The 72,089-nt window shown below is 32.5% G+C and overlaps 5 protein-coding genes across 7 annotated transcripts; 4 read left to right on the forward strand and 1 right to left on the reverse strand.

Annotated features, from left to right (window-relative positions):
• The first annotated feature begins 6,404 nt into the window (after window positions 1-6,404).
• LOC120077599 (protein NUCLEAR FUSION DEFECTIVE 4-like) lies at window positions 6,405-17,363 on the forward strand. 2 transcript variants are annotated; one of them, XM_039031536.1, is made up of 4 exons: window positions 6,405-6,767; window positions 6,851-6,949; window positions 7,166-7,617; window positions 16,793-17,363. In XM_039031536.1, exons 1-4 carry the CDS (start codon window positions 6,432-6,434, stop codon window positions 17,238-17,240), a joined length of 1,335 nt encoding a protein of 444 aa, XP_038887464.1. In that variant the 5' UTR covers window positions 6,405-6,431; the 3' UTR covers window positions 17,241-17,363. The 2 variants fall into 2 exon arrangements, with proteins under 2 accessions (XP_038887464.1, XP_038887463.1); XM_039031535.1 differs by having other exon boundaries at window positions 6,851-7,617.
• Window positions 17,364-25,883: 8,520 nt separating this feature from the next.
• On the forward strand, window positions 25,884-29,684 carry LOC120078603 (auxin transporter-like protein 2). The gene is made up of 8 exons (XM_039032891.1): window positions 25,884-26,189; window positions 26,265-26,450; window positions 26,550-26,662; window positions 26,789-26,972; window positions 27,366-27,463; window positions 28,192-28,399; window positions 28,545-28,802; window positions 29,235-29,684. The coding sequence occupies exons 1-8, from the start codon at window positions 26,025-26,027 to the stop codon at window positions 29,499-29,501; spliced, it is 1,479 nt and encodes a 492-aa protein (XP_038888819.1). The 5' UTR covers window positions 25,884-26,024; the 3' UTR covers window positions 29,502-29,684.
• An 805-nt stretch (window positions 29,685-30,489) lies between these two features.
• LOC120078604 (glycine-rich protein 2-like) lies at window positions 30,490-31,736 on the reverse strand. Its single transcript, XM_039032892.1, has one exon. It carries the CDS (start codon window positions 31,492-31,494, stop codon window positions 30,880-30,882), a length of 615 nt encoding a protein of 204 aa, XP_038888820.1. The 5' UTR covers window positions 31,495-31,736; the 3' UTR covers window positions 30,490-30,879.
• Window positions 31,737-39,429: 7,693 nt separating this feature from the next.
• LOC120077072 (U6 small nuclear RNA (adenine-(43)-N(6))-methyltransferase) lies at window positions 39,430-43,282 on the forward strand. Of its 2 annotated transcripts, XM_039030924.1 has the most exons (8): window positions 39,431-39,785; window positions 40,310-40,515; window positions 40,624-41,077; window positions 41,161-41,368; window positions 41,525-41,632; window positions 41,720-41,851; window positions 41,940-42,009; window positions 42,749-43,282. In XM_039030924.1, the coding sequence occupies exons 1-8, from the start codon at window positions 39,568-39,570 to the stop codon at window positions 42,820-42,822; spliced, it is 1,470 nt and encodes a 489-aa protein (XP_038886852.1). In that variant the 5' UTR covers window positions 39,431-39,567; the 3' UTR covers window positions 42,823-43,282. The 2 variants fall into 2 exon arrangements, with proteins under 2 accessions (XP_038886851.1, XP_038886852.1); XM_039030923.1 differs by having other exon boundaries at window positions 39,430-39,785; window positions 41,161-41,632.
• Window positions 43,283-53,352: 10,070 nt separating this feature from the next.
• LOC120078513 (translocase of chloroplast 120, chloroplastic-like) lies at window positions 53,353-57,991 on the forward strand. Its single transcript, XM_039032784.1, has 2 exons — window positions 53,353-53,534; window positions 53,912-57,991. Exon 2 carries the CDS (start codon window positions 53,941-53,943, stop codon window positions 57,643-57,645), a length of 3,705 nt encoding a protein of 1,234 aa, XP_038888712.1. The 5' UTR covers window positions 53,353-53,534; window positions 53,912-53,940; the 3' UTR covers window positions 57,646-57,991.
• The last annotated feature ends 14,098 nt before the right edge of the window (window positions 57,992-72,089 follow it).

Below are 72,089 nucleotides of genomic sequence, written 5' to 3' on the forward strand. Positions count from 1 at the left end.
GTTGACACTATAAAAAAATTTGAATTTATAGTCAATCTAAAAGTAGTTCAATAGGTTAATTTATTACATTCTCAACTAAAAAGTGAGTTCAAACCTCCTCTTAAAAAAGAAGTTTGTAATAGGTGTGATGAGGATTTAAATAGAATTTCATTCATCCAAATTTATACTTATATCATTTACCATACTATCAAATAAGGGATCATTTTGAAATAAATTATTTGAAATTTTATTATATATTGATATTAAGAGTTTGGTAATTAATTAATTTGTACCGTTGTACCAATTTAGATCATAAATTTTTATTTTCATCAAATTGAATCATAAACTTAAATAAGTATTATAATTTTTAATTCTAAATTCAATTTTGACTCACTTACTAATTTTAACAAAAAAAATAGTGTAAATATTTTTCTAAACTCGTTAATTTCAATAAAATTTGTACAAAAATAAGTTTGACCACATCATAAATTGACAATTGAATAATTTTACCAAAATTTATAAACCTATCAACAAAAATTGGCTCTAATATCCTTTTTTTCTAAAAAAAAAAGTCTCAATTTCATATTACACCTATGTTATATTATTCACAAAACTTATACAAGAAATATTTTCAAACAATATTTGAGGCAAGAACTTATTAGATGGTTAAAATTTTTAAATTGTTCAAAGTTGAAAATGAAGATTATTGTACTTAAGTTTATGGTACAATTTAATGAAATCAGAAGTTTAGGTGAAAATTAATACAACTTGACAACCGTCAAAGTTGGTTTCTCCCATAAAAATTTTTTCTTTTTTGTTTCTTCCCATCTTCTTTGTTTTTTTTTTTTTTTTCAAATATTACAATTAAATCTAAATTTTTGAAGGATTTTCTACGCTAATAGTCTAATTAAATATGCTAAATTGTAAGAATGTCTCAAGTTCACCACTTTTTTCATGAATGGCCTAGTGGGTTTATTTTTCTCACTCCTTAATTACCTCTTTTTCCTCCCCCTCACCTGCCACTAGGAGTAAGCATGTTAGACCGAAAATCGACATGACCGACCTAAACCGGCCAAAATATGGTCGACTGATCAGAAATCTAAACATAACGGCGGGAGTCGGTTTTCGATTTTTCGAACCAAATGAACAGGCGATCGAGTGCACAAGGGGTTAGTATATATATATATATATATATATATTATTAGGAGTTAGAGTTAGGGTTGAGTTGACTCCTCTGCTTTTCTTCCACATCCCAGGCCGCTGACTTCCTTCTATTTTTCTTTCACACCCGCAGGCTGCCGCCACACCACATGCTCCGACTCCATAGTTCATTTTCATTCTTTCTTTCTTTGTACTTTGTAGTTTTTCCAGCCATAGATCTAGCCTAACCGTACATCGTTCCACTTCCAGGCTCCAGTTGTAGTTCGTTCTTGTCTTGTCCATAGTTCGTTCCAGCCGGCAGTCGTAGTTCCAGCCAGAGATCTAGAGCCTCCATCCTTCCAGTCGTTCTTTCTTCGTAATTCCAGCCGCAGGTCCATATATTCGTAGCTTGATATCTTCCATTCCAGTCGTTTTAATGTATTATGGAGTGTAGATTCTAGCCGTTTCAGTGGAAATTAGTTTGATTTATGGATATGGTGGGTAGTGATTGATTGATTGTAAGTATTGTAGATTGTACACAGTGGCCAAGAAAATGAAAATTAGTTTGAAAACAACGGATATGGAGTTTGAAAACAATAGAAATTAATTTGACTTTGATTTATGGATGTGTGGGTAGTGACTGACTTAACAATCTTGCTGAGTTTATGTAAAGCTAAAATCCTTTGAGTTTTTGTGAATTGTGTGATACTAACGACGGTTGTCATGTTGTGGTTCAGCTACATGGATTCAACGGATATGGAGTTTGATGGAACTGCAACTGATGCTTCAAAAAATGAATGAGATGCAAAAGAAATGGATGCCAGTACAAATATCAGTAATATTGATTCAGCAAATGAGACATCAGATGTTCCAAATCCACCAAAAAGAAAGAAAGCGGTGAAAAAAATCCATGGTTTGGGATCATTTTAAGAGGCTAAAAGGTGATCCTAAAAATCCTCATGCTCAATGTAAGTACTGTGGAGTTGTCTATGCATGTCATTCCACACGTAATGGTACTGGGACTATGAAGAATTATTTAGAAAATTATAAAAAATATCCTTACCAGAAAAAGAAAGATCCAACCCAAATGACATTATCTTTCAAAAAAAAATTCCAAATAAAATATTGGGGATAATACGTCAAAACTTGTATGTGAGTCATATAGTTTAGAAAGTTTTCGAGAAGCATTGGTTGAAATGGTAATTGTTGACGAATTGTCATTCAAATTTGTGGAAGGTAAAGGATTTAAGAAATTTGTCGATAGATTAACATGTGCAAGTCAACCTAGATTTGTTGTTCCGTCTCGGTTTACTGTGGCTAAAGATGTGCTTAAGTTGTATGTTAATGAGAAAAAGCGTTTAAAAGACATGTTTGTGAACAAGAAGTATAGAGTTTCTCTCACTACGGATTGTTGGACATCGGGACAAAATATAAATTACATGGTACTAACTGCCCATTTCATAGATTTTGATTGGAGATTACAAAAAAAAAATACTTAGTTTTTGTCCAATTGAGAATCATAAAGGTGATACTATTGGTAAAACCGTTGAAAAGAATTTGAAGGATTGGGGCATTGAAAATGTAATGACTTTGACTGTTGATAATGCAAGTTCGAATGATACTGCCATTGCTTATCTTTTGAAAAGATTCAATAAGGGATTATTGTTTGGTGGAGAATTTCTGCATGTTCGTTGTTGTGCTCATATATTAAATCTCATAGTATGTGATGCTTTTAAAGAACATAATGATTGCATTGAAAGGATCCGATATGTTGTACGGTTTATAAGATCTTCTCCTGCACATTTTTTGAAATTTAAAAAGTGCATTGAAATTGAAAAAAAATCTTGTAAGAATCATGTATGTCTTGATGTTCCCACTAGATGGAACTCTACATATTGGATGCTTGAGGTAGCTGTGAAGTTTGAAAAGGTTTTTGATAGATTAGAAGATGAAGATGCTTCTTATAGACATGATTTGTCACCAAATAAGGAAGATTGGACAAATGCTAAGATGTTGATTAGGTTTTTAAAGGTCTTTTATGATGTGACATTGAAAATTTCAGGATCTTTGTACACCACTTCGAATATGGTTTTTCATCAAATTACAGTGGTTCATAATTGTATACGTTTGAATGTTAGTAGTGCAAATGCAATGCTAGTTGGAATGGCTAATAGCATGAAGGCCAAATTTGAGAAGTATTGGGGGAACAATGAAAAAATAATCTATTGTTGCATGTTGCTATTGTGCTAGATCCTCGAAAAAAGCTAAGGCGTGTATCTCTTTGCCTTAAAAAAATTTTTGGACCAGAGGTTGCCAAATCTATGGGAAATGTAGTGGAAAAATGTTGTAGACGTCTACAGTATTACTCATACTCAGAGTGGGAATAGGAGTGGGAGTACTACTACTAAAACACCAATTGTCTCAGCCTTGGAGACCATGATTGATTGTGATCCAACTGAAAAGGTGGGTGAAGATTTTGTCTATGATACAATTGATCTTGATTTTGAAGGCGATGAGACTACACCTTTCGAACAGGGGTCAAAGATTGATATTTATTTGTTGGAAGCGAATGTTAAGAATGAAGATGATTTTGACATACTTCAATGGTGGAAGAGGAACAGTCATCGGTTTGAGGTTCTTAGTCGTATGGCTAGAGATATTTTGGCAATTCCAATATCTACTGTAGCAGTCAGCTTTTAGAACAGAAGGACGTGTTGTTGATTCATCACGTTGTTCATTGGCTCCAAAAATAGTGGAGGCTCTCATTTGTACTCAAAATTGGCTAACTTCTGGTCCAATCGATCTTGAAGTTCAGCATGACATTTGAAGAAGATATTTATTCATCATTTGTATTTTGTAGTTGTAACTTGTTAGATTAAAATCTTAATGAGGTCGTCTTTCTCTTCTTAATCTTAATTATATAGGATTCAGAGTGGTTATGGATAATGAAAAAGACATTTAAGACCTTCCAGATTTTGCAAAGTTATCAGTTAGCGATTAAGCATTTATCATTTGATTTTATTGTAATTTGGTTGTATTTGGCAATTGACTTTATGTTTTATTGTAATTGGGTTGTATTTGACAACTGACTTTATGTTTTGTTGTAATTTCTAGTTTGATTGTATTATATGTAAGTGTGACTATGTGTCATGTGACATTTCTATTTGTGACGTATACTCTCGACTCTCATATTAGTTTTGTTTTCAATTATATATGTAATATGTATTAAAGGTTCTTTAAGCAATTAAGCGAAGCGAGCAGTAACACAATCCCAAACAATGGACATGTTAATTGTTAAATATTAAGAGTTGACAAATCAAATCATATCAATATCTTATTTTTAATACCTCTAGGCTAACTCTATTCCATAAGTATTAAAATAATAAAATGTGAAATAGTATCTTGAATTCCGACTTACCATCACAAATTAAAAGAGAAAACTAAACATGATTGATAAGGAAGTTAATAAATAGTTGATTTTTTATTTGTATTAAAAAATTGCTATTTATAACGATAGTGATTTATAACTAAATATAACTTCTACCTAATAGCAATTTTTCTTAGAATTTTAATAAATAAATATAATTTCTTTTAAAGGAAGAAAAAAAAAGCCAAAAAAAACCATAACCCAACAAAAACCAACCGACCGATCGGCCGGTCGTGTTTGCGTTCAGTCGTCGGCCGAGACTGGTTTGGATATATTCCAAATTGATTCTGGTCAGTTTGGGGTAGGTCTGGTTGGAAAACCGACCCCAACTGGTCGATGATCACCCCTACCTACCACATACAGCACCTTCGCTATCTTCTCTACATTTTTTTTTATCAGTTTCAAATATATATGAGTTTATTTTAAATAATTTTTTATGTCCTAACTTATCGTGTTAGCATTACTGTAATATAATATATATTAAAGTATATAATTGCAAAACAACTAAACATACATGTGTATATATGACAAATTATATGGAAGATATATCTCAATAGAAACAAGACTAAAATTAAAATGTGGAGTATATATTAGTATTTGTTTTTAAATGATTTGGAATAACCGTATATATATTAAAAAAATAAAACATAAATAAAAATAAATATTTGTAACCATAATTCTGCATTAAATGTAGTCCATAAAAATTGGGAATTCTAAATTTTAATTCAAAATCCAAAATCTATTATATATATATATATATATATAAGGAAAAAGTATATATTTGGGAAATAACTAAATATATATCTCAATTTCAAATATATATGTGTATTTACATGACAGAATATGCAGAATATATATTTTAATAGAAAGAAGACTAAAATTAAAATATGTAGTAAAGAGTACATAACAACCTTAAATTTCAACTAACATTTGGAATAAATCTCGTGTATATTTGAAATACACCTCATATATATACATAAGAAATGAAACATGGGTGAAAGCAAATATTGTTAGACAATAATTCTACATTAAATACAACAAAAAAAATTGTGATTGAAAAACGAATATTGACAAGTCTTGCATTAATGTAATATAAATCGAATTTAATAAAATATTAAATTTGATTTGAATTTTTAAAATATTTTAATTAAGAAATAATATAAAATTTTTATAGGAGAGATAATATATTATAAAATTATAAAACATTTTACTAAAATTAACGGATATATATCATATTCATTGATGAATAAAATAAAAAATCATTAAAGGAAGATATCAATTAATGATGACATATAAGAAATTAATTATTAAAAAAAAGAATCTCTATATATATCTTTACTAAAAAGGTTTTGAATTATTTTAAATAATTTAATTATAAAATAATACGAACATTTAATATGAGAGCATGTGTATTATAAGGTTAAAATTGTCTAACAAAAATCCAAAAATTTAGTTATGGAATATAATTTGACTTTAGAACATTAGTAAAATATTGAGGTCAATTTTATAAATCTTTTATTTTTTTAATTTTTCGATCAAAGCACCAATCTACAATTTGATTCTAAGACTAATAGTCCTCAATTTACTTCTTTCATATTGTTTTTATTATTATTCAATTGATTTATATTCAGTAAGATCAAATACTTATTAAACACAAAACTGAATATATAGAATTGGATATTAAAGCTATAATTTTGAGAATTACATCCTGAGTTTTGAGTAAAAAAAAAATCCCTCAAATTGAAGAATTTGCGTACTCTTCCACACGTGTAAAGACATTCTAACTACTTTGCACGTGTCACTTCCTTCCACTTTAAAAATGCTCTTCACAACTTCCCAAAAAACAAACAGCCTCTTCTACCTTTTCCCTCCTTTTCCAACTTCAATGAGCATCTTCCACCGCCCTCCGCCGTCCTCCTCCGCCCTCAAATGGCTCGGCTTAGTTACCGCCGTCTGGGTCCAATCCATCTCCGGCAACAATTACACCTTCTCCAACTACTCCGCTGCCCTCAAATCCCTCATGAACCTCTCTCAACTCCAACTCAACAATCTCTCCGTCGCAAAAGACCTCGGAAAGGCCTTTGGTCTTCTCGCCGGCATCGCCTCCGACCGCCTCTCCACATCCCTCCTCCTCCTCATCGGATCCATCGAGGGCCTTATTGGCTACGGCGCTCAATGGCTCGTCGTCAGTCAAAAAATCAACCCACTCCCTTACTGGCAGGTACTATGTTTTCAATCTCTTTTTTTAAAAGAATGAAATTCATCGAGTGTTTTTGTTGATTTGGGTTGGTTTTAAATGTGTAGATGTGTATCTTTCTTTGTATGGGAGGTAATAGTACCACTTGGATGAACACCGGCGTGCTTGTTACTTGCTTAAGAAACTTCCGGCGAAACAGAGGCACCGTTTCCGGTATTCTCAAAGGCTATATCGCTCTCAGCACCGCCATTTTCACCGATATCTGTTCCGCTCTTTTCTCCGATAATCCCTCTTCTTTTCTCGCTCTCCTCTCCCTCGTCCCCTTCGCCGTTTGTCTCACTGCTATTCTTTTCCTCCGTGAAATCCCCTGCTCCGCCGATAACGAAACAGAGGACTCCAGATACTTCTGGATACTCAACGCTGTTTCCGTCATTGTCGCCGTCACTCTCTTGGCCTTCGATTCGATCCCAAATCCCACCTCATCTATATCGAGAATCTTCTCCATCGTATTGCTGATTTTTCTCGCTTCACCTCTGGCAATCCCACTCCACTCGTTCCTGAAGAACAGAGGTCGGTCCGGTGAGATCGCAGAGGCGTTGCTGGCGGATGAGAGTGTGGCGGAGGGTGTGGTAGAGGGGCAGCCGGTGATCGGAGAAGATCACACGATTGTTGAGGCGATGAAGACGGTTGAATTTTGGATTCTGTTTGGGTCGTTTCTGTGTGGAGTGGGCACGGGATTGGCAGTAATGAACAATATGGGACAGATTGGATTGGCTCTTGGATACGACGACGTTTCCATCTTCATATCTCTGATGAGCATTTGGGGGTTCTTTGGCCGTATTCTATCGGGATCGGTGTCGGAGCATTTCATCAGGTAAGTATGCATATTGTTTAAAGTAATTTTTTTAAAAAAAGAAAAAAGAAAAACTTGGCTGCAAAAAATGGGTAAGTTCGAGAATAATGTATTTGTTACAAAAACGGTATATATAGGAAAGAAATTATAAAAGTAAGGTAGAGAGAAAAAGTATTGAATGCCCGATTTTATGTCAGCTAACAAACTCGTGGACCTTTATTGTTTTTTGATTTAAGTGGATACAAAAGGAACCAATCTAAAACAAATTTAGGGAAAAAATCTAAAAAATTCTCCAAAAATACAAAAAAAACACTAAAAAAAAATAAAAGAAGAAGACAGAAGTTGGAAATATGTGAAAAAAATAGATTTAGCCTTAATTCGTGGCTAGAAATTTGATTCATTTTTTATTTTACCGTAGTCCTTTTAATTTGAATTTCATAATAAAAGATTCTTCGAAAATGCAAAAACACATTAAAAATAAAACAAGAAGAGAGAAGTTAGAGGAAAATGTGAAAAAAAATAGATTTAACCTTAATTTTGATTAATTTTTATTTTACTATAGACCTTTAAAAATTTGAACAGTAAAAATTCTCTGAAGATGCAAAAATGCTAAAAAAATATAAGAAGAAAAGGAGAAAATGTGAAAAAAAAATTAACCTTATGGTTAGCCTTAAATCGTGGACGGGTACGATTTAACTCAAAACTCGTGCGTCCACGATTTTAAAATACTATTTTTACCAATAAATATTAAAATAACATTATTTTTCCAAAAAATAGTGTAATTTAAAAAATAATTAATTTTTATTTTATTTTCAATGGGTTAGAAAAAGTGAAAGTATAGTATTAGGTTCAGTTAATTATTGCTCCTATTTTGTGGATAAAGAATGAGATTAAATCTTCGAATCTAAGCTCGATTATCTCAACTTCTTTGACTTAAGCTCACTTTGTCCTTTATAAAAAAGTAACTATTCAGTCTAACTTTAAACATAACATTTAATCCTTATAATTTTAAAAAACTTAAAACAATTTAATTTTTCATAAATAATAAGTTAATTCTTTGTATTTTTAAATTTATCCTTCATTGCAAGAAATATAATTAAATGTTGATAAATATTTTTCACTGATAAAATCATTACAAATTGTGAACATTGGCGAGATGGTTACTTATTGAAGTTGAAGGACGGAATTATTACAAGTTTAAAAATACAAATCATTACTAACTAAAACTTATGGATTAAATTGTTCAAATATCATTTTTAACTTGGTTAATATATTTGGGTTAAATTTGATTTGGTCATGAACCTCAAAAGGGTTTTATAAGTTAATTCTCTTTATCTCGAGATTAATTAACTCGGGTCTAATAAGTTCTCAATTTTTAAATTTGTGTCTAATAAATTTGTGGACTATCCAAAAACAATTAAAATTCATGAACATTTTGAATTTTAAATTGAAAATTTAATCCTCCTTTAATTTTATGTCCAATAGATTGAGAATTTTAAAAATTGATGAGCATGTATCAAACACAAAATAGAAAAATGGGAAATTTAACATTTTTAAAGTTTATAAATTTATTACATAAAATTAGAAATTGTTGAAGGATGTATTAGAGACCTTTTAAAGTTTAGGATTGGATTTGACACAAATAGAAATAGAATTAACAACCTTTTAAAGCAAACTCGTCACAACCTTTAAAGTTTAACACTCGATGCAATTATTTAAACTAGAATACCTAATAGTTGCTTTTCTTTTTTTTTTTTAAATTTATCTATGAATTCAAACATTCTCTAAAGGGCATTTGAAGAGTTGAGTTAAGTATAGAGCTGTTTAGTTTGGAGAGTTAATTATAAGTCTATGAAATCAAATAATTTGTGTTTAAGTTTAGAAATTTTGTGTTTAAGGTGTATAGTTGTTTAACCCAGGATTATGAGGTTTGTATGCATTTTTAATGTTTGCCATTTTTTTATTATTATACTACAATTATAGCTATATTTATCAATCTAAATTTTCAATAACAATTTTTTTTTTCAAATTTTCTTACCTTGTTTGTTATGTCTTCTAATTTTCAATTTTACTCAAATTATATTTGGGATTAAATATGTATGTAATAGTTTCTTTTTTTAAAAGAAATTAAACTAACCAAGAACAAATTAGATACAAAGAAGGTCCTCAGATAAAACGGACACTCTACTCGGGAATCAATCACTAAAAAAAAAAAAAAAAAAAGATTCATGACCCTTAGAAGGGAAAGATGAAATACAAAAGAAGTCGCGGGAAAATCAAGCCTCTGCCGACACAAGGGCTTGAGCAATCCTATTACAAAAAGAAAACCTTAGGATATGATCCTAAGGAACAAAGAGATGAATATCCTCAATACCATTTGACGTCTCAGATACGTAGTCCATATAATCTTTGTTAAGGATTTTGATCATCTCCAAAGAATCTGACTCAACCTCTAAATGGAGTAATATATCTTCAAAGTTGTCTTTAAAGCATCTCAAACCCTCAAGAATCACAAGATCAACCAATTTTGATGAACGAACTTGAAACCCGCCCCAACTGGAGAGCTCTAAGAGTAACAGATAATCCAACTAAGTCTCCCTTTACGCTTCAACTTGCTCCAGAACGCATCACAGTCGAGCTTTCAACATTTGGTCACAGGGGGAATCCACCTCTCGCTCTCGCAGGCCTCAAGCCTGTTAACACAACTGAAATGGGTGTTGAGTGGTTTTGGTGAACTTCCAGAGCCTTCTCGATTTTCTAAATGATAGCTTGAAGATTGGCTTTAGACTCATCTTGATATAGGCTAATATGATGGGACCAAATCTGCCACATGATAATAATGCCTTTGTCCCTCTCTTCTCTATTCAACTTTCGATCATAAGCTGCCAATAATCCTTCTAACTAGCCGTAAACCTATCCAAAACTAAAGATACTAATAAGCAAGGGAAGAGAAAACTTCAAATAGAGGGAGAAAACTTACAAGACCATATGACATGGGTGAAAGACTTCTCAAAACTCTATGGGATATGTTAATAGTTTTGAGAAGACTGTTAATATCAATCCCCTTATGGGATATGTTCTTCTTGGTAGGAATAATGTTCTTGATTATTTTCCAAGCACCAATGCTCACTCTAGGAACGACCTTGATTTTCTATAAATGCCTCCAAAGAGAGGTTTTAGAATCATGGTTAGAAGAGGAAGCCAAACTCTGGTAGGCAAGGTTTGTCGCGAGGTGATAAGCACTTTTCACTTTTTGCAGTGAAAATGTATTTTGTATCCAAGCTCCAAATGATCTCATCTCTAGCCTGGAAAATCCCCAATGGGGTGTTAAGAATATTATCTGCATCTAAGGGAGAAAATATATCTCTATGAGATCTTCGTTTCAGGCTCCATTGGTACCAATGAGGTTCGCCATCCTTCTATCTATTCAGATAACCGTGGGAAAGGAACATGAGAACCTTCCCTCGTTTTCAACACTTCCCTCTCACTTTCTCGAGTCAAATATGTTGGGATAAACACTATATTTTTTCAAATTACTCTTGTGTAAATCTAATTCTAGCAACAACAATAATAATCAATTGAGGATACAAGGAATTTTAACGTTGAAAAACCCCCTCAATGTGAGGAGTAAAAAACCACAAACTGAAATCAAAATCTCCCCTATAATCAATATATACTGGATTACAATGAGTTCTCCCTAATCACAATTAGAGGCATACACAAATAAATATCTCAAGATTAACAATTCCAACAACAAACAACAACAAATAGAGAAGAATAAAATTAGAAACGTCTCACTTGAAGTGGCAACTAATTATCCACAATATCTAAATGTAGGTAGCTCCAAATAAAATCTCCACCTTTCAGATTGAAGATCCTCGTGCCAAGAACACGCTGTCAAAATTTCAGGTCAATCGGACCACAAATCAACCCTCAAACAGTTGAAAAACATTGCTTAGTTTCTTTTCAAATTTTCTCTACAATTGTTTTTAAGTCTCTCGATTTACGTGATATACCTCACCGGTGGTTAAGTTAAGGCTTACCCAAACTCAAGCAAGGGTAGCACCCAACAAATCTCCCCCTATTTCACTTTGTGGAGGAACTTATCATTCCCACAACAGAACGATAAAACTCAAGCTTCTCCCTTGGTAGATTCTTCATCAACATACCATATTCATTATGATCAGTATGTATCTTTTCTAGCTCAAACAATTCGTCGTTCAAAGCATCTCTCGTTCAATGATACCTCACATCTATATGCTTCATTCTATAATAAAATGTAGCATTCTTACCAAGATGAATAGCACTCTGATTGTCTCAATATATCACATATCTTTATTGCTTGAAGTCAAGCTATCCTGTATAAAGCGCTTCATCCCCAACATCTCTTTGCAAGCCTCTGCTACTGCAATATACTCTGCTTTAGTTGTAGAAAATGCAACACACTTCTAGAACCTTGACTGCCAAGGCACTGCACCACCTGTAAATGTCATCAAGTAACCGAAAATAGACTTTCTGTTGTCTAAATCTCCTGCCATATCTGAATTAATGTACCCAGCAGGTACTAGCTTTCCACCTCCAAATGTGAGCTTAAAACTGGAAGTGCTTCTCAAATATCTCATGATGCACTTGACTGCCTCCCAATGTTATTTTTCTAGATTGGACATAAGACGACTAACAACACCGACAATGTGAGTAATATCAGATCCAGTACATAGCATGGCATACATCAAGCTCCTAACTGTTGAAGCATAAGAGATCTTGCACATATCTTACGTCTCTTTATCTGTAGAAGGACTCTGTTTGCTGCTCAGTTTGAAATGACTAGATAAAGAAGAACTTATCGGTTTCGCTTTACTCATGTTAAAACGCTCGAGCACCTTTTCCAAGTATTGCTCCTGTGACATATATAACTTTTTGGAAGCTCTATCTCGAACTATTCGAATTCAGAGAATTTTCTTTGTTGGCCTCAAATCTTTCATGATAAAGGATTTGTTCAATTATTTCTTCAACCTGTCAATTCTTGAAACATTCCTGCCAATAATCAAAATTTCATCAACATAAAGCAATAATATAATAAAATCATGGTCATAAAATTTTGAACAAAAATGCAATGATGAGAAGTAGTCTTCTTGTAGCCTTGCTCCCCCATAACTGACTCAAATTATACTGGATCATATGAACTTCTTCTATACTGGATCATATAGTCTATAATCGAACTCATCTTGCCCATAGCCAAAAAACATACATAGTCTAGTCTTTGCATCAAGCTTCGATCTTTCATCTTTATGAACATGAACAAAAGCTTTACAACCAAAAACATGCAAGTGATTATAAGATATATCCTTATTTGACCATATTCTGTTTGGAACTTCTAATCACAAAAGAACACATGGCGTGAGATTCAAAACATGTACAATTGTATTCAATGCTTCACCTTAGAAGGCTAGAACAATTGCGATAATTGTAACTCCGAAAACATTTCATTCTCTCAACTAATGTTCTGTTCATTCTCTCACTTATCTCATTTAACTAAGGAGTCTTAGGAGGTGTATTTTGATGTCGAATACTATGATTTCTGCAATACTAATCAAAAGGTCCACAATACTCACCTCCATTATCAGTCTTGATACACTTCAAATTTTTACCAGTTTCTCTCTCAACAAGGGCATGAAACTATTTAAACATGTAACACCTGATCTTTAGTCTTCATGGTATAAACCCACATTTTCCTTGAATGATCACCAATAAACATCACAAAATATGATACATCTCCAAGTGTTTTTATTTTCATAAGACCACATACATCAAAATGTATCAAGTCTAGTACATTTGGTTTCCTTAAATGTTGAGATGACTTAAAAGTAACTCTAGCCTGCTTTCCTGCCAAACAATGAGGACATCTTTTTAGATGTGCACTCTTTATATCAGGAAGATGATTTTTCTTAGCTAATATCTTTAAACTCTTCTCAATCATATGACTGAGTCTTTTATGCTAAAGCTTAATACTCGTTTCATCATTCATTGTATTTATATCATAATTAGTGATCTTAGTCTCCATATAATACAGTGGTGAATATTTCTCTCTCTTAACTATCACTATAGAGCCTTTAGTAAGTTTTCATTTACCATCATAGAAGGTATTGCAGAAACCTTCATCATCAAGCTTACCTGTAGAAATCAAATTTATGTGAATATCAAGAATGTGCTTCACATTCTTCAGAACCATTCTTGTTCTCCAAATGTACATCTTCGATGCTAACTGCTTTTGCTGATCCATTATCACCCATCCTAACATTGTCGAAATCACTAGGTATATGGGATGTAAAGAAATCCCTCTTTGATGTAGTTTGAACTGAGGTACCATTGTCAATCACCCAACTACTTTGTTGTGTAGCAAGATTTATAACACCACCGTCGAATAAGATGTAAATATCTTCGGTAGCTACAGTAATTATGTTTGGTCATCATTCTTCTTTTCCTTGCCTTTATCATTTTTATTGACCCTTTTAAATTTCCGACAATGTTTCTTTATATGTCCTTTCACATGACAATAATGGCACTCAACATTTGCAAACCGGTCACTCGTACTTTTGCATTTGTCTTTATCCATCAGACCTTTAATCTTACTCCCCCCCCCCCTCTCTTTCAGTAACAAGAACATATGATTGTGAATAAGAGCCCTGGGACTTTCTTCTCATCTTAAAGGTACATTTGGTTTGGTTTCCTTGAATGCTGAGATGACTTAAAAGTAACTCTAGCCTGCTTTCCTGCCAAACAATGAGGATACCTTTTTAGAGGTGCATTCTTTATATCAGGAAGATGATTTTTCTTGGCTAATATCTTCAAATTCTTCTCACTCATGTGACTGAGTATTTTATGCCAAAGCTTAATACTCGCTTCATCATTCACTGTATTTATATCACAATCAGAGATCTTAGTCTCCATGTAATACAATGATGAATATTTATCTTCCTTAACTATCACCATAGAGCCTTTAGTAAGCTTCCATTTACCATCATAGAAGGTATTGCAGAAACCATCATCAAGCTTACTTAGAAATCAAATTTATGCGAAAATCAAGAATGTGCTTCACATTCTTCAAAATCGGCTTAGAACCATTATTGTTATCCAAATGTACATCTCTGATGCTAACTGCTTTTGTTGATCCATTATTATCCATCCTAATACTGCCGAAATCACCAGATGTATAGGATGCAAAGAAATCCCTCATTGATGTAGCATGAACTGAGGTACCACTGTCAATCACCCAACTACTTTGTTGTGTAGCAAAATTTATAACATCACCGTCAAATAAGATGTAAATATCTTCGGTGACTATAGTAATTATATCTAGTTATCATTCTTCTTTTCCTTGCCTTTATCATTTTTATTGACCCTTTTAAATTTCCGACAATGCTTCTTTATATGCCCTTTCACATGACAATAATGGCACTCAACATTTTCAAACCAGTCACTCGTACTTTTGCTTCTATTTGTATCCATCGAACCTTTACTCTTACTCCCCTCCCCCTTCAGTAACAAGAACATCCGATTGTGAAGAAGAGCCATATGACTTTCTTCTCATCTTAGAATACCATTTGGGGTTGAGTTCGATAACGAAGTTCTAAATGTCTTCCAGGAGTCTGACAAGGACCCATAACTCGTGTTTCTCATTCTCAAACTTGATATTCATCCTATATAGTTGATTAATGATACCTTGGAATGTATTCAAGTAATCTAACATGGGTGTTCCGTCTTGATACTTCAACACCATTATTTGTTTGATCATAAACATTTTATTATTGCCCATTTTAGGGGCACATAGCGACTCAAGCTTGCTCCACATAGTCCATGCATGAGTTTCTTCACCAATATGGTTTATAAAATCATATTCTACCCATAGTCTCATAATCCCACACACTTTCCTATGACATAATTCTCATTCTTTATCAGTTTTATCATCAGGTTTCTCTTCAGAAAAAAATCGGAAGATGCAAATCATTCACATATAAAATATCTTCTATCTTTCTTTTCCAAACTTGATAATTTGACCCATTAAAGGTAACCATCTTAGCTGAACTAGTATCCATATTCAACACAAGGCAAACTCAATTAACTTAACTGGCGCTCTGATACCACTTGGTTGAGATAAACACTATATTTTTTCGGATCAATTATCGCACTCTTGTGTGAATCTAATATAATACTAATCAACTAGCAACAACAATAATAATTGAGTAAAGACATGAGGAATTTTAACATGGAAAAATCCCTCAATGTGAGGAGTAAAAAACCACGGACCGAAGTCAAAATCTCCTATAATCAATAATGGGTTACAACGAGTTTTCCCTAGTCACAATTAGAGGCATACACAAATAAATATCTCAAGATTAACAATCTCGGCAACAAACGACAATAAATAGAGAAGAACAAAATTAGAAATGTCTCACTTGAAGTGGCAATCAATTACTCACGGTTTCTGACCGTAGGTAGCTCCAAATGAAATCTCCATCATCCAGATTGAAGACCCTCGTGCCAAGAATACACTATCAAAATTTCAGTTCGATCGGACCACGGATCGACCCTCAAACGGTTGAAAAAAGTTGCTGGTCAGATTGAGTTTCTTTTCAATTTTTCTCTACTGCCTTTCACTTGAAGTGAAATAAACCCAACAAAATCCTCATCGTCTGAGATCCATCCTAGGCCTGGTCGTCTTCATTATGATGCTTTTGTATATCTAGCTACTTTTATAAGTCACAAGCTTTTCAAATTTCCTAAACATAAATAAATAAATAATCTTACATCATAGGCTCTCGCTTATGTAGTTGGAATTTCAGTTGCCGACGAATTTATAGTTACAAAAAGTGAAGGAAGATGATATAAAAATAAGAACTCAACATCCATATTTAGAAGAAATAGCACAAAATTAAGGTAAGAAGAAATATTTTGCTTCTATTACATATTTTTGGAAGAATGATACCCAACCATATATAAAGAGAAAAAGAACAAACTAGGGGTTGCACTATGGGCTCCCTTGAAAAAATGTTAGTGAAAGATTAAATGTAAGTTTAAAAATAAAAGTATATATTTATTTAACAAAAAAGAAAAAGTGTCTTTTAAAAACAAATATATTTGGTAATTAGAGTTGTTTTTTCTAAGAATATCATTTGACAGACTTCATGTATACACACAGGAAAGATGGAATGCCAAGGCCACTATGGAACGCAGCTTCTCAAGTTCTAATGGCACTTGGCTACATTCTCTTAGCCATTGCCATGCCTGGTTCCTTATACATCGGCTCAATCATCGTAGGGATCTGCTACGGCGTTCGTCTTGCCATCACCGTCCCGATGGCCTCTGAAGTCTTTGGTCTCAAAAACTATGGCATGATCTACAACGTTCTAATCCTCAACCTCCCTCTCGGTTCGTTCCTCTTCTCGGGGCTACTGGCCGGGATCCTTTACGACATGGAGGCGACAAGAAGGAAGGGAGGTGGCAATTCGTGTGTGGGAGGACATTGTTATAGGCTTGTGTTTGTTGTAATGGCTTGTTCATGTGTGATAGGGTTTGCTATGGACTTGTTTTTGGCCTCTAGAACCAAGAGATTGTACTCCAAAATGAGGGTTCTTATAAAGAGTTAAAAGGTGACAAAGCCATTTGGTCTTTACTTGCATCTCTACAGATATATGTTTTTTTCCCCTTTATTCTTGAAGTCTTAAATAGTTATTACTGTTTCGAAAAATAATACATTATTGTAAATATGAGAGGTTTGAATATATGCTCTACTTTTCTTAATTAGATGGATTGCATTGCAATTTTACCTCTCAATTTTCAAATTTGTGTCAAACAGTTTTCTAAATATTTAATTAATTACATTTAATTGGTCGTTCATAAATCTCTAATTATTGATATTGTGTCTAATAATAAGTCCTTAGAATTTAATAGGTCATTGATCTATTCAATATTTTTTTGAAATTATAAATTTATTAGATATAAAATTAAAAGTTTAATCATCTATCACAAAAAAATTAAGATTTAATTACAAAATTAAAATCTTTATGATTTGAAAAAAAGTTAGAATTTAATCTTTATGATTTGATAAAAGCTTGTAAATCTAAATTCTAAGTTTTTAATGTAGATTGTTGATTGATTTTAAAAAAGAAAATTAAATAAAAGTCATAACTCCCATTGGACTACAAATCAAAATGGAAAGTTTTGGAATCTAGCTAATTTAATCTTCCAAAATTAATAAAACAAATGGCTTGCAAAGGCACATCTTGTACATTCCTAACTTAGCCCCAAGTTTGGGAAAATGCTTCTAATTCTACTATAAATTCCCACTAATCTTTTAGAATGTGATTAGGGCATATTTTAGTGGTGCTTAATCTACACAGAGGATCAAAATGGTTCAAATATTTAATTTACCCAACTTGAGATATATTACTCCTTAATTATAATTATGGTCGTTAATTCTTCAATATATCCTTTTAAGATGGCACTTCAATCGTCGTTTCCACTAATATTCTTGGAGTCAATTTTTTTTTCAACCAAATACTTGTTTGTGAGCTTCATAGACCTGATACCATATTAAATAAACATAAAGTTTAATCTCAAAACAAATTGATAATGAAAGAAGTAACTAATTATATATCTTATAAAGATTGTAAGATTATCTTCAATATAAAATATATAAGTAAGACAACAAAAATATAATCGAGTGAGAATCTGAGCCTCTAACATGAGGAGAGAGTAGATAATTTAGTCATTGTCGAGCTATTTTTCACGGCATGTAACAATATTTTTGACCTATTAAATTATATTTGAATCAACAAATATAAATTAACTACAAGTAATTAAAGTAATATAGAATCACTGCATACTAGCTACCACAATTCAATGTATAGAAGTAAAATTTCAAATCTGCCACACTCAAAAGAGTACCAAACTTTATGGAACAATCAAAGGCATAAAACTTGAAGTCCCTCATAAAATAGGTAGAACAAACAACATATGAATTAATAGTGGCAGCTTTAAGTGGAAGACACAATGGACATAAAGTATTATGAGAAGGCATAAAATGATCAAATTCCCCTCTATAAAAAGCAGTGAGATTCCTTCTCCAATTCATCTATCCATAATGGTGTTGTTCTTCTTTTTTTTCTTTTTTCTTTTTTTTTCCTTTTGTTTATGTTGGAAGGGTTAATAATGCAAAATTATTATGAAACAGCAGCTGTAAAATGTAAAAATTTTGAAGATATAATTACAAGAGAGTATATATAGTTGACCATAATAACCAAAGTCCCTTTATTGTGCATAAAAGCAAGCAAAGGGAATGTTTTTAGGCCCACCTTTTAATTTTGTGGGTAAAATGTTGTCAATTTTATTATTTTTTTTCCCCCACCAAAAGGGTGATTCTCTTTTCCAACAAGAACATCAAAATTATATTGTTCTGAGGCAGCTATAAAGCTCATAATTTGGAACAACTTTAAAGCTTTAATCATTGATGTGCTCCACTTTTTTCAATCCTAGCTAGGGTTTCTTCCTCTTGGATTTGGGATTTTTGTATATATGTATTCTTCAAAGCCCTTTTACATGGGCTAAAGTTATATATATACACCCACTAAAAAAAATGGACAAATTTCAACTTATACCCTTAAACTTTATAAGTTTTATCAATTTAAACTCTGAACTTTCGTAAGTATATTAATTTAAATATAAACCTTCATAATTGTATCAATTTACACATTTATTCATATTTAGTCTGAAAAATATCAGGAAAAACATTTAATTTCTTTTAATCAAACTTATTTAAGTTTAGAAGTTTAATTGATTTACAAATCTTACACTATGTTTATCCAAATGACACATAATGAAGGATTTAAATTAATATATTTATGAAACTTTAGGGTCTAAATTGATAGAACCCTAAAAGTTCAGGATTTAAATTGATACAATTATTAGTTTGAGGTTTAAATTAATACAACCCACGAATGTGAGAGTTTAAATTATTCAATTATTAGTTTAGGGTTTTAATTAATACAACCCCTGAAAATGTCGGGGTATAAATTGACATTTGCCCTAAAAAAAAAAAGAATCTAGTATAATCTAGCCATCCCATATGCTTATTAAAAGTTTACACTTTGGCTTTCTTTTTAAGTATAGGTTGATTACTTATTCTAAGCGGATCACATGTAACAATTTCAATAGATCTAACTAATAATACAAGATCCGTCTATTTTAAGATAGAGTTTACCAACAAAACTAATTAGAGAAAAAATCTCAACTCGAATAACATTAACCAAAATTTACTTCCTAATATTTACACATAAATGATGTAATACTTTATATAATCACTTAAACTTCTTAGATGGATGCTATTCTATAATCTTTCATATGATTATAACAAAATCTATCTTTGTTGAAAATCATTCTTTAGATGAAAGGAAAGTTTGATATTGAGTTGCATAATGATTGTATCAAATGATAATACATTTCATCACACTATATATGGGAAGTAGTTTGTTAATATACTTTATATACACACATATATATGGCCATATAAATGTGTTTGTAGTATTACATAATCTTAAGAAATAATGGGTCATTATAACACATAGGACATAACTAGGCATGCTCAATGTCAAAATATCCTTTCCTTTTTGCCATGTTATTGTTTATAAGTAGCTTTGTTTTTTTGGTTTCTTAATAGCTTGACAATGATACTTTAGAGAGATGAAAGAGGTTACTCTTTTGGGGGGCCAAAAAATATAAACCAAATCCAATCACTTTCAAGTTTCATCCTTTTATTTTTGCCTCTTTTTGTCTACTACTATACACTCCAAAATAGAATTCAAACCCCTTAAATTGTATTGTTTTCTACCTATATATATAGAGAGAGATCTATTGTGTAATATCATTAATACATGAATTTTTCATCATATATATACCAAACAAAATTATGAGTTTTCCCCCCTTTTTTGAAGAAATAATCATTCCATATAAGTACACAAGAATAGGGAATCATTTTAATAGAAATAGCATGAAAGATGAAATTTTAGAGTAGGTATGGAAGACCATTGGTTGTTATAATGGTTTTTTTAAGTGTTTGAAAATGCTCATAATTTCAACTTTTTTACTATAATATTATTTGAATTTGAGGATTTTTCTTTTTCACTGATAAGGAATTTGAGCCACTAATCTATTGGTCGAGGGGTGTGTAGGTTGACTTAATTTGAAAATTGTTGAAAACAGATTTTACTATCTTTTGATTAAGAATAAAATTTTAGTAAAGATATAATTTGGTAACATTTTTTTAAGTTATTTTTTGGTTTAATTATAAACTTGGTCTTATAATTTGAAAGAAAAAAATAGAATTTAGTTCATATAGTTTTAAAAGTTAAAATTTAGTACTTATAATTTCATAAAACTTCATAAATAATTCTTATGATTGGATAATTCAAACATAGTTCTTACTATATTCGATTTTTTTTACCAAATTTTAAGAACTAAATTCGAATTATAATTAGAAACTGAATTTTAACTTTCTCTAAATTAAATGGACTAAATTTATCATTTAACATTGTTATTTAAAAAAGGAATGAACACTTTTTTAGAATAACTAAAATTGTTCCATTTGGGTTTTATTTTATGTTGATCTCAAGTGCAACCTTAGTTTTAGGTTGATAATTAATGATCCGTTTGAGATTGATGTAACTTTTAAAATAATTTTTGGCAGTTGTACTTTTAGAAAAATAGTTATGAAAAGAAGTAAAATAGTATTTGATAAATTTCAGCATAAACTTGAAAAAAATATATTAGAGTGTTTGGTAAATAAATATAAAAACATCTTATTTTAGGTATAATAATTAAAATAGACTTATAATCAATTTTTTTGTAATTTAAAATTTTAAATAATCGTTTAGTATGATAAATTTTGTTTATTAGAGATTTTTTCAAATATTAAGAAAAATAGCTTTATAAAGAAAACGAATATGATATATTTTTTAAAAAACGATGGTCATGAAAAATAGAAAATAGATTTGATTAGGTGAGAAATAGTTAAGTACATAAAATAAATCTTCTATAAAATTGAAAACTAAATATTAATTAAAAATTCTAGGAGAACCTAAAAATTAGAAGAAAAATAAATAAATAAATAAATTCACATTACTTTTTTTGATCAAGCTAATGCAGTGTCAAACATAACCTAAGTCAATTTAAACAAGGAAGAAACCCATACTTTAGCCACAAATCTCAAAAAAAAAATAATAATAATAATAATAATAATAATAATAATAACAAAAGCCAAAGGATTGAAAAGAGTATAAAAATTGACCACTTTTGAATTCAAAATCTTGAGGTCCAACCAAGGAAACACATGTAAAAAAAAATGGAATAATGTGTCTGTCAACACTATTAGAAAGTTAATTGGGATGCAAATGGAAAAAACCCCAACTTGAAGAAAAACAAAACACATAATTATAGCTTCAAAATGGGCACCAAATGCACCACAAAAAAACATAATAATGAGATCTCTGTTTAAAGAGAGTGTAGTGAAAGTGAATTAAGATGTAGAATATAAGCTAAAGGAAGTGAAAATAATAATAATAATAATAATTAGAAAACACAAATTAAAAGAGAGATTAGTGAATAACAAATGATGATTATTAGTTAAGACTTAAGAGGTTAGTGATAATTATAGATTAAACTAAATGAAATGCTTGGAAATGGGGTGTGTGTGAATTTGCAGAGGAATATACAAAGTTTAAGCAAAGAAAATTAAATAAATAAATAAATAATAAAAAGTTTGTTTTTTGAGTGTCTCCCAAAATACAATCAACATGTTTTTGTTCTTACCCTTTGTTTGGCTTTTATTTTTCTTTTTAGGGGCTTTTTTGAAAAAGAGAGAGAGAGAGGGGCATGTGAGAAAAGTGATTTTGGTTTGTAATCATGTGGTCTACTTTCTTATTATTTCTTCTTCCCAAACATCTCTTTATTATTTTTTTTTTTCTCTCTCTCTTTATACTCCCTTTTGTCTCCCTTTCTCTCTCCTAAATTTTTTTAAAAAATTATATATATATATATATATATATGAATTTTTCTTTAGCTTATTTGCTCTTTCTCATATGAACTTTTCTTTTTGTCTTGATCTTGGTATTATTCTATAGGTTACATAGATTTGCACTTTTGTATTTATTCTATGTTAGTGAATAGTGACATTTGAATTGGAGTTTTAATACAACATAACTTTTTTTTAGTTTGATGCAATAGTTGAAATTTGCAAATTTGAACTTTTGACTTTTTCATTGACGACACATGTCATAATCAGTTGAATTATGCTCATATTAATATATTATCTAAATATAACTTAACTAAATTGAGAAAAATGGAAAAATTCGTATTTAAAATGAATATACATAAATTTATGAGTTTGCTACTAAAAAGTATAACTCGTTTGAAGCAAAAAATGCATCGATCTAGCTAGAAAATCAAACAAGTTAAAAGGACAACAAAATGCTAACATTAGAGCATAGCAAATTCTTATAAAAGCACAATTTACAAAACTAGTCTTTTCGTACACGATTTTTCTCAATAAAATAAAACAAAATTTCAAATAATCAAGGATATTGTTTTTACCCATTATTTAATTTCATAATTCAATTCTCGATAAAATTTAAATTTTTACTTTTTTTTTTCTGAACTCTTTAACCGATTGAGTTATGTTTAAATTAAAATTTGGCTAATATATATATATATTTTATTTTAAAAATTTAGTTGCACAAGTTGTTTGGAAAAATAGAGGGTGGCATTCTAGTGATTAGGAACAATAATCAATGTTTAATTAAATAATACATTAATCTGCTTGGGAACCTAAAAATAGAGCCACTCGTGCGAAAAAACCCACTCACTCTAATTATATAACCCCCTCCCTTTTTTAAAAAAATATCATTTTTTACTATTTTAACACCCCCTACATTTTCTTTAATAACAATTAGGGGCCTCAAATTTTGTTAAATTCCTTCAAGACCCATATCAGCTTTTAAATATACGTCACTTCAAGCACAAATTTTCATCACCATGCATCTTTGTCATCCATAAAGATTAGTACAGATAAACCATCAATCTATCAAACCTATTTATAGATGTGTAACACAGTAGCTTCCTTATGGACCATAAAAAAAATGTGTATGTAAAAATATTTTAATTACAAAGTTCTAAGGTATTATTTTGAGGTTAAATTATAAGTTTAGTTTCGTGAACTTTTAAAAAGCGCTTAATAGATCTTTAAACTTTTAATTTTATGTTTAATAAGTCCCTAAGTTTTTAAATATACGTGTTCTATAATAAGTTTTTGAACTTTTAATTTTGTTTAATGAGCCTTAAAACTTTTGATTTTGTGTATTGGATCATTCACATTTTCAATTTTTTTAAAAAATGACAAACCTATTTTATAAAATTAAAAAAAATCGTAAATTTAACGTCCTATTAAATACAACTTTCAATTTTATTTCTTATAGATTCATTCGTGTTTTAAAAATAAAATAAATAAATAAATAAAGTTGACCTATTTGACACAAATTAAAAGTTCATAAGTCAAACCAAGTATAGCTCAATTGATATATGAGTGTACTAGAAATCATGAGATTTGCTGTTCAAATTTCCCTACCCCCAATTATACTAAAAAAAATTTGAAAACTCATGAACCTATAGATATTTTTAAGAGTTTAAAGACTTAATAAATACAAACATAAAAATTCACAAGAACAAAATTTGTAATTTAGGCCCCATTTGGTAATTATTTCGGAGACGTTTAGAAAAAGGATTATCCTAAGTCTATAATAATCATCTCTTCCTACAATCAATACTATTTCAAAACTCTCATTTGCTACAGTATTTACTATTTGCTACAATTTTTACTATTTTACTTTCATCGTTTTTTTATTCTTTGCTACAGTATTTACTATTTCCTTTCAAACAAAAATAGTTTACACCTCAAACACATACTATTTAACTCAAACTAAAATAATCTAAACCCCAAACACAAACTATTATAATCCAATTATAATAACCTAGGATTATAATAACCAATTCCTTGCTCCAAACGTCTTTTTTTGTTTTTAATTTTTGAAAATTAAGCTTATTTCCTCCCAATTTCTTACATGAGTACATTTTTAAATACAATGGTTGAATTCTTAGCCAAATTTTAAGAACAAAAACAAGTTTTTAAAAGTCATTTTTTTTATTTTTCAAATTTTGGCGTAATTTTTTTAAACGATTGGTAAAATTATGTAACAAATAAAGAAATTTGGAGGTTGAAGAAGCGTCTATATGTTTACTTTTCAAAAACAAAAAATCAAAAATCAAATAATTGCGAAACGAACCCTTAGTTTTTTTTAATTATAATTGAAAAGCAAATAAAAGACAAGTGATTTCTTTCATGAGTTTTTTTTTTTTTTCTTTCTTTCTTTATCAATATTTTTTTTTCTTGAGTTTAGTTATTGGTTTCGAGTAAATTTCTAGAATTCATGTTAAAATTTAACCAATTGTCAAATTGTAATTTTGTTGTTTTACTTTGAAAAAAAAATTGTAACAAGTACATTATTTATTTATGTATTTAATTATGTCAATGTTGATGAGTATAGTTCAAAATATACATGTCAATATGAACATAGTTCAACAATAATTGATAAATTTTAAGTCTAAAGTTCAAGTCTCCATACCTCACATTTGTTGTCTTCAGTAAAAAGAAGTTCAACTATCAATTTGATTGCATTATTCGATGGTATTATTTTCACTAAGGAAGCAGTAGTTGCCCATGTATGGACTGAGACTGAATCAATGATCCTTTGGCAGTTATTATAAGATTCGGTTCATTTCATCAATGAAGTTCAAGTTTTTTTTTTTGTTGATACCCAAACTTTCCAACGACAAGGTCTAACTCAAGTTCGTATAATGCAACACATTGCTTGGTTTGTCATGCAAAGATGATCAACATTTCTAATGTCTAGATTGAAGAAGATCCCCTATAAGTGGATGTAATGGTTCCTAGAGACATATTTTATTGTAATTTTGCTTTTATCATCCATTTTTTCTAAGAAAGATTAAAACGGCAGTAAATATTCTATTTATTATTAATAAATTTAATCTCTGATTGAAAATACATACTTTAAATTAGTACAAACTTGAAGAACCAACAAGAAAAGTTTTTTAAAAAGTAGAGATTAATTTATTAAGAGGGTCTCCAAAATTCCTCTCGAAGTTGAAAATACAGGCTTTTCCCACTCTTGAAGAGCCCACATGCTGCCCTTATGTAGTATATATATACCCACAAATCTCTGTAACTTCCTCTTCAGTGAATCCCCTTCTTCTTCTTCTTCCCCAAATCCCCTCTTCATTTCATACAGAATCTACAGCTTCACACCATTATGGCCACCACAGCAACAGATAAAGTGGTGGAGACAGTGATCGCCGGAAATTATGTCGAAATGGAAGCCGACGGCAACCCTCCCAATGTCAAAACCAAGCTCTCCAAGCTCTTCTGGCATGGCGGCTCCGTTTACGATGCTTGGTTTAGCTGTGCTTCAAATCAGGTCTATTTTCCCCCCTTTTCATTTTGAGTTCTCATTTACATTCTGGGGTTTGATCATTTTCCCCCCAACTTACAGGTTGCCCAAGTTTTGCTTACTCTACCCTATTCGTTTTCCCAACTGGGAATGCTCTCTGGAGTTCTGTTTCAGCTCTTCTATGGCTTGCTTGGTAGCTGGACTGCTTATTTAATTAGTGTACTCTATATTGAATACAGAACTAGAAAAGAAAGGGAAAAAGTTGATTTCAGAAACCATGTTATTCAGGTTCATTAACTCAACTTCTTTTTGTTGCCTTGATTTTACTTCCATTACTAGAAGAACCCCTTTTAGGAGTATTGATTTCTAATGGTGCTTTTGTTCCAGTGGTTTGAAGTTCTTGATGGGTTGCTTGGGAAACATTGGAGGAATGTGGGTTTGGCATTTAACTGCACTTTTCTTCTGTTTGGATCTGTTATTCAACTTATAGCTTGTGCAAGGTATTCTTGTTTGTTTGTTTGTTTGTTTTTGTTTCATTACTTAATTTCATTCCATCTCTGTAAATTTCACCATCTTCAACTTGACATTGTTAATCTTATCCTTTCTTCTTAAAATCTGGTATGCAGTAATATTTATTACATAAATGACAACCTAGACAAGAGAACTTGGACATACATCTTTGGAGCTTGCTGTGCCACCACTGTCTTCATTCCTTCCTTTAGAAACTACAGAATCTGGTCCTTTCTTGGTCTCTTAATGACCACTTACACAGCTTGGTACCTCACCATTGCCTCCATCCTCCATGGCCAGGTACCACATATTCCATTATACTAAACCCCATTTTGTAAAACATGGATTGTAGTGAACTCATTTTGTTAAACATAGATTGTAATGCTAATGAACCATCGTGGGCTGGCCTACTTATAAATAAAGAGCATGAGTTTGATAGAGGACTAAGAGAAAATTGGTTCAATCCATGATAATCACCTATTTAAGATTTAATAGCCTACTAACACCCAGACATTGTAGAGTCAAGGGTTGTCCCATTAATTGAGTGCATGTAAACTGGTGTGGACACTCATGGATGTTTAAAAAAAAAATGTAATGAACACATTTTGTCAAAGCATGGATTGGAATGGATTTGGTTGTGGTGGTAAGTAATGAAGGTTGTTTGGGGTTTAATCTTTAATGATGTGTTTTTAGGTGGAGGGAGTTAAGCACTCTGGTCCAACCAAGTTGGTCCTTTACTTCACTGGGGCCACCAACATTCTTTACACATTTGGTGGGCATGCTGTTACAGTGTAAGACAATCTCAAAATCTTTTATGTTATTTATGTTTTCTTGTTGGTTTTGTTAGTGTCTTCAAATTTTAGCTGTGGAATGTGCATATGTTTGTTGGCCGTCTCTGTTGTTGTGCCAATTAAAAATGTCAAAACTCCATTGTTTGTTGTCATTTATGAAAATCTCTTCCCTTTTTTTGGCTGATGTTGCCATTATAGATCTCAATACCAGTTGGATTCCATGTTTTAAAATCAATACCAATATGCTATTATCAATTGTATATTGTCTTTCTAAATTTCTTTTTACACTCACCAGTGTAGAAATATTCATCTTTCCCCTTTTCTCTACCTTTATGAATTTAATATTTGTAATTTTAACTACACTTTTTGAATTGAGTTGTCTTTATCAGCATAAAAAGATATCCTCTTTTCCTGGAGAAAACCCTTTTTCTTTCTCATGTTTAGTAATAGTCTAATAGACATTGAAAGTGAAGTTTCTCTCTCTAATTGCCTTTCTCTTTTATCATAAACCCTGATGAAGAATCTGAAAAAGTATGAGGGAGAATGTCTCAGTGTCTCCATACCTTAGTATTCTTCTATGGGCCTTTTTTCTCCACTGGCCCAATTAGAAAAAAGCCCATCAAACTCAAACCTTTTATGAACCGGGTCATCTGAACAAGACTTAAAACTCCAATTAATTTTTTGTATTGTACAATGGAATTAACTAAAGAAAAGCTGTGGAAATGCAGGGAAATCATGCATGCAATGTGGAAACCTCAGAAATTCAAGGCAATTTACTTGGTGGCCACTGTGTATGTGCTAACACTGACACTCCCATCTGCAGCTGCTGTGTATTGGGCATTTGGAGACATGCTTCTTAATCACTCAAATGCCTTCTCTCTTCTCCCAAAATCACCCCTCAGAGACATGGCTGTCATCTTAATGCTCATCCACCAGGCATAATCATCACCATCTCCTTTACTTTACCTTTTTATTTATAGGACAAGTGGGGTATGGAGGTTTGAACTTCTAACCACGATAAGAGTACATGCTAATTATCGAGTTGTTCAAAATTGACATGCTTTCTTTGTAATTCTTGCAGTTCATCACATTTGGATTTGCTTGCACACCTCTTTACTTTGTGTGGGAGAAAGCCATTGGAATGCATGAATGTAAGAGCTTGTGCAAAAGGGCAGCTGCAAGATTGCCTGTAGTCATTCCCATTTGGTTTTTGGCTATAATCTTCCCTTTCTTTGGTCCTATCAACTCCACCGTTGGATCTCTCCTCGTTAGCTTCACCGTCTACATCATTCCTGCTCTTGCCCACATGTTCACCTTCCGATCGCCTGCTTCCCGTGAGGTACGCCGCACTGAAATGTTACTCTCTCTCTCTCACTGTGAGTTGTTTTTTTTTGGTAACGTGTGGTCACAGTCTAGCAGACAAGAAACGGCTCACTCTCCTATGTCTTTGTCTTTGGTATTAGTTTAATTAATTTAGTAGTTTAGTGTTGGTTTAAAAAGTTTCGATTGGTTTTTGAAAAAGATATCGTCTTTGGAATTGCCCTCTCCTAGAAAAGTCCATTTCATAATACGATGAGAGGGGGAAAAAAAGGGAAAAAGATAAAGGCACGAGATTCTTTGTCTTTGCTGCTGCCATATGCATGCGATGCGACAGAGTATCTGTTCGTACCCTGATTCTCACCACCCCTGTTCTGTGACAGTCCTTTTGACACCTTCCACATGTCAAATGGCTGTTTATGATGAGACTGAACGAACCTTTTTGTCATTGCAGAATGCGGTGGAGCAACCGCCGAAGTTCACCGGAAGATGGGTCGGAGCATATGTGATCAACGCATTCGTGGTGGCTTGGGTGTTGGTCGTTGGGTTTGGTTTTGGTGGGTGGGCTAGTGTGACCAATTTCGTACATCAAATCGACACTTTTGGGCTTTTCACCAAGTGTTACCAATGCCCACCACAATCGCCGCCGTCTCTGCTCAATGTTACAGCGGCGCCACCTCCACAGCATCAGCACCACCTCCACCATCCTGGCAACCATTGATGATTGAAGGTAGCAGAATGATGAATTTGTTGCGGTTAAGGAAAGGGGTGATTGGGATGTGTTTTCTTTGCTCTGTACTGCAGCTTTTGGTTTGATTAGAGAGACAGAGAGAAGAGGGGTAAAATTCAGAGTTGGCGAATGTCGCTCTTTTTCATCCAAAATAGTACATTATCCTTATTATTCTGTCTCTTTTTACTTTGGCGTAGGGCCTCTCTTCTTTAATGGTACCTAAAAAAGAAAAAAGCTGAGAAATTTTTGTATCTAAAAATTTACAACCTGCCTGCACCCCAGTGATGCAAATATAGCTGCTTTTCCATAATCACAATCATCCCCAACTAAATATGGGTTTACTCGAGAGTTTTCAGAATTCACCAATGGGAAACAACAGAAAAATGTAAATAAAAAGCAAAGAGATTCAGAATTCTTGTATTCATAATAAGTCTGCTTCACAGTGGGAGGGAAAAAAAACATGAGAAGAAGCTTTCAACTTTTACACCAAAAAGAAACTTGCTTTGCTTTGTTTAATTCTTTGGTTTTCTTGGACAATGTGGGAAAGACAAGAAACTGTGAATCTAGTAAATGAAGCAATCTCCTTTACTTCTTCCTTCAGGAAGATTATTTTGAACATCCATTCAAATTCTTAATTAGAAGTACTAGCATCTTCCATAATAAATAATACTGCTATAAACAGGATCCTTTTAAAGGGCATTTAGAGCGCAGTAATGGAAACAAGCTTCTAATTTCAATTAATTTTTTTTATCACAGTTTGCAAAATCCATCTACATTGGACAAAGAGCTCTTTCACAAAAGTGAAACCACTTTATTTCTTTCCAGCCTGCCTTTTCCCTTTCCCAGTCTCTGCTCATTCCAACAATAATTGCATAGGGAAAAAAAGCAAAGCGGAGAAAAGCAGTGTCCCCATGGCATTGATTCAATCAAGAGATATGTTCAATTGAAATGAACTGGAAAGAAAAAAGGGTATAGAGTAGTAGATGAAAATCCATATTCAATTTACACAAGAAATTTAGAGATGGATCGAAACACTTGTATCAACAGTTAAAGAACCAGAGTAATCAAAGGAAGACTTCCCACATAGATCATCTCTTTTTCTAAGGATCGCTGATAAAATACCCCTAAAATCCATCAACCAACATAATCATCCAACACCCAAAAGATAGTCAAACCAGATACTAAACTGATAATCCATAGATGACAAAAAAAAAAAAAAAAAAGCTGCTACTCGAATCCTATTAAAAGATGACCTTACAGACCTCAGTAGATCAAAACTGAGATGAAAGGCGAAGGAAAACCGAACAAAACACCCCCAGATTGAAGCAAACAAAAGTAAATCGCCTTGCTAGTTCATCAATTTACGCGATCAACGACCACTGCTTGGACACTCCCTTGCGAAATGCCCAGATTCACCACAGCTATAGCAGTTTCCACCACCACCGCCACCTCCGCCGTACCTATCTCCACCGCCTTGAGATCCACTCTGGTAGCAGTCCCTAGCCATATGACCAGTCTCACCACACTTGAAACAAGCACCACCTCCGCCGCCGCCACCACCTCCTCCGTAACCCCCACCACCGTACCCACCTCCACCACCGCCGTACCCACCTCGGCCACCGCCGCCACTGCCACCGTTAAACCCATATCCACCACCACCACGTCTCCCTCTTCCACCACCGCCGCCTCCTCCATACCCACCTCCTCCGCTGGAGTAACCACCTCCACCTCCACTGCCGCCGCCGCGACTTCCCTGCACAGAAGCTTCTCCTGGGCCAGTGACATCAACGGCCTTGGAACGGCCATCGGACTCGGCTTCGATCAGAAACTCAACATCCTCACCAACGCCGAGGCTCCGGAAACCGTCGGATCTGATGGAAGACTGATGAACGAAAAGATCTTCACCTCCATCGTTGGGAGAAATGAAGCCATAGCCCTTCTGGTCACTGAACCACTTCACTTTCCCACTAACCCTTTCGGCCATTTCTCGATCTTTTTTCTCTCAAACAAAGAAAACCCAACAACTGCAAAACCCTAATCACCAAAATTTCTCTCTCTAGATTTGAGAGAAAAAGGGTTTTTATATATAATAAGAAGAAAGGGAAAAAAAACGTACTTTGTGAATCGAAAAGCTTGGAAACGGGAAGAGCGCCCCGTCATCCGTAAACGACGCTTTTTCCATTTGTGATTTTGTGGGGTCACATTATTCGATAATGACCGTCCGATTCTCAGCGACGGCGGGTGGTTTCCGACGAGATCTGACGGCCAGGGCTCTTCCGCTTCTCTTCATTGGAATGGAGCAACTCGCCGTGGGATTTGCGAACGGCCAAGGGTAGTTTTGGGATTTCACTCCTAAAATATCTTCGTTGCAGTTTTTGGGATTTTGTTTTTATTATCATCTTTTACAGTGGTAAATGATAATTGGTAAAGTAATTAGTATAACAAATTTTGTTGGGGTGATGTTTTCTTAAATCAAGTAAAATAAAAATATGAGAAAATATTTTTTGTCTCATAATGGTCTCTCGAGCATTAGGTTGGTTATTATAATCGGTGATTATCATAGATAGTTGGTTATAATAGTTATAATAAATAGGGGGCATGGGCAAATATTTTTTGTCCCATAATTGTCTTTGGAGTATTTAGTTGGTTATTATAATCGATGATTATCTTACACAATTTGTTATAATAGTCAATAGGTTATAATAGTTAGCGGATAGGCAAGAAGTTGGTTATTATAGTCTAATTGGGTTATAATAGTTTGTGTTTGGGGTGTAGATCATTTTAATTTTAGTTATAATAGTTTGTGTTTTGGGTGTAAATTATTTTAATTTGTGTTATATAGTATGTGTTTGAGATGTAAATTATTTTAGTTTGATAAATAAATAGTAAACATTATAGCAAAAAATAAAAAATATGATTAATGTAAAATAATAAAAACTACAGTAAATGATGGTTTTGAAATAGTGTTTACAGTAGTTAATTGGAGACTACAAAATAGTATTTACTATACTAAAAGGTGGTATTGTAGTCTTAGGATAATTTTTATCCAAACACACCAAATTATTTTAGTATGGGGATGTAAATTATTTTTATTTGGGTAGAGATAGCAAACACTATAACAAAACAAAATAGTAAAAAAAAACAGTAAATACCATTGTTGTACACGTCACTATTGTTGTTGGTCTCCCAAACATGGAGTTGATACCAACTTCTAATGGGTGCCCCAAATAGTCCTAAGCTTTAGTTTAGTTTCTATTTAGTATTTGGATTTTATAATGTTGTACTTTTAATCTTAAAATCTTGAGTTTGATTTCAATTAAGTCTCATGTTTGAAAATGTTACAATTTTATTTTTGATATTTGAGTTTTGTTTCAATTTAATTTATAGGTTTCAAGATTTACACTTTTACCCTCAATTTTTCATTAAATATTTACTTCGAGTCTTTAGTGTTATTGTCTATTAATTAATTTTAAAAATATAATTAATTAAATTTTAATAATTTTTCATCGCTATTAAAATTAAATTTGAAATTTCACTTCATAATTATTTTAAGTTAAGTATTGACATAAACATTAAATACTAAAGTGAGTACTTGGTGACAAAATTATGTTGAAAGTGTAAATTTTGAAATCTATTTAACTAAATTAAAACAAAATTAAAATTTTAAGAATGAAATTGTAACATTTTAAAACGTAATGACTAAACTTATATCAAACTCAAAATTTAATAACTAAAAGTATGAAATTTTGAAACTTATAAATCAAATAAATCCCAAAATCTGTGAGCAAAATGTTTTTTTTAATTTTGGCTAAAAATAAAACAAAATAGGTTGAAGTGGAACTAGTGAAGCAAAATACAGTATTTGAGAATTGAATAGGATGTTCAATCTCTCATAGGGCATTTCATTCAAAAATTCATTTCTTAAGCCTTCTAATCTAAGCAAAAAAAAAAGTACTAAATAATTTAATATTGATATAAAGCTAATGTTCGATTGTGTGAAACAAACCTATAAAATTAAATTTTAAATTTAAATATTATGTATATATGATTACAATAAAAATAATAAAACTACATATAGATGGAATAAATATGGTGGAAAATAGAGATAAAAAACGGGACAGGTATTTTTCGTCCCAAACCTCATTTAGTTCACGGAGATTTTTTTTTATTCCCTCTCCATTTCTCGACCTCCATGTGGGAGAGGATGGACATCCTACTTAATAGGAATTCAAAAAAAAATTATCATGTTTATCTTCATTTAATTTTTATATGTTGTTTCAAAAAAAATAAATTCTTGTTTCTCAAACGAGATTCTATTTTATAGTTTCAAAATTTTAAAAAGGTAGAATTACATTAAACACAACCTTGATGATATGAACTTATTTTAACTTTATATGTTATATGATGATGTAAACTTATTTTGGTTTTATTAAATTAAAGTAAGTAAAATGTATTTATTATGTGTTATATGATATACAATATTTATAACATAGAAAATGTTAAAAGATTAATTAATTGATAATAGTTGAGGTTAATGAATATGATATTTAGTTGGTAATTAACTATCACAATTGCCGTATTAAAGAAATTATCACTATTTTTATGGTTTGAAATTTATAAATATATTATTCAACATATTTGGAATATTTGTTTAAATAGAAATAGTCTAATATGATACCAGGCATATATTAGTAGAAAACATGGAATACATTTTTTTTAAAACATCAAATCCATTGTTTTCAAATGGCTAATCAAAAGTATCCTAAGATATCTTTTAATAACAATTTGAGTTTTAGTTTCTTTTAAATAAATAAATAAAAATATGTTTTATTCTCACTATTTCTCAATATATCTTCACGTTTCTTTTAAAAAAGTATTTAAATTATTGACCAAATTTGAAAAGTAAAAACTATTTATTTTTAAACTTTTAAAATATAACTCAAAATTTGTAATGTTTAAAAAGGTAAATGAAAAAACAAGATGAAACACATAGGTAAAAAATAAGCCTTTTTTTTTTTCAAGCTAGAAAATAAATAAATAAGAGAAACAAAAACTAGAACTAAATGATACTAAATAGGCCTAAAATACCAACATTGATGTTTTGAAAATTTCATATGCAAAATCGATTTCTTTAAACATTAGAAAAAAAAGGGGAAAAAAATAAAAATTTATCCCTAAGTTTTGGGTCTAATTTTCATATGGTCTATAAATCTCAAAATGTTACACATTTAATATTTAAATTTTAAGTTTAGTTTCAATTTAATTTTTAGGTTTCAAGCTATTACAATTTTACCTTTGAAATCAATAATATGAGATCTCACAATCTTTATAAGATACGTGAGTTACTCTTCATATATTATCATTTGGTTTTTAGATGGAATCTCATGTTTATCTAATATGATGTCATAATCTATGATGTCCAAACTATATTCAGTTAAACTTTAGGATCTAACCCAAAAATTGCGAACTTAAAGAGACATTTTGATGATCTCTTATTTTATAGTAGATATTTTGTGAATGGTGGAATTCTTAATATAATATTGGTCGCCTTTTCAAGGAAATGTTGAATGAATGATTTCATTTTATAGTCTAAGAGTGAGAAAATTGTTTATAAACCGTCAAAACATTGCTTGCAATTAATATAAAGAAAATATAACATGACAATATTTATAGTCGTCAGTTCAAACATCATATACAAAGTCTAAATATGCAAAAGCATGAACAAACATAAAGAAACATAACACGACAATCAATGTCCACATAAAAATCGTGATCAAGAGATCAAACAAAAGTCAGTGAAGTAGAATTCAAAACTATGGGACTTTAAAGGTCGCTCATATAAATATATATTTGTATCAAATAATATAGATATGGTTTTTTTTCCCAATCCAACTATTCTTGAAGGATATCATGTAATATAATAGTAGAGAAAGAAAGGATACTTAAATTTGTACTTCAAAATACTACGATAATAAGCAAATACGTACATATATCAAGTACTATAATAAGAAAAAAGAAAAAAGAAATATGACTTTCTAATCATGAAAAAATTGAAGAATTAATTTTCTTACTTATGTTATAGTAGCAATGCCCAAGTTGTGGGCACCAAATATTGAGTTTTTTTTTATATATATTTTTAATTTGTCTACTTATATAATAATAACACATACTCACTTTGTATTTGCAACTCTATGATGTTGCATTGTTGTAACATATGTGACTATGTTTCATAAGATATTAATTACAATATAGCCAAATCTAATTTTTTATTTGAAATTGTAAACCACCCTACCAATAATATTTAAAAGATGTTGGGACGAAAAGTGCACTTATGAATTTGGATGAATTATGAAGTAATAGGACACACAGTATAAGAAGTTAATAAATTATAAAATCAATGTCTTTTAGCCATGGGACCCGTGGACCAAACAAGCAACTTTACTCCTCAAACTCGAATTTTTTAGGCCAAACGCTCCCAATCATACTATTGAGAAAAATTATGGTTAAAAAATTTAATTGCGTAATTTTTTAATTTATTTGGAAAAAAAATTTACATGACTTTTTTCTGTGAGTACCAAAAAGAGAGTAAAAAAAGGGGCAGAGAATTAAATAAATTACATCCTCATAAGTATACGTAGAAGTGAAGAAAATAGGGATTCTTTGTTTGTTTGTTAAAATATAGAAAGAAAAATTTCGCGATCTTAAAAATTTAAATAAATAAATAAAGGCGAAAAGACGTTTAGAGACATACAGTCAAAATTTCAATTGATGGGTCAAAATATAGCTGACTGGATGTAAGTGTGTATGTGTGCCATTTGGTAATGTTTTGATTATGACACTTCTATTTATTTATTTATTTATGTATTATATCATTATCTTTTTATATCATATTTTAATCCTTAAACTTTAAATCTTATTCTATGTTGGTCTCTAAACTTTAAAAAATATTTGTTTTAATCTATAAACTTTTAAAAATTGAGTCTATATTATTAAAATTATGTTAACTTTTCAACATAAATGTGAATGAGCTTGTAATTTTTTATGAATAGACTCTAGATGTATCGAGTAAAATGAATAAAATGTCAATAACCAACACGCTTATATTGAGCCACCAAATTTTCAACTAAAAATGTCCTTTAAAAATTCTCCCGTTTTGCCACCTTCAAAATCGAAACTCTATACTTTTTTAGTGTGACTAACTTATCTGGTAGCATAGTCATAAAAATATACGAGTCATATGGTCATTTTGTTAAAAAGTTAACAAAATCTTAATATATCATGAATTTAAATAAGCATTTTTAAAAGGGACCAAAACGAATAGTTTAAAAGTCTAGAGATCAAAATAAAATAATATTCAAAGTTTAAGGACTAAAATGAACATTTTTAAGAGTGTAGAAACCAAAATATAATATTATTCAAAGTTCAAAGACCAAAATAAGATTTAAACCTTATTATTAAGTTTAAATATTACTTTTGGTCCCCATAATTTTGGTTTTAGTTCATTCTAATAGAGATAAGCATGATAGACCGAAAAATTAGCCGATTAATCGAAATGAATTCGGTCGGTCGGAGAAAGAGAGGGGTTGATCGGTGTCAGTTTGGGAAAATTACAAATTGGAAAGTTTTTTAAAAAAATAAAAATAAAGAATAAAATCGACCAAACCGATGGACTGACTTTTACTCCTTCATAATCAAGATTGGTTTGAATATTTACTAAACCGACTATAGTCGATTCAGTGGCTGTTTGGTCGAAAAATCAACTCCAATCGACCGATGCTCATTCCTACATTTTGGTTCCTATACTTTCAAAATATTCATTTTGGTCCCTATATTTTTCAATTTTGGTTCATTTTAGTTCTTATACTTTTAAAATGTTCATTATAGTTTTTGTATTTTCAAAAAGTGATCATTTTGGTCAATTCGTTTTCATTTTCATTTCATTCTTAAATGGATCAAAATGGTCTATTTTTGAAAGTCCAATGACTAATATGAACAAAAGTTGAAATTACAACGATGAAAATGAACATTATGAAAATACATTGACCAAAATGAACCAAAGTTAAAAGTATAGAGACGAAAATGAATAATTTAAAAGTACAATGACTAAAATGGATAAAAGTCAAAAGTATATAGAATAAAGTAGTAGTTAAACCTTATTATTATTCTTAGGGAAAAATATATTTTTAGTCCATAGGTTTTGGATTTTGTTTTTATTTGGTTCATATGTTTCAAAATATGACATCTTTAATTCTCTAAGTTTCAAGTTTGACTTCGATTTAGTTTATCGATTTCAAAATGTCATCGTCATTCTTTCATTGAGATTTGAGTTTTATTTCAATTTGGTCTATAAGTTTCAAAATATACTACCTTAACTTCGATTATCACAAATACTCACTTTCAGATTTTAGTTTTAACATATATTAATTAATCCAGAAGAGTTATAATTAATTAAGTTGTACAATTTTTTTCATTATAATTAATTAAGTTGCATTGTTTTTTCATTACTATTAAAAATAAATTTAAATTTTCGTCTTATAATTATTTTAAATTAAGTAATAGACATTGATTAAAAAAAAAATGAAGTAAGTATTTAATAAAAAATTGATGTTAAAAGTGCAAAACTTGAAATCTAAAGACCACATTGAAACAAAATTCATATGTCGAGTAAAATTGTAATGTTTTAAAATTTGAAGACTAAATTAAAATCAAACTCGAAATTTAACAACTAAACATACACTTTGAAACATAAGGATCAAATAGAAACTAAACTAAAAAATCTAGAACCAAAATGATATTATTCTCTAATTATTATTGTTATTTATTCATGACAATTTTCTCTTTCTCCCACATAGGTTAGGAGAATTACCTAACAAATATGCCATACGCATTTGGCCTAATATTTGAAATATAGTAATAAATGACATTGTTTATTAGTCAATATGAATTTAATACTTTAATTGACATAAATTTATATTATCGATCTCGTTGGACTCTTAACCTAATAATTTTGTTAAAAAAAATGACATTGAACAATGTCTTGGGTTAGTGCTGTGAGAATAATATTATAAAAAATACTTGAGTTCATGTCTTTGATCGGGCAGTGACGAATGTAAATTACTTTCTTACATTAAGGATAGGATTTGCCAAGTTTTGTATTAACTAGGGAGATCATTTTTTCTCTTTAGGAGATGAAGAAGTTGTTTTGAAGGCAAAAGCACCCGTCATTCCTATATATGTTATGGGATGTTTTGAACTAATTTGGACTCTACGATTAAAAAAATATTAATTTCATGTCTATTACTCCTTATGTTGCATGCTCTATAAATTTTCAAACTTCAAAACTATGCTCTTTGCTCCATTTTGTGTGCATGTCTAGAATCATAAATCTAAAAATCAAATCATTAGAAGTTTATTGGAGGGGTTCTAAAATCTAAAAATCACAAATGTTTGTGTTTAGAGTGATTTGGAAATCTGGGTTTTTAATATAGACGAATTATTATGATAATTTTGAATGAAATATTTAATTTATTCATTTTATATTAGCATTCTTGTAACAATCCACCTTAATTTAGGGGTTCGTTAAATTCACTCATACTAAATAAATATATTAGACATAAAATTGAATTTTATTTGTAACTGAACATTAAATCTCTATTATACAGGTCATCTTGGAAAAATATCATAACTTAAGTCTAATTTGATAATTATTTATTTTTTTTTATAAAAAAATTAAGCTACTCCTCCCATTTTCTTAATTTGCGTCTTTCGAAAAGTTGAATTTTTAATCAGATTTTAAAAACAAAAATGCGTTTTTAAAAATTAAAAAAATAAAGTACAAAAATTTAGAAAAATTTAGAAATATTGAAGGGCTTAATTTTCAAAAAGGGGCAAATCAAGAAGAACAATCGGAATAAATTCAAAATTCATACTCACACTTTACTACTTAGGAAAAAATGACAGCAAATTGAAACATCCCTCTGCTACAATCAGCCGGAGGGAACACCGAACAACAACACAGGGAGCCCCGAGTCCGAGGCTGAGGGTTTGAAATTTGGCGATGACGAGAAAGAAGAGGAAGACGAGAGAGGCAGCCACAATCCACCCCAGAAACAAATACGCTGAAAATCCCCCAGATTTCGCTCTCTTAGCCTCTCTATACCCTTCCTTTCAACCCTTCGTTTTTCTCCATCCCCGACCCAGAATCGACTGGACCGATTTCAATGCCACCCGTGAACTTACCCGGGTTTTGCTTCTCCATGACCATGCTCTTCATTGGTATCACTCCTCCCCTTTAGCTTTCCACTGCTCTATTTTCTGTCTCCCTGTTTATATTCCATGTTTTATCTTCCCATAGCTGAAGGTTTTAATTTCTGTTCATATGAGAACTGTTTTGCTGCTGCAAACTATGTGGGCTAAGTTAGATTTGGACTTCCATTTTGAACTGATAATGGGTTCATTCAATTTTGTTATTTAGGATTTCGTAGGGTAATGGCTGGTTTTATCCCCTTTTAACTGATTATGTGATGCAATTGAGCTAACCATCCTAATGGTGGGATCAAATCAATACAATCCTAAGGACCCAATCCATGTTATTATGTTTAAGAGGACCAACCGTACTGTACACTTTTGTTTAAAGTTTGAACTTGTTTCAAATCACGTCTCTTGATTTGAGAAATCATATGTGTTGAGAGTCTTTTGATTGTGTTTCGCTTGTTAGTTTGTTGGCAATTTGAAGGTGCTTTGTTTGTCAAATTAGGATGTCTTTATGATTGAAGTGTAAGTAGATCTCTACATCTCAGGTGGATTCCTGATGGACAGCTCTGTCCAACAGTACCTAATAGATCGAATTATATCCATTGGCTTGAAGATCTTTTGTCATCTGATATCGTTGCTAAGAAAAATAGTGATAGTGGCCCTGTAAGAGGTTTGGACATAGGAACTGGGGCAAATTGCATTTACCCGCTTCTTGGAGCCTCTCTTCTTGGGTGGAGTTTCGTTGGGACAGGTGACTTTCCTTAACATATAGTTGGTTTTGTTCTCAAATTTATATATTACCCATTGATTTGTATGTTTAATGATGACCAGATTTTGGGTTCCATTCGGCTTGGTGCAGATGTGACTGATGTAGCACTAGAGTGGGCTGAAAGAAATGTTAAAAGTAATCCACATGTTTCTGAACTCATTGAAATTAGAAAGGTAGATGATATCTCAGACGATCTTTCTACAGAATTACATAATAGTGTAGCAGTCGATAGTGAATTCAAGATTTTAAATGAGAAGGATGGTATGGAAGTAGCGCCTCCCCTGCCCTCATCCTTGTCAAAGGAGACAGTCCACTTGGAGAAGCGATATCATGGTCCTCCCATTCTTCTTGGTGTTGTCAAAGATGGTGAAGAGTTTGACTTTTGCATGTGCAATCCTCCCTTTTTTGAGAGCATGGATGAAGCGGGATTGAATCCGAAGACTTCTTGTGGTGGAACTCCACAAGAGATGGTTTGTCCAGGTGGGGAGAGGGCATTTATCAGCCGTATGATAGAAGACAGCATTGTTTTGAGGCAGACTTTCCGGTATTCCTTATTGCAAAATTGCTTCTGATTCTTCTATACATCTTTTAGAAATCTTATCTTCTTATCTTCATTGATCTTTGCAGGTGGTATACTTCAATGATTGGGAAGAAATCAAACCTCAGCTTCCTGATATCTAAACTTTGGAAAGTTGGAGTGACGGTAGTCAAGACTACAGAATTTGTTCAAGGCCAAATTTGCCGATGGGGACTTGCTTGGTCTTTTATGCCCACAGCACGAAAGATTATATCTCCTCATGTCACTAACAAGAGTGTCATGTCTTTCATGCTCGAGGTGGATCGATGTTTTTTTCCCCAATTAAAAAAAGAAACATTATGTTGGGCTCACACACGCTTCAGATTTGTCAATCAAATCTTTCCTATGTTTTTCCAGATACTAATCCTTTTCTGTAGATATGTAGCTCAGTTTTGGTACGTTTCTGTTGCTCAGGGCCTCCTTCCACAAGTCAGTGCCACAAGTATACTGCAATCAGTTGAACGTTTTCTTAGTGCCAGCGGAGCTTCTTGTAAATTGAACACTTCTTCATTCACAGTAGATGTATGGGTGTTCACTTGGCTTCTTTTAATATCGTTGCAAGTGATGATTTCATGCTTACAAGTTACTTCACAACAAATGTTTTGGTAGATTACTGCATCTGAGGATCATTGCCGAGCAATTCTCAAGAATAGGGCATGTGAAGTGGACAAGGGAGCCAGTTCTGCAACTGTGGAGAAATCAGAGCCTCAACCCTCCTCTGATTTGTGTTTTCGAGTTTCGGTATTTCTTGCTTGTCATTTTCTGGTTGTGCAACTTCATTACTACTAAGGCCCATACTTTTTGATTGTGGCAATTTTCTTTGTTATAGGTCTTTCAGCAAATCCCTGGCTCGCTTCTTGTGAAAGGCTCCTTGCATCATAAGAGTAGTCCTTCTGCAGGTACTACTCACTCATGCATCCAAAGTTCGGACCTTTCTTTAATTTTTAAAACTATTTTCATTTTTGACTGAATTCAATAATATCAAAAGAAATTACGATATCAATGTCTTTCGAGAGGGCTATATCTCTCCTTCACCAAAATAGACCTCTTCCTCTAACTGCCTCTATTTATAATCAAGAGCTCTAGCTACTATACCCTTATCGATACCCTACTGATATAATCAATATATCCCCTATTAGTACTTTCACACAACACTAGAATTGTTATCATAAAATAGAGAGAAAACAACACAGCAAGTTTTGTGAGTTTAAAACCTCTTACTCTTGTGTGGCATAAGCATCTGGCTCTGTTGTTGTTGTTGTTGTTGTTATTATTATTATTATTATATTCTCAAGAGTTATAGGAAGAAATCCAACAGCCAAGAATTAAAAGGAGATTTTGTATGTAACATGGTGTAGAACAATTAGCTTATAAGGGCCGCCATTGTATAACCATACATCAAAGAAAGCAGCTTACCAAATTGGGTAAAAGTGCAACCTGATAGCTGTAAAAGTAAGGATAAATCACCGACCAAAGCGGAAACTCAATCCTAAACTGTGATAGGGGTGGTAACCAAACTAACAAACCATAAAGCAAGGGTGGTCATAGATTACAAGCTAACCATACCAACAAGCAGTTCAGCATTATTTAATATAGATGAAATAGCAACATGACCATGGTATATATAATTGCTTGCAGGCTCATTCTCACTGATTTTCCACGGATTAGAGGAATTCCTGAAAGCCGAATCTTGTAAAGAAAAGGTGTTATAAGAAATCCCCTCCCTCAACACTCGAGGAAACAGTTGCATAACTTATAAACCAGATCCTCTTTATGTGGAAGCTCCACAACAGGGGACCTGTATTGCATTCTATGCAGGGATGCAGTGAAGAAAAGAGGGGGTGATGTGTAATTTTTCTCTAATATTCTCCCTTAAATTTTTAAAGTTGAAAGATAATTTATATAGAAAGTTCACATGGAAATTTTTGATCCTTCGTATCAAACATTATGGCTCTGCTCTTGTCATAATAACTAACGAGGCTAATTATTTTTGGATCTGTTGAAGCTTGAATTCCAGTCTTCTGCAAGAACAGTCAATAGTTTGTAGTGGGTGAGCCTTAAAACTACCATTGTATTATTACTAGTTTGATTCCAATACATAGCCCATGAACAACAGTAGAAGATTTTCTCAATATTTTAACAAAGCACGTTGCTAGAACACCCTTTCTTTTCTGCTTGAATCACCTTTTTTTTTTGTTTATCATATTCACTCACATTTCTTCTGCTCTGTTTCATTTTGTTCCCTGTTCTCTGGCCTCTGTCTTGCTCAACGTGATGATGCTTCTCTGTTTTCACGATTCTCGCATTATGTCGATGGCTACTTCAACTGATTTCTGTTTGTTTATCTTTGGAGCTTCTTCGTAATCTTAAGAAGGGAAATTTTCAAAAATAGAAAAATAAGAGAAACTATTTCCATAAAGTAGTAAAATTTTAATCTTTTTTGGTTGATAGAAGTCTATTGGTTATAGAAATCTTAATCTTCTATCAACGCCTATTAGTTTTTATTTATGTTATTTCAGACATTTTTTCTATCTGAAATTTTGCCACGTGTTTAAAAAAATATTCATATTCATCAAAGTTCTATTATTGTCGTTGACCATTATAAATGTTTCACATTTAGGGGTGTTTGGTCCCAAGTTGGGTTGGGTGGGTAAAAAAATCCACCCACTATTTAGTTCACCAATTATTAAAGAAGTTTATTATCTTGTTATTCATTTTAATTCACATTTTTCATCTCGTTATTCGCATTAACTCTCTCAATCACTCTTCTTCTATACTAACTACCAACTCAACTTTACGTGCAAAACGTTCCCTAGTAATGTGGTGAAATAGTTAGGTGGTAATTCTGGTGTTTTATTTGAATTATTATTTTGTTATTATTATTATTTTGATACAATGGGGTATGACAACTTTAGTTTTAATAAATGCAATTTGCGAAAGCGAAAGTAAATATGTAAAGAAAATAAACACGGAGGATGATAGTGGCACAATATAAGAGATTATAAAGTTCTGTCAAAACTTCCTTTTGGTGTGTTGCTAAAAACACTTCCAATTTATTTAGGAAAAAAAACAATTTTTTTTAAAGACTTAGAAGTGTTTGGTGCGAGGATATGAGTTAATATGAGAGTAGATATGAACGTGATTTAGTATTTGAGAGGCCAATTTTGTATGTCACCAATATTTTAAACCCATGTCCACCAACGGTACACTCAACCTTCATTACTATTAACAATGCCTCCATTTCTACTATGGTCACCATCTCTGGTGGCCAACTCCGACCATCACCGTCGATGATCAACTCTGACAACCTCCAACGCTGACCACCTCTGCCAAGTCTGGCAACCATTATTTTAAATTATTATGTGATAGTATTTTATAGTTGTTTTTTTATAGTAATTTGATATTACTAAAGAAAAAACTTTTAGCATACTAGTTTGATACTACGTGCAATGTACATATTGTGTAAAGTTTAAAAATAGAACTTAATTATAAGGTTTTAATAATAACTTTAACTTAGCTAATTTAGATATCAAATACTAATTTGATTTTATTTTGAATAAAATATTTTAATGTGATAGGGATAAATCTCTTGAATTGGTTAATGTGGTGGTTGATTAAAAAAATTTTATGTGAAGATTGAAAAATAAATCTAGAGACGATTAAAAAAAATAAAAATAAAAATCTTAAAATGATAAATAAAGGGTTTTACAAATGATTTAATTTTTATAACTAATATAAAAATACTTCATATATTCATATAACCATCAAATAGAAGGGACAAGTCTTTTGAATTGGTTAATGTGGTACCGATAATTTTTTTTAAAGGTAGAGATTAAACAATAATTTTAAAAATGATTAAGAAAATAATAAAAATCAATATTTTAAATAATTTAATCTTTATAATTACAATAAAATCACTATATATCCATAAAACTAACAAAATTCATATTTAAATTGAATTTGAAGGAAAATATATGTATATTATTAAATGTTAATGTTGAAATTTATAGAATCTATAGATGTCAACCAATTAAATAAGATTATGAACAACTGTATTTTTCTTTATTTTATTTTTAAATTTCATGATAATTCTCTTTTAATTTTTATTTTGGTGTTGATGACTTGATGATTTGATATTTTTTTAATCTCAAATTTTGATTTAAATCAAGATTTATTTTTTATTTCGTGACAATCATTTATTATTTTTTTTTTTGTTGGATAATTTGATTACCTTCTTACTTTGATTTTTAAACTAGATAAAATAATTTTTGTACTTAAAATTCACAATAATTGTTTCTTAGTTATATATATATATATATATTAATTTTGATGATCTGATTATCTTATTAATTTCAAATTTTGATTTAAACAATTTTTTTTTTTAAAAAAAAATGACTTTGGTGATAATTCTTCTTTTAATTTTTTTTATTTAAATTGATTTTATTAGCTCTTAATTCTAAACTTTAACTTAAACCAAATTGTTTTTCTACTCTTGTATTTATTTTGGATTGGATATTTTGATTATTCTCTTAATTTTAAATTTAACCTATTATTTTTGTTTGATATCTATATTAATTTTTTTAATTGATTTGATGATATGTATTATTATTTAATTTAAACTAAAATATTGTTTTTTTCCTATTCATGCATACAATTTTGTAATAATTTTTCCGTGGTTGAAAAATATGATTTGCTTATTTTCTAATTTAAATATGATTTAATTATTTTCTAATTTTAGTTTTTAAAATTTAATTAAAAAATATATCATATTTTTCTATCAAAACCCAAAAAACCAATTAACTTTTGATCTGTAAAATTCTCTATTTTAAACCGTATTTCAAAATTTTATGAAAAGAGAAATAATAATAATAATAATAATGATTATAACCCCTAAATATGGGTGTGCATATACAAAAATTAAAAAGTGAAAATACTATAAAAGTACATACCTCTAAATTACTCAAACCTTGTTGAATTTCACAAGCATGGTCTTCTATTCCACCCTCTTCAATATTTTAAGATTAATAGGCGAATTTGTATGTAAAAAAAAACTACGATAACATATAAAAAATACATTAAACCACCTTATATGATTTTAGAAAATTGAAAAGTGATTAAAATTTAAAATAGAACATGTATTAAAAAAATGAGCGAGAGAGAGGTAAATTTTCTTTACATATAGAAGAGATACATAAAAACACAATAATTAAAAATTTCTTAAAAAAAAAAAAAAGGAAAGAAAAGAGGTTACTATTAACATTTTTTTTTTAAAAAAAAACAAATGAATGCTTATAACAAAATTTATTGAAAAAAAAAAAGAGTGAAAGCAAAAAAATTGGGAGAGCGGGCTAACAATTTTTTTTTTTTTTTTTTTAAATAGATGAGATAATTTATAGAAAATAGAGGTTGAATTACGCTATTTTATATAAAAAATTAGATTTCATATTATAATTTGATTTACTTTATATCAACATGATATAGCATGAGATATAGATAGATTGTAAGATAAATTTTGATTCTTTTTTCTCTTTCATAGGTGATGTTAAAAAAATAGGAATAAATGTGATCTTTTTAATTTGTAAAAAAATAATATCAATTTTTGATATATTTGAAAATTGATTTATTTTTTTTTAAAAAATATTTTTACGTGTATACATTTGAAATAGAGATAAATTTTGATTTTTTTTTTTTTTGGTTAATGTTTTGTTCTTTTATACATAATACTAAAAAAATAAGGATAAATGTGATCTTTTTAATTTTCCAAAATAGTATCAAATTTTGATTTATTTATTTTTTTAAATATTTTACGTGTATAAATTTTGATATATTTTTTTTAATGTTTTGTTCTTTCATACGTAATGCTAAAAAAAAAGAAGGATAAAATGTGATCTTTTTAATTTGCCAAAAATAGTATTATATATATATATATATTATTATATATGTTTATTTATTTTGAAGTGATGTTCAAAGTTGCGGAAACATTATTTAATGCTTTAATAAATGTGATTTCACCATCATTTAAAACTAAAGTTCGGAGTTATTTAATATAACCCTCTAACCATCATTTAAAATGGGCAAAATGAGAAATCAAAAGTTTCTGGTAACCTTTTTAGATAGTATAGATAACAAATAAAAAAATGGTGTATATAAAAACACTTTAAAAAAAGAGTTGTTAAACACGTAAGTGTTTTTTTTAAACAATTTTTATTAAAAGTGTTGAAATGCAAATAGATTTTTGAAAAACATATTTTTCCAAGTTCATCCAAACAAAAGCTTGTATCATGGCAAAAGATTATGAACTAGAGTTTGGGAGGCGGAAGAAAGTTGTCAAACATATCTATTAGATATAGGGTTTGGATGAATATTTATGTTTTTTTTTTTTTTTTTTATATGTATGTAAACTTGGTCATTTGTTGACCATATCATATATTAAATATTTTTTTATAGCAAATAACTGGGTTGAAATATGTGGCCTTTAACATATTTTTTGTGCCAACCATGTTACATAATCATTAATAGGATCATTATAGAAAGATTACATTTGGAGGATGTTTCACTTACAATATAAATTCAAATTTCTTTTGTTCCAAAGAATCCTATATAATTTTGTCTAATTTAAATTGAAATGTTACATGTAAAAATTTGTAAAATGATTGCTTAAATTACAATTTTTTTTTAAATGCATGATCCAAAAGTAAACCCTAAACCCTAAACCCCATTTTCCAAAACTCCTAACAATGTGCACATGTACTTTAAAAAAAAAAAAAAAACAAAGTACAATCCATAGTTTATTAAAAAAATAAAAGTATGTAGAACTAAATAAGTTTCCAAACAAAAGGAATCACAATTAAAAAAAATGACTTATGTCAAAAAAAAAAAATTATACCAGATATTCATGACATATGAACTCAATTCAACACAACACTCCAACACCCAAACATAGACATATCAAATCCACAAACATATGAACTACAAACATTATATCTCATCTCAAAGCCCCAAACGACTCCTTAAAGTTATAATATTAATAAATTTTAGGAGAAAGAAATTAATACTTAATTTGTGTAACTCTTTCACAATATTTTTCAAATAAATAAATAAATAAATAAAAACTCCTTTTACTATTGTTGATGCCAAATTTGGGGCAAGAGGAACACATCTGATTTTCACATGACACCATCGGTTCAATTTGTAATACGAGGAGAAGAATGTGACCTACAAAAGAGTAAACCTGCACATTGGTATGGTGTTTGCCACACGTACTCTAATGTTTAAATCAGAGAGTGAAAGTATGTAGAAGCTAGGGAGTCTGAGAGCAGGATTCAAGTTACCTTATATGAAGTTATAATGATGTATTTATAGAGAATGTTGACCTAACCTAGGGTATTGTCTAAGGTTTTCAAGTCGTTTTAGGATAAGTATACAACCTACCGGGCCAAGGGTGTGTCCGGTTTCGCATTTGGCTAGGGTGAGCTTCAACCCGAGGTTGAGATCGAGCATATTCCTTAGGACATATCTTGTGCCTAAAATGTTACTTTGTGTACGCATGCCCCATTAGGCGTTTGCCCAGGTCCAAGCCAGCCTGGTTCTCCTAGACCTATTCTAGTCTTTCCATGGTTGTTTCTGCTATCTTATTTTTTCTTTAGGTCGCTTTTGCCCTTAATCCAAATTACCTTTAACATCTATAATTTAATTTTATCTAATTGAATTTTAAACTTAAACACGTAAGTGTTGGGGATGATACCCTAAACTTTCGTGTCCTGTAGTTTGTAAACACAGTTTTGAACAAATGCTTGTGATGTATAATATATGATATTTTTTTTCAATTATTGTCTTTGAACATTGGATGTTTTATTTACTTTACCACAAACCAATAAACTAAAATCCCTGGTTGTTGTTTGTAACTTAAGCATGTATGTGGAGACATACAAGTGGATCATGTCTTAAGTGATAACCAAAATGGTCCGTAGTATATGGATATAGGAGGGAAACCTTATCCTGGTAACACTACGGATGCGGCCCGCTTTGTAGAATAGTTGTAAGTGTTGTGACTTGCTATAGATAGTATGATCCTGATCATTTATGTGGGGACATGCGAGCGGGGGCGTCCTATACAAAGAAGTTTGTATAAGACCGGACTACGAAGTGTTATACGTAGGGATTCATATAAACTTACAAAGGAGTTTGTATAAGACCGAACTAAACTTACGACTTTAGGGATTCGTCTGATTTGGGAGCTAGGAACTCAGCTACACAAGATGGAATTCACTCCTTCTCTAAAGCAGGAATAAGTAGATAGATTGCTCCCTTAAGGGCTGATTCCAAGGCTTGAGCGATGTGGCGCCACACACCTTCTTATGGCTCGAGAGGTGTCCACACATAGTAGGACTATGTTGTATTATTCATTAGAGGGATCAGTGGTACTTAAGGAGTTAGATGTAAATACATGGGCAAAACGGTAAATTGGCTCAGCTGTACTTACGAGCATTTGTGAAGAGTTATTGTACTGTTGATTGGTTATATCCGATGGACACAAAAATATATTTGTGGTAAGAAGAGTTTAGTTGTTGATCTTTAGTGGAATGCCTGACAGTTAACGAATAGTGGATCTCGTGGCTAAAGAGTTTAGTCAGCTATTCACGTATCGTTGGAGTTTCGAGCCATAGGTCTATAAGGTCCTCTTAGTAGTTCAATGGATTTAAGTTGAGAATCAGTTTTTGGGTCAGTTTGAAGTGTTCAAAATGATAAGAGGGAGTTTGATTGTATATGATATGATTGAATTGGTTAATTATATATGATATGATTGACATTATGTATGAGATACATTATTTGGAGGAAAATGGATATGAATATGATTTATATCTAGTAGAGGAGAAAACACTATGGTTTATATGTGATATTAAACCATAGGTTAATGAATATAATATGATTATATTTATTATTTTTAATTGGACAATTATGGGACAATTATGTCGACGTTTTCTTCGTAACCGTGTGATAGTGGAAGGTTTCATTCAGTTTTTGTAACTAAAGAATAAAATGAAAATTGTTTTCATTATGAAAAGAGATCGGTCATTCGCTCACGTTTGGTGTATACAGCCTATCGCATAGCAATTGAGAGACTACACGATAGCTCAACGTTTCTACACGATCGTATACACTCGCACCTCTTTCTAAACGATCGCATAAGATTTGCTAAACGATAGTCTATACGATCGCAACCTATTTACTAAACGATCGTGTATCTCTTCCTAAACGATCAAGCATCGTCTATATGATAGACATCAGCCTTCTCCCACTTGCTTGGTCATGGCATACGATCCTCTCCTCCTCCTTCCCTCTACCAAATCCAATAGAGCCCACACCTCCTGGATTCTCATAGCGAGAATACCGAGGGTTCTAAGTGGTGGTGTCATCCCCATTGTTGTGTTCATGTAGAATCCGTTCATGGGTAAACGGCGGTATTTTGGTGAACGATTGCTTGGACGTTCCAACAAGAGCGAGAGGAGCAATTCCTTGGAGGAAAATGAGTTTTGCTGAAGAAGAGTCTTCAACTAGTTTATATGCGTTCTCTTATTGTTTATTTGTTAAAAGCATGCCGTTAATTAGTTGTTAAATGCATATATGTTCTGTTAGATTGTAAATGCGGTAATTTTGTCACAATGAGTTTGGAACGATTTGCTTCCGCTTAGAGGTACTCTTTTATAAGAGTTCCTTCAGTAAGGTAATATCTCGCGTTGAATTTATATTGTAGAACTCACTAATTATTTTAACAAAAACTTTGCACAAAATAAGGGTTTAATCGATCAACAAGATTGACAATTAAATACACATTTCAAAATTCACACAACAAAAATTCAATTGCAGTGTCTATTTTCTTGAAAAGCATCATTAATTAGACATATATTTACAATTCATCCAAAGCACATGATAAATATTTTTAAAAACGATTTTATTAAATGGTACAAAATCCAACATTTTATTATTTTACAGTTAAAATTGCAATACTTATCAAAATTTGGGTGAAAATTAGTACTTTACCAAGTTAGGTATTTCATTTAAAACCATTGCCACCTTACTGTCTCCAATACCAAAATCTGAGGTGCTCAAACTTCTGAGCATTGGTGTGTTTCTATTTTATTTATTTATTTAAATTTTACAATATATCTAATATTGTTGAATATAGATGGATTATTAATTGATTTTTTAATCTTTGAAGGATTGAGAGAATCATGACCTATGCTCCCATTTTGGCATATTATTCATTAATTTATCAATTATATTATGGGAGAATAGAAATACATGGTTATAATATTTTTTTAGTACAACAATAGAGACAAACAACTAAAGAACTTCAAAAACTGTCAAATCATCAAACAAAGCAGAATTCGTCCATAGAGAATGGTTTTCAAGCCAGATCGTCGGAAAATGAAATCTTCAAATGTGGTAAGTTAAATTATGAGCAACAGAGTTACTCTTGCGATTAACTTAAAGAAAGTCTTTAATAAATTTAGAGACATAGATATCACAGATGAAATCAATAAAGACTTTGAACCTTAATCACACATCGTAATTTGATCTAAGAGATTTCAAATAATAAGTAAGTCAATTTCAGTCTCCAGAGGAGATAAACTTACTTCAACAACTTTGAATAGATTCTCTATAGAGCATAACATGCTAAATGTTTTGCTAGCATAGTAATTTAAAAGTAAAAAGCAAAGTTGGTGCATGAAAAGATGGTAAAAATGTGTAATATTACCGCATTCTTATGGACTTGCTTTCCCCTATAAACCTAACATTATTTCTCCCATTTGGTTTGGATGCTTGCTTCCTAATCAACTTCTTCTTCTTCATTTTTTTTTTCAAAGACCCCATATATTTTCTTTTTCTATTTCATGCAAGCCTTGGAATATTAATGATTCTAAGGCTATATATAATGTTCATGTAGAAATTTCATCTTCTCTTCATGTAAAATATATTATTGACTAGATACACCGACGTATTAACTTGATTATATGGATCATTGTAATAACATCACACTATATATCTCTTTAGTCTCTCATTTCTTTTCAAATATTGTTTAATTTAGATATGCATGAATTGAGTAGATAAATAACTATGGTTACCATTCTTTTCTATGAGTGTGATCTTAGAGATAGTTTCAATCAACCTTTATCTATCGACATATTAGTAGGATTGGCAAAAATCTACGTGGAATCAGTGTGAGGAATTCCCTGATTTGATTGGAAACGGAGTCAAACCGGAGATACAAAATAGATCCCAAATGGGAGGATATCCCCGCCCCATTCTTGACCCCCACCTCACCTCAAATATTTTTTTTACTTTATTTTTAATTTCATTCATAATAGAGTAACTTTAACTTTCTATTAGATTTTAAATTAAGGAAATGTTAAATTATTTTTATTATTAATTGAAATAAATAAAACAATAATAATACTAAGTACAACCTAAAAATGCATCATTTTAATATAAATACAAAAAATTATTTATTTTAAATAAAAAAAAAAGAAAAAAAAAAATTTTTTATGTGGGGATCTGATCCTCGAACGGGGATTCTCGACCCCAACTCCTCAAAACGAAGAATGAGTCGGGGATGAAGATTACAAATCTTCCACGTGGATGAAGATGGAGGATACATCCTGACTCTACCTCATCCCATTGCCAACCTTACATATTAGGTAATGGTTCGAACTTCTGACTTATAAAATCAATTATTATTAACTTACTAAATTAAGTTGATAATATTACCAAAAGTAAGAAAAGAAGCCTAGAAAGAAGAAATAATGCTTTTATATTATTGAAAACACAAATTATTATTATCCCAACGAAAGGGAGAAAAAAAAAATTCACACATAAAATGCCCACTTTTCAATGAAAAATGGCCTCGAATTCCTCCTTCCAAATCTATTTCCCGAAAAGGTGGCCCATTTCAGCCACGTGAAACACCCGTGACCATCAATATCAACCATTACCGTTCAATTTGCATACGAAACAATCAACAAACGGCTCAGATTCATCCCACGTGAACGATTTTAACACCTGCTTAATCAAGTATCGGAGCAGGTAATTTTTCCACCGTAATATCCACGTCATCACAATTGGCGATTTAATCCTCTCTTTTCTACCGTTGGATTAAAATACTGTGATTAAATGTCAGCCGTCGATGGAAGTCTTATCTCTAATTTCTTCGTATTTTCATATAGTGAAGGTAGATAAGCAATGGAGAATGAAGAGTAAGAAAGAAGCATTTTGAGAGAGAAAACTCTCTTCTTCTCTTTTCTTAATAAAACTTTGAACAATCACAGACTTGTTTTCTCTCTCTAGAAACCTTTTTTCTCTACCTAAAAGTTCTCTCTCTCTCTATTTCTCTATCTATCTTTCTCTTTCCCACCTTCAAAATCTGGTGAGTTTCTTAAGCTTTTGCTGATTATAACTATTTGATTTTTGTGTTTTGTGTTTCTTTTGGTCTCTATTTGCTTTTGGTTTGATTCGTGTGAAACCCTGTTCCGGAACATTGTTGCTTAAGTAGGATCTAGTGGCCCTGAATTAAGAGAACGCGGGATTTGGTGTTTTTGTTGTGGGGATTGGGAATGTGGAATACTTGTTCATTTCTGGTTTTGGGCATTAGGGTTTTCGATTTTTTGGTTTTTTGAATTCTGGGTTTGTGATGGATTTTCTGATTGTGTTGAGTATGCCCTTTTTATTCTTTTTCTTGTTTGAATTGTTGTTGTTTTTGGTTTGATGCGGATTTTTTTTTTGGTTGGGTTTTTGTGCATATAGGACTTTGAGGCTGAGGTTCTAGATTTGTGATGGAAAATGGGGTTGAGATTGTTGATGGATTGCACGATGGAGAGAAGAAATTTGTGGAAGATGGTGTTTCACGAGATAGGGTAGATGAAACAGTTGTAGTTGGTTCTCATGAATCTAAGGATACGGAAGGCGAAGATGTTTTTGAGGAGGCATTAGATGGGAAAGATCATTTAATAGAGCAGAGTCCGCAATATAGTTCAGTGAATGGCGATGTTGCTGAAGAAGAAGAAGAAATCAATGATTTTACGTCTGGAGTGACTTCTGATCATCCTAATGGTGCTCACGATGAAGAGAAGTTTGAAGAGGCAATAGAGGCTTCTAGTGGGGTGAATGGAAACGCAGCGGTGGAGGAACAAGATGTGATTTCTGAGAAGGAGAAGGACGGCTTGGGTGGGAAATTGGTGGACAATGTAGTCGTGGCTTCTACAATTGATGAGAGAGGAACTGAAGAGGAAGCTATGACTCCTGAGTTGAATGAGAGGAAGGATAATGAGTTGGATTTCAGTAGAGATGATTCAAGAAAGGAGACATCAGAGAACGGTGCTAGCCCAGAGGTCGAAGAAGTGCTGAAGGGTGGGGATGAGGATGATTTGAAATTTGGTTTGGCGATTATGAAGTCTGAAAATAAAGATAGTGACAATTTGAATGTAGTTTTGCCTATCAATGATGAAATAGTGAATAAGAGTGCCGATTTGGTAGGGGGGACTAACCTGGATTCTACCAGTGAGATTCTTACTGAAAATCGAAATGACGTGGAATTGAATGGGAAGAGCTTAGGTACAGAGTCTACAGATCATGTTGAGAAGACTGAGGAGCCATTAAATGCACCCGTTGTTCTTGATTTGGACAATCTGGATAGTACGAATGCTGAGCTAAGGGATGATTCTCTTCACGTGGATCTGGAACTGCCAGACAATGAGAGTGAAGACATAAAAAAGGCTACGACTAGAATTGATCCTAAGGAGGATATTAAAGATGAAGAAAGCTCTGCAGCCTGCATGACCACCACAAATCAGGATCACAGGATTGAGGAAGTGAAAGATGCTTCTACTGGGAAAGACTCAGAAGAGCAGTCTAGAGATTCTCGTGAATTGAATGGTACTACAGCTGACCAACATGAACCTGTGGGTGAAAATGAAATTTCTCTGGAGACAGTTAAGGATATCTCAGCTTCTGAAAAGATAGCAGATGAGGAAATTGAGAAGATCCAGAGCAGTGAAAGTGATGTGACTACGAAGGAAGACAATACGTCTAGACATCAGCATCCTGTTGATAGTTCCAATAATGGCCCCGACATTGGAGGGCTTGAAAAGACAGAGAGCAAAGATAAGGTTGGACAGGACAAAACTCAAGTGAACAGGGATCCAGAGATTCAACCTGCATCAATCATTGCTTCATCATCCGGAAAATCTACAAATCCCATTCCTCCTGCCCGTCCAGCTGGTCTTGGGCGTGCTGCTCCATTATTGGAACCTGCCCCTCGGGTGGTGCAGCCGCCTCGAGTTAATGGTACTGTATCCCATGTTCAAATGCAACAAATTGATGATCCTATTAATGGGGATGCTGAGGAAAATGATGATACTCGCGAGCAACTCCAGATGATAAGAGTAAAATTTTTGCGTCTTGCACATAGGCTTGGGCAAACTCCACACAATGTTGTTGTGGCACAAGTTCTATACCGTCTTGGATTAGCTGAGCAACTTCGAGGAAGAAATGGAGGTCGGGTTGGCGCCTTCAGCTTTGACCGTGCCAGTGCCATGGCAGAGCAGCTGGAGGCAGCTGGGCAGGAACCACTTGATTTCTCTTGTACGATCATGGTTCTTGGAAAGACAGGTGTGGGTAAAAGCGCTACCATCAACTCCATATTTGACGAAGTTAAATTCAGTACTGATGCATTTCAAATGGGCACAAAAAAGGTCCAAGATGTTGTAGGAACTGTGCAGGGTATCAAAGTACGGGTAATTGACACTCCTGGCCTTCTTTCCTCTTGGTCAGACCAGCGCCAAAATGAGAAGATCCTTCTCTCTGTTAAGCGTTTTATAAAGAAGACGCCTCCAGATATTGTTCTGTATCTTGATAGGTTGGACATGCAAACCCGGGATTTCAGTGACATGCCACTCTTGCGTACAATTACTGAAATATTTGGACCATCAATATGGTTCAATGCGATTGTGGTTCTTACTCATGCAGCATCTGCTCCACCTGATGGTCCCAATGGTACTGCTTCTAGTTATGATATGTTTGTCACACAGCGATCTCATGTTGTACAGCAAGCTATACGTCAGGCTGCAGGGGATATGCGCCTTATGAATCCTGTCTCATTAGTGGAGAATCACTCTGCTTGCAGAACGAACAGAGCTGGGCAAAGGGTATTGCCAAATGGCCAGGTTTGGAAACCTCATTTATTATTGCTCTCATTTGCCTCAAAGATTTTGGCCGAAGCTAATACTCTTCTGAAGTTGCAAGATAGTCCTCCTGGGAGGCCATTTACTCCTAGGTCAAAGTCACCTCCTTTACCGTTCCTTCTCTCTTCCCTTCTTCAATCCAGACCTCAAGTTAAACTGCCAGAGGAACAGTTTGCTGATGATGATGGTCTTGAGGATGACCTCGATGAATCGTCAGATTCTGAAAATGAATCCGAATACGATGAATTGCCACCTTTTAAACGATTAACAAAAGCACAGGTGGCAAAGCTCTCCAAAGCACAGAAGAAGGCATACTTTGACGAGTTGGAATACAGGGAAAAACTTTTTATGAAGAAGCAACTAAAAGAAGAGAAAAGGAGAAGGAAGATGATGAAGAAAATGGCTGCTGAGGCAAAAGATCAACCCAGCGATGTTAGTGAGAATGTAGAAGAAGATGCTGGTGCTGCTGCGTCAGTACCAGTTCCTATGCCCGATTTGGCATTACCTGCCTCTTTTGATTCTGATAATCCCACTCACCGGTATCGTTATCTTGATTCATCTAACCAGTGGCTAATAAGGCCTGTACTGGAAACACATGGATGGGATCACGATGTTGGTTATGAAGGTATCAATGCAGAGAAGTTGTTTGTCGTCAAAGACACAGTACCCATCTCTTTTAGTGGCCAAGTTACAAAGGATAAGAAGGATGCAAATGTTCAAATAGAGATGACCGGTTCGATAAAGCATGGGGAGACTAAAGCATCTTCCATTGGTTTTGATATGCAGACTGTTGGGAAGGATTTGGCCTATACATTACGTGGTGAGACAACATTTATCAATTTTAGGAAGAACAAGGCAATTGCTGGTCTGTCAGTTGCCCTATTAGGCGATGCCTTGTCTGCCGGATTCAAAGTTGAAGACAAATTGATTGCTAATAAGCGATTTCGATTAGTTGTGACTGGGGGTGCAATGACTGGTAGGGGAGATGTAGCTTATGGTGGCAGCCTGGAGGCTCAATTGAGAGATAAAGATTATCCTTTGGGTCGCTCACTTTCAACTCTCGGGCTCTCGGTCATGGATTGGCACGGAGATCTTGCTATTGGTTGCAATGTACAATCTCAAGTTCCTGTTGGACGATCAACAAACCTGATTGCTCGTGTGAATTTGAATAACAGGGGGGCAGGGCAAGTCAGCTTTCGGTTAAACAGCTCAGAACAACTTCAGATAGCTATTGTTGGGCTCTTTCCTCTATTCAGAAAGCTTCTGGGTTGTTATCAATACTGGCAGGATGGACAATAATGGAATTTTGGTTACAGATGCAGCCTGAATTTTTGCAATATAGGTAATAACGTTGGTAATTGGCAGTCTCATACCGGTTAGCTTTGAATGCAAGTGATTCTAAGCTCTGCTCCTCCCATCTCTCCCCACCCCTCACAAGCTTTCTTCTTCTGTAGTGCTTTTAGGTATCGTTGTTAGATATCATATTTGGTATTTTTGTTCTCACTGGTCAAGTTGTGTTTCTTGTTAAATGAAGTCATGCTTTTATGCAAAGTATCTTTTCTGGAGTTGAGTTTCATTTGCATTACACTGTACACAACTCTATTCCCTTTCTCCTTTCCAATCCAATCCCGTTACCATTATTAGTTCTTGGTATGCATGGAATTGGATGTAATATTTACCTTACCAATACCACTTCATCTTGGCACGTCTCTAGCGTATGCAAAGACGAAACAAACACTGAATCGATTGAACTGGTAAAACCCATGTTAAACCTTTTCCTATTTTTCACATTTAAAGCTTCTATGCATCTTGTTGGATGTCATGAATGCTGAATTAGTCCATGTCCATTGATGATTCAACCGATAAATCTAGAGATTGTTCGAGTCACTGTCCTCGTGTCTCAGGATCTAGCCGGTGCAGATGATTGCCCCCCTCAAGACATCTATATGAGACAGGTGAATAATTGTTGTCAATCTGGTCGGTTGTTTATAGTACTGTGGGGATGGAAGCTTTGAGTCACTTTCAGTGGCCAGCTGAGCTACCAGCTGATTAAGATGGTTGTTGATATCCTTTTGTCGTAGCTGCTTTGTTTTGATTCAGCTTTGAACAACAAGCATCTTCTTCTCCTCTTTTCAGGTTCATTATTATAAACTTCCATTTAGAATTTGGCTGCCTGCTACATGCCAATGGCTGTACTGTTAAATAGGCCACATCACTTCTAGCTTCATGTCGTTGTCTGATCCTTAGGACTTCTGTTCTTTTGTTCTTAATCAAATTATTTGTAATATTCTTTTTATAGCATTGTCGGGATTGAAATTTTGTGATAATAAAATATCAATTGGAGTCAAATTATTGAGTCGAGTTGTTTTCACGATAAGTTATTTTTTATTATTTGTTTTCAGAAATTAAGTTGCCTTCTAGAGCCTTGATATGAGAAGAAAGGTAAATTGTTGGTTAAGGTTGAATATATATATGGGATTCAGTTTTATCGTTGAGAAAAATGAGATTTCCCCACATTTTGAAAATGAGATTTTTTTTGACTCTTTGCCGACGTTAAATTCGGGTGAAATTACCAAAACAAAATCTTCACACATGCGAATTAACTCTCTCGTCCTCTTGCTCTCTTTCTTCTCTCAGATATCGCTCTCTTCACCCCCTTTTTTCTCATGATATCGCTTTCTTCTCTCACGATCTCTCTCTCTCCTCTCTTCTTTCTCACTCTCCGACTCTTAGTTTTGCAACATCGTTGGATCTAGTTGCTCGTTGGGAAGGAAAACAGAAGTTCGGAGGAGGAGTAAAAAACGAAGAAGGAAAACAAAAGTCCGGAGGAGGAGTAGAAAAAGAAGAAAGAAAACGTAGAAGGAAGATGAAGGAAGAGAAAAAGAAAAAAAAAAAAAGGTCTAACATAGAATGAAGAGAGAAAGAAAGAAAAGAAAAATGTAGAAGGAAGATGCAGGAAGAGAAAGAAAGTGGGAGCAATTTTGTAAAATTACTTGAGGATGATATAAACGAGAGTTCTGAAAACTTAAGTTTTAAAAAGTGGGACAAAAATTATTTTGGATTTATAAAATGAGTCTTTTAATCAATTATACCCAAATAAAAGCTAGTCATCATGAACTGATTTAATGTCACGGAGCTACTAGAAAGGTAAAACAATAAAGCTTAGAAGGAATTATGATACTTTTACATAAAAATAGTTGAACTGGCCATAAGTTTGGTTTTAACAAATCAAATAAATTCAAATCATAGAAAGTATTGGTATAAATCGGTGCAAAGGTCGCTTTGCGTTATAGGTATAGTATAACTTCATGTGTCTAAAGAAAACATTGTTCAAACAACTTCTTAAGAAATTCATATGCAAGATCTCACGTTTCAAGAAGAGGTCCAATGAGGAGGGCGATGGGCTCATAATTTTGATGCAACAACTAATTGGACTGATTGTGTGTCCACATTAATATTAGTATGGTCATAGGTTGTAATATGGAGCAATTTAAAGTCATAGAGTTAGCAAGAATTTTTCATTGTAACAAAATGCAAATCTTTTCTTTCTATTCATCTTTCACCAGTCACCACAAGCGCTTAGGTTACATGCTTTTCAATTTCATATTGGGCTATGACCCATGTAATAAATTTATTGCATGCATGAGTTGCACCTAAATTCATTAAATGCAACTTGAGTTAAACTTAAGTTTATTAAATGTTTCTTGTCTCCAACTTTTAATTTCATAAACACATCTATACTTCATTTTGAGTTTGCTATAAATAAATGCATTGGATGTAACTCTATTTTGTATCAACTTAGGTATCTCCTAAAATACAATTTCGACATCTTTTTTAAAGTTTGTATGACATTATTAGGGCACTTCTTCATATTACTACATCTCATATGTATCAAGTGCCACAATCGTACTTCTTTGAAACTTGCAAAGTGATTGTTCGACACTTGCTCTCCTCCTCGAGTAGGTTAAGCAATTCAGATTTCAATAGTAGATGGCATAATGAGCCTATCTCGCAACCTTCATCCTTGTTTTAGAGAAAATAATAGAGAAAATGTTTTGGAAAACATTCGAAAATATTATTGAGCAAATGATTGTTGTATGCTATTGAGTAATCAAGGGACAATAACAACTTAGATAGCACATAGGTAGGAATGATGACAATTAGTCTATTAGTATCTTTCACCTCCTGCACTCAGAAAACCCAACAACACAACAACCACAAAGAATAACCAGCAAAACAAAGCAATATCTTCTGCCTCAGAATGTATTATTTCCAGAGAATGTTCAAGGAACTTACACTGAAAAAGAAAACAAAAACATGAAAGAGGAATAACAAAGAAAATAGAAAAGATAAGAAATGTAACAATCTAGCCAATTCGAGAGGGCTAGAATTCTCTCCTTCAAACCAGGAAGCTTTTCCCAAAATGATTCCTGCCCTTCCAGTCTCCCTTCGTTCTATTTATAGCCCAGCCTCATGGTCCCCCTTTTGGATTCCATTTCCCTCACGATTACTACCTCTTCCCATAATCCTAGGTGTAATTCCTCTTCTACCCCTCCTCTTATAAGTGTGTATGATTGGAGGTTTAACAATACCACCCACCTCGAAATGCACCTTGTCCTCAAGTTGGAGCTAAGGAAACCGTTCTTTCATCAAGTAAACCAACTTCCATGATGCTTCACTCTTTGGTAAGCCTTTCCATTTTACTAGCCATTCATTTGCCAATTCCCTATTCCAACGAATCCCCACGATGAATAATAGAACTACTTGTAATTCAAATTCCTTGGTTAATGCTGGCGGGTGGTGTTGCATCTTGATTTGCTCACCCAACTTTTTCTTCAACTGAGAAATATGGAACACATTATGGATGTTTGGCTCTGGAGGTAACTCTAGTTTATATGTCACCTCACCAATTCGTTCCAATACTTGATAAGGGCCACAGAATTTTGGAGCCGACTTTTTACAATGTTTCCTTGCTAAAGAGCGTTGTCTATAGGGGCGGAGTTTCAAAAACACTTCATCTCCTATCTCAAAGTATAGCTCCCTCCTATCCAGATCGACTTGCTTTTTCATTCTGTTCCTTGCCAACACCATGTGTTCCTTCAAGGCCTTTAATGCCATCAATTGTTGCTCCACCATATCATTTAAAGTCTTTTTCTCTCCGTATGATATCAAGGATGGGGGTTTTCTTTCAAACACTTCTTAGTAAGGGCTAGATTTAATTGAGGAAGGAAAAGTAATGTTACACCAAAGTTTAGCCCAAGGAATCCACCTACTCCATTTCGTTGGTTGCTCATTATAAAAACACCTTAAATACATCTCTACACATCGATTCACTTGTTCAGTCCGGTCGCCTGTTTGAGGGTGAAAAGTTGTGCTCCTCTTCAACACTGTTCCCATCATGGAAAATAGCTCCTTCCAAAAATGGCTGAGAAAGATCTTATACCGATTAGTCACTATCGATTTAGGTACTCCATGATGTCGTACCACCTCCTAAATAAAAACTTTTGCCACTTGCTTAGCTGAGAAAAGATGTTTCAATCACACAAAGTGTGTATATTTGCTTAACTTATTCACCACCACCATGATTGCATCGTACCCTTCCGATTTGGGTAATCCCTCTATGAAATCCATAGTTAAATCATCCCAGATTTATTCTGGTATAGGCAATTGCTACAATAACCCAACTGGTTTTAAAGCTTGTTGGGTTTTATGTCCTAAAACTCGTAATTTGTAAAGTTAAATATATTCTATTATCAATAAAGATGTTATTCAACATTTTTTCATTAAACTTGTTATTGGATTTTTAAATTGCATTTATAAAGTCTAAATCCAATAAACTAAGATCCATGGATATTATATGAATACTTGAACTTTATGTAGAGACATAAAGATGGATCAAGTTCGAGTAAATAACCAAAATGGTCTATAGTATATGATTAAGGATACCTTATTCTGGCAACACTATTGGATGCGACCTTATAACATCCCGAATTTCAAGAAAATCTAAGTTAATTATCTAAAATTATTGAGTTTAAATTTCCTTTTCATTTGAAAAATTGAGACTAAATTGAAATAATTGAAATCTTTTATTGGTTAAATTGAATTTAATTGATTAGATATTCGAACTGATTATCTTGAAAATATTGAATTTTGCTTCCCTTTGATATTTGATTTTAGGGCCAACTTAAAAAAAAAAAAAGTAAAAGAGATAATTAATTTCATGTGATTTTGAATTGATTTAAATATTTGGAAGGATTTAATTTGTATCAAATTGATGAATCTGCCCTTTAATTTTGGTTTTTGAAGGTTAATTGATTTATAAATTTAATAGAATCTTTGGAGATTTTGGAGATATTGTGATAAAATATTTTATTTATCTTTTCAAAATTTGAAAAAAAATAAAAGGATTGAGATTTTTTTCGAAATTAAATGAGGGTGAAAAGAGGCAAAAAATTGGGGAGAGAGCAATTCGGTTTTCTAGTAGCAGCTTTCACAAAATTGTCGATTATTGGAGTTTGAACCGTTGAATCGTACTCAAATTTGGTCAATCTGTTCGAGACATATATAGTTTCATTTTGAACGGTTGGATCATTGTTTGATCCTTTGATTTGTTCGTAATCACTGCTGAATAAAATCTATAAAACCCTTCTCTCTCACTCTCGCAAACCCTCCTCATGCAAGACCATCACTACTAGTCGCGAGCCTAAACAATTTATGTCGTCCGACAGCAACACCTGTTGCCTATCTATGGTAGGCACGAGCCGACGCACCATCGGCCGCCATTGTCTGATCTTTGCCAGAATCTTGAAAAAATTCTTGGATTCAAGATTTGGAAGTTTTGAAGCATTGACCATCAAGCTATAGACCATTTTTCGTTTTGCAGAAAATTAGTAAAGATCGGTAAGTTTTAGGTAAGTTGTTGGTTGGTTATTCTTTTGGATTGAGAGTAATAGTAGAAAAATTAAGTTATTGAATTTAGATTTAATTCTTGATCAGATTGGCTAATTGAATCAAGTTTTGGAATTTGTCTTGGACCAAGCCACAACTTTGGGTTGATTCAAGTTTTCCAAAGGTTTTAAAGAATTATTTGCGTGGACTTTTGTGACCAATTTAAGGTAAGTGGTACTATTACCGGCGCCTTCGTGCAAGGCGGCCTAGACTAGACCTATAAAGTTAACTAATGGACTATTGAAGCATGATTTTGTTTGTCATTATGTTTTGCATGTTGCAGGGCAGTTACAAGTATTATGAGCAAGTTCGAATTTCTAATCAGTATTGATATTATGTATGTGATGCATGAATAGACCATTAGAGCAGTTTATTGTCTCGCCTTGACGCATGTTTTATTTCAGAAGACCTACGGGTCTAGTTTCATGTTTGACGGTGCGCCTACGGGCCGCTAGACATGCGTGAACCGACAAGTTTACGTTCATGTTATTATCATATTTGACTGTGTGCCTACGGCCTGCTAGACATGCGTGAACCAACAGGCTTACGTTCATGTTATTATCATGTTTGACGGTGTGCCTACAGGCCGCTAGACATGCGTGAACCGGCAGGTTTACGTTCATGTTATTATCATGTTTGACGGTGTGCCTACGGGCCGCTAGACATGCGTGAGCCGACAGGTTTACGTTCATGTTACTTTTATTTTCATGTTTCATGTTTTGATTGCAAGCCTACGGGCCGCTAGACATGCGTTTCAAGGCAAGATAGTACGTCTTTTGATTTTTCTTTCATCATAAAAAATCGATGTAGCTGTATGAGCCATGAGCTATCTTTCTTTGCCCGTGGATGCATAGCCTGATCCCGGTGATGGGATCACTTACTGAGTATTTTATACTCAACCTTTTTTAATTTATGATTTTCAGGTAATGATAGGAACGGACCGACGGGTGACGATAGGGACCTGTGATCGTGCCATATGGGACATGTAAATCGCTTCCGCTCAATTTACGTTTTCAAGCTATTTAAAAGTTTTGATTTGAAACTCAATGTTGGACAAAATTTTATTTTTTTAAGTTGTTTTTTTTCTTCATTATTTTAGGGGCCACGAACAAAGGTTTTACTTATTTGTTATTTATTTTGGAAAACTGTCTTTATTATTTTAATGAAATTTATTTTCCTCAATGGTCGAAATTTTTTGAATGTAAATGTGTAATTATGGGTAACGACCCTTGTCAGAGTACTCAAAAAGGTCGGGGTCATTATAGACCTACTCTGTAGCTATTACAAGTAGTTGTAAAGATACTACAAACAAAGTGTTCCAAATTCGTTCATGTATTGACATGAGGAGTGAGGGTGTCCTATGCAATGAGTTTACATAAGATCAGACCAAGAAATAAGTCACTCTTAATATATAATGATGTTTACTATTTAGGACTGACTATTTCGCTTAGATGATCTAGGTAACTCGATCTTAATCTTGAGCTAACTATGAACTCTTATCTATTCGGGATTATCCTTAGATTTGCATGGGTGAGGGTTAACTCAACAACACCGACTCAAAAAGTTGGAATGGTACCAGCACGCAGCAGAAGTGACGAGGATCGATAAGTACTCTAATTGATTAATTTTGACATAAATGAAAGCATGCTCAAGCAGAATTTAATGGGTTTCAAGACATACCTTTGAAGAACCTCTGAAATCTCGTTTTTCAGCTGCTAATTCCTCCAAATCTTTATGCAGACCACCACAAGATCTTCCCTACTATTCTCTTGGTGCTCTAGATTGAGTTGTGGGACTCAAAATAAGCTAGAATCAAAGAAAACTTGGAGAATGCTCATAGCAGCAACCCAAATGAAGAACACCTTCTTCAACCGAATTTTTAGTTAAAATTCTATAGTTGCATAACTCCAAAATCACTTAAATCTTTTCAATATATTGCAGACCATCATGCAAAGAGATTTGCTGCATGGGATGCAGCTCATGCTTGGAGTAATTGAAGCTTGAAAATGGTGGGTTCTTTGTGAGTTAATTGAAGATGAAGTTGGAAAAAATATTTTTCCATTTTGTATATTTTCTATTTCCAAAATCCAAAATTGATTTTAAAATCATTTTGATTTCTAAAATCAAAATTTATTAATTTTACAAATTAATTTTCTTATAAAATTAATAAATAATTATTTAAACAATTTAAAATTCTAATTAATTTAATATCCAATATTAAATTAATTTTACACAAATTTATCTTCATATATTTAAATCATATTTAAATATATATTTTCCAATTTTGTTTGATTCTAATTTGAACGTTTCAAATTAACTTATCACGCTACTCTAGAGATAATCAATTTTCGAGATAGTAGAGGGACCTCATAGACCTACAGATCATGGGCTCCAACGATTCGAGATTAATCAGCCAAACTCATTAGACCGATTTAACCCCCATTCATTAACTAATGGTTCACTCCACTAAAGTCCATAGTTGAACTCCTCTCACTATAGATATATTATGTCTACTCGATATAACCATGATTAGTAAGTCAACCTTCACAGGTTGTTCGTAACAATGGCTAGGTCGAATCTCTGTTTTTCCCTTGAAATTACCTTTTGTTCCTTAAGTCCCCACTGATCCCCTAATGACCAATTGTTTAGTGATCCAATCAACAAAACCGAGTTCTTTTCGAGCTAGTGAGAGGACGGTGCCCCTTGTTCAAGACCCAGAATCGACACTTAAGGGAACAACCTCTCTACTATCCCTAAAAACGGGCAGGAGTGAATTCTGTCTTGCACCCTATGTCCCCAGCTATCTATCCAATCTTACCCCTGAAATGGGAGTTTATTGAGCCAACGTTATTGAACCAACCCTCACCTATGAAAATCTAAGGATAATTCCAAATAGACAGGAGTTCATAGTTAGCTCAGGATTAAGGTCAAGTTACCTAGGTCATCGATTTGAAATAGTCAGTCTTAAACAGTAAACAACGTTATAAAGTAAGAGTGACTGATTTCGTGGTCCGATCTTGTACAAACCCTTTTGCACAAGAACACCCCCACTCCTAATGTCTCAACATGAACGAATTAGGATCATTTCGTTTGAGGAACTTTACGACTCTTTGTAACAACTATAGAGCAGGCCGCATCCAATAGTGTTACTAGAATAAGGTACCCAACCTTATTCATATACTATAGATCATTTTGACTATTTACTCGAACCTGATCCACCTTTATGTCTCCACATAAAGTTCAAGTACTCATCCAATAGTCAATGGACTTTTAGGTTTATTGGATTTCTATCAAGCAAAACATCTATTCAATAACACCTTATTGAATTTTTAGAATAAGTTCTATTGTTTACAAACGAGTTTTAGGACATAAAACCCAACAAACTCCCACTTGGCCTAAAACTCCAGTGGTAACTTATATATCTGATATATAAGACCGAGTTTCTGAGTTTTATAGAGAAATACAATAAACTAAGGCATCATATACCCATCTTTTACCATTCAGTATCCCATACCCGATATTTCTCCCACTTGCCTTAGGTTATTAATATGATATTCCTAGACCTACTAGGTGATTCTCAAATACTTTAGTCGAGAGAATCATTGTAAACATGTTTAGTATACAATAGACTTTTGAATAAACTATATGGGATTGCATCTTATTCTCAATAATGGCTAGGAATCACACTTTCCTCCTACTACATTGAGGTACTCTCAACTCTTTGAGTAAGATGTGTCTAACCTACCTTAACAACTCTTTGTTAACAGTTAAATCTAGAAATCTTTAAACTTTCTATACTTTGATCTAGCCATTTAAATATCTGAATATTTTGCAAATGGCTTTTAACAAGTGGCATGACTTGATAGTTAACGAGTATTGATTAATTCGGTCTAAAGAGTTTAGCCAATTAACCTTAATCGTTGGAGCTCATGATCTGTAGGTTCATAAGGTCCCTCTACTAGCTTATAAAACTGAACATCTTGAATTTTTAAATTGAATGAATTTGAAATCATATCAATTTGAATTGTTCAAATTAAATTTTAAATTTGAAAATGTTCAAATTGAAATTAGGGTTTTGAGTTTGAATAAATTCAAAATCAAATTAGGGTTTGTTTAATTATATTCGATATAATTGACGTTTAATTTGTTAAAATTAAACGAAATTGGAGAGTTTATAATATTTAAATATTAATTACATGAATAAGATTCATGTTAGGTGTGTGATTAATTTAATATTTGATATTAAATTTCTGTTTAATTAATTAAAAATTAAATTAATTTTCAATTTCAGAAATTGAAATTAAGATTTTGTTTTTAAATTAATTCTAAATTAATTAAAGAAAAAAATGGAAAATAGTTGATTTAGTGGAAACACCCCACTTTTCTTATAGTAGGAGGTGTTTCCTTCTAAATCAGCACACATATCCCACTTAAGCTTCAAGGTTGAGGTGGATTCTGTATCAAGATAGCCTGCATGTTGAAGAGGATAAAAACTTGATCAATTTGACTGATGAAGAGGGGATTAATTGCTGAAAATGTTTCAGTTGTACTCATCTTCCTCCTCACATAAACCCACATTTTCCTTTACTAAATTTACTCAAGATCTGAGTTCCACCACTCAAATTCAAGCTGAGAATAGTAGAGAAGATCTCTTGGTGGTTCAAGGTGTATTTGGAGCTGAATTCATGTGAAGAACATCTTGGAATTAAAGAATTCATCAAGAGGTATGTAACATGAAACCCACTTATGTTTTTTATGAAAATGCATGCTTCAGAACTCAAATTACATGTAATTAGAGTGCTTATTGATTCTGTTTACTTCCGTTGCTTGCTAGTTTATCCCATCATTGTTTCGTTGGCACGTTACACATTGTTCCACATATTTATTGACATCCGTCAGAATGTTTCCCCAGACATTCTTTTATAGGTCCGAAGAAATCCAGAGTGTCCTCCCAGCACAAAGTCATGAAAAGTGTGTAAGAGTGTAGGTATTAAAGTGGATTTTCTAGAGAGAACCAACCTTCCTTTATACAACAACTTCCCATGGATCCAATGGTAATGCGGTTTCCCTTCGGGATCTTCTTATAGCTTGGCTATAATGGTTTGCAAGTCATCATCTTCTTGAACCTCCTTCAAAACTAGGTCAACATCTAATAGTGCTAGAGCAGTTAATCCTAACAACTTTTCAATGGGAGGTAATCTGGATAATGCATTAGCAGCTTTGTTCGCTAGGCCCGGTTGATACATGATCTCAAAATCATACCCCAACAGTTTGGTCAACCACTTCTGAAATTGCAGTTGCACCTCCCATTGCTCAATTAAGAACTTCAACGCCTTTTGGTTCGACACCATTGTAAATTTGTTTCCCAGTAGATAATGTCTCTAGTTTTGAACCGCTAACACGGACACCATTAATTCATGCTCATAAATCGACTTCTCCTGTGCTCGTGGAGAGGGTTTCTGACTGAAGTAAGTAATAGGCCTTGAGTTTTGAGTCAGCATAACTCCCAAGCCAATTCTAGATGCATCTGTTTCTATTAGAAAGGGGATCGAAAAATCTGGCAGAGCGAGCATAGGTATGGTTGACATGGCTTGTTTTAGTTCCTTAAACACTTGATTGGCTGCTCATTCCAATGAAAAGCGTTTTTCTGGAGTAATTGTGTCAAGGGAGCTGCTATCTGCCCATATTTCTGCACAAACCTTCTATAGTACCTTGTGAGGCCTAAGAAACCTATTAATTTTGTCACATTGGTGGGTCGGGGCTAGTGAACCATTGCCTTTACCTTATCCTCGTTTGCCTCCACCCCTTCCTACGAAACCCAATGGCCAAGGTATTGAATTCTAGACTGGCAAAAGATGCATTTCTCTTTGTTTGCAAACAACTTATGGTCTCTCAGGATATTGAAAACCATGACTATACGCGTTTTATGGGTGGTGATATTGGGGTTGTAGATCAAAATGTCATCAAAGAGAACCAAAACAAACTTCCTGAGGAGGGGCCTAACAATTTGGTTCATCAATGATTGGAAGGTCACTAGTGATAGAGTAAATTAACATGCAGTGGAAAAATCAGAATCAATAAGCACTCTAATTACACTTAATTTGAGTTTAAAGCATGCATTGAAAAAATATTTCAAAGAGAAGGGTTTCAAGAAATATAACCTTTGATGAATCTCTTGTATTTCAATTTCTCTCCACGAATTAGGTCTTCAAAACAACAGAGGACTACCATAGAGACCTTCTCTATTATTCTCTAACTTGAATTGAGAGGTGGAATATCTGAATTTGAGTTGGGTTTGAGCGAGTTCAAGAGAGGGTTTGAGCTGGAGAGTTTTTTCCTCTCTCCCTTTCCCTCCAAAATCTTTAGAAAAATTGAGTTTGCATGCTTATTAATCTAAAAAATTGAACATTTTGAAGGAACTCTATGAGAAGAGAACCTTGAGCAAAAGCAAGATCGACCAAAAATCATTTTTCATTGAATATAAATTTTACAGTAAACAAGAAACAAGATATGCATTTATTTATAAATTACAGCATGTTAATGAAAGAGTTTTAGAAACCTCACCTTTGAAGACTTTTCTTCAATATTTCCCTAGAATAGAATACGACCACTTGAAAACTTTCTCCAAGAACTAACTCAAACAAGTTCGAACACGACCACGAGTATTCTTAGGGTGAGAATCCAGGAGTGGTGGGCTTTGGCTATTTTTGGATTTGAGGGAATTTATGTGGAGAGGAAGAAGGAATTGAAAAATGTTCACCAACAAAATTCAATTCACACTCACAGAACAGTTCTGTCTTTTCTCTCTATATCACAAAACAATTTTCTAACCAAGAAGAAGTAGAACTTTTCTTTTTCTACATGTCAAATATATATATTAAATTATATGTGATATCAAATATAACGTATAACCTATAGTTTTAATATTGTATCACATACAATATAACTATAGTTTCTATTCTCTTATATGAGATTTAATATAAATCATATTTATATTAAATTTAACAACTATGAATCCAATTCATAGAAACTATATTTGAATCCCATTCAAATATTTATTTCCTCTCATTAAACTATAATGTATCAAATACATTATAATAATTATATCACATATAAATGAAACAACTTAATTATATCATATATAATTAAATCCCTTTATTAATTTGAACAATTCGAATTAATCCAAAAACTGATTCTTAAGTAATCCTATTGAGCTACCAAGGGGACCTCATGGACCTGTAGCTTGAGCTCCTACAGTAAATGAATAATTAATTAAACTCTTTAATTAAATTATTCACCATCTGTTAACTATTGGGCACTCTACTAAAGACCGATAGCTGCACTCTTCGCACTATAAATATATCTGTGAAAATTGGATATAACCAATCAACAATACGATGACCTTTCACAAATTGCTCGTAAGTACAACTAGGCCAAATTACCAGTTTTCCACTGTAGTTACATCTAACTCCTTAAGTACCACTGATCCCTCTAATGAATAATAGATCATAATCCAACTATGACTAAACCCCTCTCGAGCTAGGAGAGAATGTGGCGCCACATTGTTCAAGACCCGAAATCAGCCCTTAAGGGAGCAATTTATCTACTTATCCCTACCTCAAAGAAGGAATGAATTCCATCTTGTGTAGCTGTGTTCCCAACTACCTAATCAGACGAATCATTTGTTGAGTCAGCGATCTAACCAATCTCACCCATTCAAATCAAAGGACTGTCCTCATAGGCAGGATTTCACAACTCACTTAGGATTCAGGTCATGTTACCTATGGTCATTCTAGTGAAATGTAAGTCTTTATTATTAACGACATTATATAAAGAGACTAATTATTTCGTGGTCTGGCCTTATACAAACTCTTTTTGTATAGAATATCCCTGCTCACATGTCTATACATGAATGATTAGAATCAGATCATTTGTAGTACTTTACAATAATTTGTAATACCTACAAAGCGAGCCATACTCGTAGTGTCACCAGGATAAGGTACCCAACCTTATCCATCTACTACAGATCATTTAGGTTATCACTTAAACATGATCCACCCGTATATTTCTACATACATGTCTAAGTTACAAAGATAATCTTGGATGTTAGTTTATTGGTTTGTGGTTAATGCAACTAAAATATCATATATTTTATAGACAATGAATATAATATCATATATTTTATAGACAATGAATATAATATCATATATTTTATAGACAATGAATATAATATCATATATTTTATAGACATTGAATATAATATCATATATTTTATTAAATACACAATGAGTTTGTTCAATAATGTTTACAACTATAGGACCCTACGAGATTTAGAGCATCAACCCAACAATCTCCTACTTGACCTAAAGCTAGTGGGGTGTATAATATAGTCAAAATACAAAGTACATAAATAATAAACTAGGGCATAACACGGGCCCAATATAAATCTCTCACTTGCCCTAGTCTAGACGTGGCCTGTCCCATAGACCCATACTCTGCAGGTGACCCTCAAATTATAGGAACTCTTAAACAAGAGTATCCATGAGTGTGTTCGGATCTTTCCTATTTAATTGTGACCGAAATTACCACATACACATTCTAACAAACAAGTATGAAATTTTATACTAATTAACGAATGCTTTGATAAATAAAAAAAGAGGTTGAGTATACGCACCAGTTGAAGACTCTCTTCATTTCGAACTCAACCCAGCGGAAGCAACTCTCTACGTTCTTTATCGCCCAACAATCAATCGGCTACCAGCAACATGATTGTCTACACGAACGGTAGAGCACGA

Source organism: Benincasa hispida, chromosome 5 (genome assembly GCF_009727055.1).
Source record: "Benincasa hispida cultivar B227 chromosome 5, ASM972705v1, whole genome shotgun sequence".
In the NCBI taxonomy this organism is placed as follows: Eukaryota; Viridiplantae; Streptophyta; class Magnoliopsida; order Cucurbitales; family Cucurbitaceae; genus Benincasa; species Benincasa hispida.

Excerpts from the sequence above, each read along its gene's own strand:
- LOC120077599 (XM_039031535.1), top strand. The coding sequence starts at position 6,432 with ATGAGCATCTTCCACCGCCCTCCGCCGTCCTCCTCCGCCCTCAAATGG. Across the intron at positions 6,768-6,850 it reads ACCCACTCCCTTACTGGCAG|ATGTGTATCTTTCTTTGTAT; the intron begins GTACTATGTTTT and ends TTAAATGTGTAG. Across the intron at positions 7,618-16,792 it reads GTGTCGGAGCATTTCATCAG|GAAAGATGGAATGCCAAGGC; the intron begins GTAAGTATGCAT and ends GTATACACACAG.
- LOC120077072 (XM_039030923.1), top strand. The coding sequence starts at position 39,568 with ATGACGAGAAAGAAGAGGAAGACGAGAGAGGCAGCCACAATCCACCCC. Across the intron at positions 41,633-41,719 it reads CTTCTTCATTCACAGTAGAT|ATTACTGCATCTGAGGATCA; the intron begins GTATGGGTGTTC and ends ATGTTTTGGTAG. Across the intron at positions 41,852-41,939 it reads ATTTGTGTTTTCGAGTTTCG|GTCTTTCAGCAAATCCCTGG; the intron begins GTATTTCTTGCT and ends TCTTTGTTATAG.
- LOC120078513 (XM_039032784.1), top strand. The coding sequence starts at position 53,941 with ATGGAAAATGGGGTTGAGATTGTTGATGGATTGCACGATGGAGAGAAG.
- LOC120078603 (XM_039032891.1), top strand. The coding sequence starts at position 26,025 with ATGGCCACCACAGCAACAGATAAAGTGGTGGAGACAGTGATCGCCGGA. Across the intron at positions 27,464-28,191 it reads GGTGGGCATGCTGTTACAGT|GGAAATCATGCATGCAATGT; the intron begins GTAAGACAATCT and ends GTGGAAATGCAG. Across the intron at positions 28,400-28,544 it reads TCTTAATGCTCATCCACCAG|TTCATCACATTTGGATTTGC; the intron begins GCATAATCATCA and ends TAATTCTTGCAG.
- LOC120078604 (XM_039032892.1), bottom strand. The coding sequence starts at position 31,494 with ATGGCCGAAAGGGTTAGTGGGAAAGTGAAGTGGTTCAGTGACCAGAAG.